The sequence below is a fragment of the Bos taurus genome, chromosome 13, assembly GCF_002263795.3.
Source record: "Bos taurus isolate L1 Dominette 01449 registration number 42190680 breed Hereford chromosome 13, ARS-UCD2.0, whole genome shotgun sequence".
In the NCBI taxonomy this organism is placed as follows: domain Eukaryota; kingdom Metazoa; phylum Chordata; class Mammalia; order Artiodactyla; family Bovidae; genus Bos; species Bos taurus.
In genome coordinates, this window is record NC_037340.1 from 53,183,600 (window position 1) to 53,254,751 (window position 71,152).

General features: G+C 51.2%; 1 protein-coding gene and 1 long non-coding RNA gene across 2 annotated transcripts; one reads left to right on the plus strand and one right to left on the minus strand.

The window, feature by feature from the left end:
- Positions 1 to 14,741: 14,741 nt before the first annotated feature.
- Positions 14,742 to 56,436, minus strand: SIRPA (signal regulatory protein alpha; the record flags this gene model as incomplete). The annotated part of the gene is given in 9 exon segments (NM_175788.1): positions 14,742 to 15,870; positions 18,342 to 18,381; positions 24,742 to 24,766; positions 27,901 to 28,014; positions 29,792 to 30,121; positions 30,683 to 31,003; positions 36,910 to 37,266; positions 55,389 to 55,476; positions 56,340 to 56,436. Coding segments are annotated over 8 exon segments (1,521 nt in total). The 5' UTR covers positions 55,468 to 55,476; positions 56,340 to 56,436.
- Positions 38,320 to 41,177, plus strand: LOC132346923 (uncharacterized). The gene is made up of 2 exons (XR_009496932.1): positions 38,320 to 40,043; positions 40,131 to 41,177. It is a non-coding gene; the product is annotated as an uncharacterized lncRNA (long non-coding RNA).
- Positions 56,437 to 71,152: the final 14,716 nt, after the last annotated feature.

Sequence of the window (71,152 nt, forward strand, 5' to 3'; positions counted from 1 at the left end):
TGTCACATATTGTAAGCTCATTTCATTCTCTCAACAATGCTATGAAGTTGGTGCTCTTCTTACACCCATATTATAAAAGAGGAGCCTGAGGCTCAGAGGGGTCAGCGACTTGCTCAAGGTTAGTAAATGGCGGAGTTGGAGTCTACATTTAGGCAAGTCTGGTCTGCCTGATTTCTCATTATACACTGCTGGTTTAGAAAGAAACAGAACACACTTATCTTTAAAGTCTAAGCCAGTCCTCAGATGGTTGTAGGATGAGAGGCCTGGGGAACTGAGCCCCAGAGAGCAGCTAAGCACCTGCATCTCCCATCCACTCAGGACATATGTCTGTCCGCTGGGCCACTGGTGCCTTATTTAATGATTAGTCTTTCTCTTTTCTTTTGTCTTAAGAACTTTTTAAATATATCATGCACACGTGGCAGCTGCAGTGTATTCAAAGGTATGAAAGAAGCTGGAAGGAGCAGAGAAGTGAAGGCCAGCCCTCTGCCTGCAGTCAGGAGAGCTTCCGGGAGGAGATGGCAGAGGCCAATAGGAGTTTAAATGGCACTCGAGCAAGGGAGAGGCGTTTCAGGCAAGGAGAGTAGAGGTAAAGCCAGGTGAGCAGAGATCATCTTTGGCGAATATCAGGTCCTAGGTGGTTGCATGAATTGGACAGGAGTCAGATGGGGGGACAGGTCAGGGCCTTGGATGTACCATTAAGGAGCCAGGACTTTATTCTGTAGGCAGTGATTATCAATGTGTACACTTGAGGTTCCATAGGGTCTTCCCAGCTTCACACTGTAGCCTAAGAGGGGGAAACTGAGCCCTGCCAGGACCATCAGCCTGCCCTCAACCTACTCCATCCTCCAGGGCTCTCGCATGCTGATTGAGTGCTGACTGAGTTCTTCACAGCTGAATAATATGCTGCATGTTCTTCTTGTCATGTCTGGCAAGTGAAAGAGGCTCAGTTATGTGGGTCTCCCTGGAGGGGCATCTATTATCGAATGAAGATACAGGATACCCATGCCCAGTTAAATTCAAATTTCAGATAAACAACAAACATGAGTTTCATAAAAACATATTCCCAGTATTACATGAGCTATAAATACTTGCACACTAAAAAAGGTATTCAAATTTAATTGGGCATCCTATATTTTTATTTGCTAAATTTGTCAAATTAAAGGGGGAGGGGGAGCAAGCCACTTTCCAAATAAAATTCAACCCCCCATGCTTCAGTCGGGATCTCATCAGAGAAGAAGAGCCTTTACAAGTGATCAGGGGAGTGAGCCATCATAAGACTGTGCCCTCATATAAGAGGGGAGATGGCATGGCATCTCTGCAGGCTGCCACCTCTGCATCTAGTGTGAACTGAGGTTTGTATGGACCAGCAGTCAGAAAGGAGCTCAGTGGACAGGAAAGCAGGGACAGACAGGAACCTGTTTGCCCCCATCCCCAACCTTGATGCCGCAGTGATCTGTAGGGGAACCCAGAGCTCTTGCCCTCAGGGCTACCCAAGCACCATGCCCGGCCTCCAGCCACTCAGGGAGGTCTGGTGGGAGCTGCAAGGTCTGCCCCCGACCCTCCTACACCTAAAGATGAGCAGCAGGTCAGCAACAACATGCGGGGCGGCCGCTCTGCATGGCGCTGTGCACCCACTCCAGAGCATCACATGATGGTGACTTCTTCACCTGTGCCTTAGAAACCTTGAACAGAATGTGGAATGTGGCCAGTGTCAAACCAGAACCATACAGGAGGGGAATTCTGGGACACGAAGCTTCAGCTTTGCTAGCCACAGTTCAAGGCCCCGGGGCCAGCGAAAATCATGATTACAAAGAAAGGGAGTACTGGATTTGCATCCAGTTCTGCCCTTGACTAGCTCTGTAATCTCGGGTAAGTTAACTTCTTGATGCCTCAGTTTCCTCACCTGTAAAATGTATACAAAACTCTTACATCCCTTATAGAGCTACTGAGAAGATAAAGTGAGACAAGGTGACCTATCTCACAGCTGACACCTTCTAATTAGTTCAGTTCGGTTCAGTTGCTCAGTCATGTCCGACTCTCTGCGACCCCATGAATTGCAGCACGCCAGGCCTCCCTGTCCATCACCAACTCCCGGAGTTCACTCAAACTCATGTCCATCGAGTCCATGATGCCATCCAGCCATTTCATCTTCTGTTGTCCCCTTCTCCTCCTGCCCCCAATCCCTCCCAGCATCAGAGTCTTTTCCAATGAGTCAACTCTTCGCATGAGGTGGCCAAAGTACTGGAGTTTCAGCTTTAGCATCATTCCTTCCAAAGAACACCCGGGACTGATCTCCTTTACTTTTTTATTTATTTATCTTTAATTTATTTATTTTAATTGGAGGCTAATTACTTTACAATATTGTACTGGTTTTGCCATACATCAACATGAATCCACCACGGGTGTACACGTGTTCCCAATTCTGAACCCCCCTCCCACCTCCCTACCCGTACTATCCCTCTGGGTCATCCCAGTGCACCAGCCCCAAGCATCCTGTATTCTGCATTGAACCTGGACTGGTGATTCGTTTCTTATATGATATTATACATGTTTCAATGCCATTCTCCCAAATCATCCCACCCTCTCCCTCTCCCACAGAGTCCAAAAGACTGTTCTATACATCTGTGTCTTTTTTGCTGTCCCGCATACAGGGTTATTGTTACCATCTTTCTAAATTCCATATATATGCGTTAGTATACTGTATTGGTGTTTTTCTTTCTGGCTTACTTCACTCTGTATAATCAGCTTTAGAATGGACTGGCTGGATCACCTTGCAGTCCATGGGACTCTCAAGAGGCTTCTCCAACACCACAGTTCAAAAGCATGAATTCTTCTGCACTCAGCTTTCTTCATAGTCCAACTCTCACATCCATACATGACTACTGGAAAAACCATAGCCTTGACTAGACAGACCTTTGTTGGCAAAGTAATGTCTCTGCTTTTCAATATGCTATCTAGGTTGGTCATAACTTTCCTTCTAATTAGTTAGTGAATAATAATGACCTTTTGTGTCAAAGAGTTTGCTATCCATCTATTTCACTATGAAAAAAAGCAATCATGTGTCTTAAAATATTAAGAAGCATTCTGCTGCCAAAATCCTCTCTTAATTAACTCACTAGATCAGCCTTGGAAAGATAACATAAACCACCTTCAAAAGCATCTCCAAATGCCAAGGGTAAAATCAGACACTGCATGAGCACTAGTTATGAATCTTTGAGATCCTAGCAGCCCTTCCCCATCCCCCGAATAAACCACGCAGATAAGCCCTAAGTGATGAGAACAGAGTAAAATTATGCTTCAACACTGCTGCAGATGCTGTGACTGCTTGTAAGAAGAAGGCACTTTCTTTATAAAGGCCACTTATGGGAAGGAAAAGTTTGGCAGCAGAGCCAGAATGGAACAGAAGCCAGGAGTCCGGCCAGCAGGTGGTGTGTCCAGGGGACTCGATGAGGTGTGAGCCAGGGAAGCAGGGTGGGGCCGGGGAGGGTGAGGGGCAGAGGGCTCTGAGAAAAGCAGCTGTTTCCATTCTTGGTGCCCAGAGAGTGGTGGGGAGAACGGTTTTCCAACTGGCCCTTCATCATTTGTAACTCAGGGCCTGCTTCCATAGCCATCTTGGTGCTGTGCCTCATTTTCACAGCTGAGCAGCAAAAAAAAAAAAAGCTGGGAAATTCTCTGTGGTTGAAAAAATAGAGGTAAATTGGTCCTCTTTGAGGTGTAAAGACCTCCCTCTGCCCCCTGGGCAGTCTTTTTAGCCACTTAGCCTGATTCTGAGGTCTTCTTCTTGGCAACTTGTAATTCCAGATAGCAGCAAGAAATATAACTGCACCTGAGCCTGGAGGGTTTGTGCCAGGGCTGGAGAGGTAGGGGGGCATGTTCCTAGAAGCAAAGCAGGCAGAGAAAGTTAGCTCCATTGGAACCTGGGGCTCCTGTGTCTGGAAGGAGTGAAATGGAGGGCGACGTGGCAATCTGGATATGATAACAAGTGTCCGTGTGTTAAATCCAGCCATCCCACTTCTAGGAGTTTCTTCTGTACAATGATGTTCTGTGCAAAACTGTTTGGAAGTAGGGAAAGAAAAGAAACTACCCAAGTCTCCATCAGCAGGGAATCTGTGACCTTCCTCCTTCCTTTATTAGTGCCTCTCCGACTCATTCCTTTCCAGCAGCCAGAGTGGTTTGTATAAATGCATATTACAGCAGGCTGCTCCTCTGCTCCACTGGCTTCCTATTTCCCTCAGGATAAAATCCTGGCTCCCCACCAGGCCTACAGGGCCCATGACCTGGGGCCCAACCTCCCTTTCCACCATCATTTCAAAATGCTCACCTTCTCCAGCCAAACCACACTGAGTTCAGTCCAGTCTCACTGTCGTGGCTCTTGCTGTTCCCTCTGCCTGGAATATTTGAGCCTAGGTTCTTACCTTACCTTTCTCTTTCTTCTTCTGCTGGTGGCTTTATAAATGCCATATCCTTTAGGGAGTTAGAGCACCGTTATTCCACACCCCCCGCCCCAATCCAGGGTCTCTCCATCACTTTGTCCCATCTTGCTTTCTTCATAGCACTCAGCAGAAGATGAGTTTTTATTATTATACAAATAATCTGTTATTTGTATGCTTGTTAACTGTCTCTTCCACCAGAACTGAGAGCAAGGACTTAATGTGTTGTGTGCTCTCACCTGGTGCCTAGAAACTGCCACTATATGCATGTTTGGCAAATGGATGAATAAATTAACAAATGTGTAAATATACAAGGGCATCCCTGGTGGTTCAGACAGTAAAGAATCTGCTTGTAATGCAGGAGATGTGGGTTCGACCCTTGGGTCGGCAAATCTATTACATAGACTTTTTTTTTAACATATTTTATACAGTAAGAATAGCTCCCAGGTTTTGAGAGCTTAATGGTCATTCAGGCCCAGTTGTAACCACTCTTTTATTGATTGTCTTATCTCATTTGATCTTCACAGAAACTCTGGGGTAGTAACAGTTTTAGGCACCTTTCTAAAAGAGGGAGAAACTGGCACAGAGAGGTTAAGAAACTTGCCCAAAGTCACACAGCTGGAAAGTTGAGAGCCATAGAATAGATCCAGAGTCTGACTTCCAAAACTATATTCACTAAATGGGTATAGAGTGATCACTGAGTGATCTCAGGCAAGTCAGCTCCCTTCTCTGTGCTCACCGGGGAACCCAGGCTGGCAGTCCAGAGCCACTGAGAAAAATGAGTTGGACAATGTAGGCAGAGTGCACAGCACAGGCCCTCGACACGTGGTAGCCACCCGCAAAGACTGAATGTTTGGGGAAGCAGACTGGACCTTGGCAGCCTGAAAGCCTTGTTCCATTTTTTGGAGCCAATGCCACACGGGGTCTCCCCAGGGCTTGGGTGTTTGGTTCAAGGTCATTGTCCTGTGGGGTCCCAGGGCTTCCATCTGTTGCCGCTGTGCTGGAATGCGACTCCCGGGCAGCCCAGCCAGGGGACCACGCACAGCGATCATTCTTGACATAGCTGAGCTCTGGGCACAAGGTGCTAAGAGCAGGGCAGGCAATTTCAAAGGGCCTTTGCTGCATCTTTCTTGAGAGACGAGACTCTAAAACTTGTCCTGCTTCAGCAGAACACACAGCTTGGAAAGGACGTCATATCAGGGGCAGGCGGCCCAGGCTTGGTGCCTGCCGGGCAGCACGGCCTCCGCACAAGTGGGTGAGGGAGTGTTCTGGGCGGCTTCCAGTGTGGATTGCGTGTGTGGGTTCCTGCGCCTCCCCCCTAAAGCCTCAAATTCACATCTATTTTTGGGATATTTGCTGACACCCCGTTGTCTCCTCCCCTTCCCCCAAAGGTCTGGGATCTTGTCGGTTGCTCTCTGTGTGTCCACAGAAAATGCTGAGTAAATACTCCTCAAATGAATGGATTGCCCCTTCTGCCAGTTTCATCATGTTAGAAGGCCTTGGAATTTAATCCTGCTTTTGGGACGAGTTGGGTAACTTTGAACTCTGCTTTCAAGGCTGAAAGTCTCTGGAGTCAGGCTGCCTGGGTTTGAACCCAGACTCTGCTTCTTACTAGCCATGTCAACTTAGGAAAGTTTCTGAACTACTCCGTGCCTCAGTTTCCTCCTCTGGGAAGTGGGACCCTTGCAGTGCCTTCGTCACAGATTGGCATGAAGATAAATGGCTCAGCACATGGCAAGTGCTTACAAGGTGGCCAGGCACAGAGTAAGGTCTAGATAAATATTAACTCATATTCTTTTATTATTATTATTAAATCAACTTTATTAAAGAGTAACTTTCAAACAATAAAATGCACTCGTCTTAAGAATATGGTTAGATGAGTTCTGATAGATATGTACACCCATGGAAGCACCACCTCAATCGAAGGACAGTCCCACCTCCACAAATGTTCCCTCTGTCCTTCGGTCAAGGCCCTCCTCTCCCCTGGCGCACTGGTCTGCTCTCTGTCTCCATAGCTCAGTTTGAAGGTTCTGGAACTTTAGATAAATGGACTCTTATGCCATGTGCGGGAGCCCCGGGTTCCTTCTTCTCAACATGTTTTTGTCCATGTTGTTGTGAGTATCGGTAGTTTGCTCCTCTTTACTGTTCTAACTCATGCTATTGCCAGTGATTTCCTCAGTCTCGGTTTCCTCTTCTGGGAAATGAGGTTAATAATTTCCACCTCATAGAATGTGGTGAAGGAGAAACGAGACCCTGAGTGGTGCAGCCGCATCCCCGATCCCCAGACGGAGGACCCTGCATCCTGGGCCCAACCAAGCTCTCCCATCGCCGCCCCCTGGTCCCCAGTGAGGGGCCCTTCCAACTTCACAGGAAGCCTGGAGCCCGAAGGGTTGATGGGGGAGGACCTTCTGAATAGATGCACAGCTGGGAGATGATGGCCATGTTTATAAAGCAGATTGTTATTTTTTAATTCTTTGCCTTGTGTCCTTTCCCCTACTTCTCTCTTTTAAGGATAATTAAAATGCAAGCTGGCACTCCCTGCGAGGAGACAGCTGAAGATTTAATTGCCCCAAGAAAAATTTTCCAGTGAAAGGTCTTGCGGTAATGGCAGCTCCCGGCCTGGTCGCCTGAGCGCTTTCGCATTGCGCACATAATATTAGCGGTAATGCCTTCATCTGCATGTGCACAGGGTCCATTTACTGGCACGGAAGAGCTGGGGCAGAACGGAGCCGTCGGCCTCAGTCAGGCCACCGCCTGCTCACCATTAAACTCTCACCCGGCCTCACTCTGGAGACAGGTCTGTGTCCCAGATCCACGCAGCCGGCTACTGCACCAGCTGACCCTGCCCTGAGCGGGCCTGCGGGGCAGGAGGCCCGGGCGCCTGGGAACGGCCCCTTCCACCACGAGGGTTTGCCCTGTTGTCCTTGAAGTGCGGCCAGGAGGACACGTCTGCTGAGTGGCCGAGCCCTGCCAGCTTTCCAAGCCGGGCCATTTGCCAGCTGTGCCTGGGTCATGCGATTTCAGGGGAGAGAACGATCTTGCAATCTCTCATTCTGTTCTCTTAGTGCGGCCCAGATGAGGCATCAAAGGCTCAGAGAACGGTCACGGGCTCCTTGTCCGTTGGGAAGCGTGCATCAATTTTTAAAAAAGTGATTACTCTGAACCCAGGATCACGATGAAAGGCAGAGAGACTCAGTAGGGAAAGTCAGACGGACTGGGGTTTGAGTCCTAGTTCCAAACCTACCAGTGGGTGCAGGTTTCAGCTCTCTTATGATGCCGTGATGTCTCCAACTTCTGAGTCTTTGTGCACTCTCTTCTTTCCCTAACCTTCTTCCCTGTCTCTTCCTTCCTTCCTCCTTTCCAGGCCTCCATCCCCCCCGACCCTTCTACTCACTCATCTAATAAATATTTATTGGGTGCACCCTGTGGACTGAGTGCAGGAGTTACATTAGTAAGCAAAGGTGACAGCCCTTTGCCCTGAGGCGGCTCCCAGGGCAGTGGAGGAGGGTGTTAGGCCATCACAAGGTCAGTATATACTACAAACTGTGACCAGGGCTGCAAAGGAGAAGCTGTGGACAGGATTGTTACTGTGGTGTCAACAAAGGAACCCAAGCCCTCTTTGATTTAGAGGACTAGCAGGAAAGATCCCGCAAGTGCTCCTGGCAGGAGAACAGCATGTGCAAAGGCCCCGTGGTCCCGCCAGCAACTGTCAAGTGATTGGTGTTGCCAGAGCAGGGCGACATGGGGGGAGTAACACTGGGCCAGCCCACACAGGGAAGGCATAGCCTTACCCAGTGCCTCCACACCCTCTTCCTCTGGCTCATTCTTACTCATCCTTTAGGGCTCAGCTCAGGAATTTCCCCTCCAGAAAGCTTCTCTGCTCTGTGCAGGCTGAGAGGCCTATGACTTTCTGCTATAGGACAAAGTGTCCAAAACTTAGAAATGAGGCAAATAAGGTGGCGTTTCCTTTCAATACCGTTGTTTAAAAGACCCGCTAAAGGATCAGTTAATTCTGTGGGAAGTACACCCGAGTTTAACTTTGTCATTCTGTATTTGCATCATGTTTTATCATTTCCTGAAATTGCAAGTTGACATCCTCTTGTTCTAGTGGTGCTCCAGCAGTGTCGGGATTGCTACCAGTGCTCTGGCTTCCTCACACCCCAGGAGCTCACAAGGGTGTGGCTATCGTCTGTCAACATTTTATCCTCAGAATTTTGCACAGGGCCAGCTTCACAGCAGGAGCCTGAGAAATAATTATTGGCTGAATGAGCAATCTTGACCTTATCTCTTCATGTCTCTGAGCCTCAGTTTTCTTATCTGTTAAATGGACATCATAGCATCCATCTTCAGAAGAAGTAAAAGTTCAGTGAAATACAGACTTCAGTTCCCTGTGATCCTGTGGGCTTCAGTGCCCCTTGTCCCAGGGCTGGATTCCAGAGATAGGAAATGAAGATCTGGTGTGGGGAGCTCAGGCTGGGGGGACACTTAGTCACTGGACGAAGGAAGGGTGACTCTCTGTGGGGCCAGGGCAGCCAAAGGCAGCTCCACCTGGTATTTGGTGGGATAGGGACACCAGCCTGGCTGGAGAGTCAAGTCTGGGCTGGGGAAGAGCAGAAAGTGTCCTTAAATAGACCAGGTGGGGTATAAGGAAGAGATGCTGGAAACCAGGCTGGCGTGTTGGATTCCCCAAAGTTGGTAAGAGGGGGACATCCTAGGCTGAGGGAGGGAGGGACTTGATAAAATCATTTCAGCCAGGAGAGGAGAGCCACCATCATTGAGTTCCTCTGAGAATCTGACCTTGGTGTGTGCATGTGTGTGTATGTTAGTGTGTGTGAGACTGTGTGCATGAATCTGTATATGTGGTGTGTGAGCGTAGAGGTGTGAATGTGTGTGTGGGTATGAATCTGTGTGAAGGTATATGTAAATACGTGAGTGTGGGTGTGAGAGAGTGTGAATGTGTGTGTGGACTGCTGTCTGTGCCACAGTGTTGCAAAGGGCTGATCTATTCTCTATTTAACCTTCACAAGAGCCCCCTGGGCTTTCCAGGTGGCTCAGTGGGTAAAGAACCTGCCTGCAATGTAGGAGACATCAGAGATGTGGGTTCAATTCCTGGGTCAGGAAGATCCCCTGGAGGAGGGCATGGCAACCTACTCCAGTATTCTTGCCTGGAGAATCCCATGGACAGAGGAGTCTGGAGGGCTACAATCCATAGGTTGCAAAGAGTTGGACATGACTGAAGCAACTGAGCCCAGCACATCACAGAACCCTCTGAAGTGAAGACTACCACTCCCTGCCCCATTTCACAGGTGACCAAACGGAGGCTCAGAGGTGAAGCCCTTTGTCTAGGGTCAGGGTAAGGGCTCTGAGCAACTGTCTCGACACCCGTGGGTGGAGAGAGGAGGGGTGTGGGCACAGGGTGATAGGGGGGTAATTAAGGGAGTCTCACTAGACCAAGTGATGATAAATGGTTTATCACTGTTTTGTGTGCTTATTTTGGTTGTGTCTGCTCAGACGATCAGTGGTGTCCGACTCTGTGACTCCATGGCCTGGAGCCTGCCAGGCTCCTCTGATCATGGGATTTCCCAGCCAAGAATACTGGAGTGAGTTACTGTTTCCTTCTCCAGAGGATCTTCCAACCCAGGGATCGAACGTGCATTTCCTGTGTCTCCTGCATTGGTAGGTGGATTCTTTACCACGGAGCCACCTGGGAAGCCCTGCTCTTTTGGTCACCTGGATGTTATTTTTCAAAGGAATCTAGCAATGCTCTCTAAGCTCTCACCTGGGCAAGGCCCAGGGCTGGGCTCCTGGACCAAAGATAAAGAACTGATACTATCTTAAGAAAGTGTCAGGTTGGGACAGGCATCAACTTGGGGGTGGGGTTGAATCCCCCCTGGGCAGTAGTCTCTTTCAGACTCTGAGGTGTAACTTGTTTGTAGAGAAATGCAGACCTTGAGTGTGTACTTGGATTTTCACATTTGCAAGCCCCCATGTAACCACCATTTGGGTGGGGAAACAGCTTCCTGTCACCCCAGAGGGCCCTTAGCCTCCTCCCCTCCACTGCTTCCTCCAAGGGTAGCCCTCCACTGACCTCTGTCACCAAGCTTTTGCCTGTTTCTGAACATCTGGGCCCCATATCTTTTTGGAAAACACTTTAAATTTCATAATCCTGTATTCAGAAAACAAATCCAGCCCCTAATCAAACACAGTGTAATGGTTAAGGGAGCCAAAGCAGGGACCCCAGTGGTGACAGGCTGAACCCTGGGGAGGCCTGAAGTTGCCTGGGCTGGCTGTTGACCAGGCAGGAGAGCGAGACCACCCTGGCACTTTGTGGGTAAGACCACATGGTGTTTCCTGGCTCCCAGTAGAGCCCAGTGCACCCCATCATTGTCTGTGGCCCCCACTGTCTCACCAGCACCCCCCAGCCCCCAACATGCCTGTCTGGTGCCCACCCATACCCACAGCAGCACCACTGCCCAGGCAGATGTTGGCCCTTGAACAAAACTCCTAATCTCTCTGCTAAATGGGGGATAAATCATAGGACCTACCTTAAAGCTTTGTTAAGAGGACAGATGAACTGATATTAAATAAGTTAATATTTGTACAGAGTTTAGGAGACTTTCTAACATGCAGTAAGGGCTTATGTTAAAACTAAATAAAATAAAGAAATCTGGATTGAATCTTGGCTGGTGGGAACATGCTGGAAGACGCAGGGTTTTTTTTACTGTTGAGCATTAGAATCTTGAGAGTGAAGTGAAAGTCGCTCAGTCGTGGCAGACTCTTTGTGACCCCATAGGCCAGAGATAGCCAGTCCTTCTCCAGGGGATCTTCCCAACCCAGGGATTGAACCCAGGTCGCCTGCATTGCAGACAGATTCTTTACCAGCTGAGTCACCAGGGAAGCCCAGAATCTTGAGAAGGAGCAGAGATTTTCCTGATTATAATGTAAAGTGGGCAGGGGCTGCAGAAGTCAAGCCCAATGGGTCCTCCTGGGTGGGGCAGGGTGGGGGTGTTATCGCTCTCCTTTGCTCAAGGAATGCAGAGGAGATGCCTGATAAATGCCAAATGCTGGCAGGAGGGAGAGGGTCACTTGGCTCCCATCAACTAGAGGTTGCTCACCAACCTAAGCCCCAGAGATCTGGGCTGTGGAGAAGCAAGGCCCAGGTGCTGCGTGAATTCTATCCCCACTTCTCCTTGCCTGGACATGCAGTCCTCCACCCCCAACTTCCCAGAGAACAAAGACATTTCCCCACCCACTGGGCCTGGATTCCTGCCTGGAACACCTCATCCCAGGAACACACACATATTTCACAGGTTGGGGCTGAGGAAGGGGAGCTGAATTCTCTGTCACCTGCCAAGGTCCTGGCCTGTGAGGCAAGCAACCTCTCCGAACCCTGCAGGAAGTTCGTTGCCTCCTGTGTGACCACATGGACCAGGCCAAGGTCTCAGGACTGATCCTCGGTGGGCTTGTGGATCCAAGTACAAGTCCAAACTCCACTGAAGATTCATTGTGTGAGATTGGCCAGGTCATGGGTACTTCTGAGCCTCAACTTTCTCTCTCTGCAAAATGGGCACACAGCTGCCACTGCTATTGGACAATTAGGAGAATTAAACGTGATGGGGAAGAGCCAGACTTCTAGTGCTCTGCTGTGGGGCATTAGGAAAAGGACTTCACTTTTTTGTGCCTTGGTTTACTCATCTGTAACATAGGGATAAAAAGAGTTCCTACCTCACATGATGGTTGGGGGGATTAAATGAGTTAATAATTACAAAGCACTGGCATATTACTTACCATAGCAGGTATTGGCTTTTATAATTGCTAATAATTTTGCATAGTCAGTGCTAATATGTAATGTGATGCTATTAACTCAGTGGCTAGAAGTTGGTCTCTGAAGCTGGCAGCTGGAGTTTGAGTCTTAGCAACGTCACTTATTAGCTGTGTGACCCTGTATCAGTTACATCACCTCTCTGTGCCTTGTCTATAAAATCAGGTCAGTACTATTATTTACTTGGACTTGTGAGGTATGAAAGGGTTAATCAATGTACAGTGCCAATACACAGTAAGCATTGACTATAAATGTTATGTTGACATCATTATATAATTGTCATTCATATTGTTAATATTCTTATGGAGGGTACATCAACATTTATTGAGCACCTACTAGCACTAGACATGAATTATCCGGCGGGGATAGTCTAGGACAAGCATTAGCTCCTCATTTGGTAGAAGAGGAAAGTGGGGCCCCAAGAGGGTGACCCATTTGTCCAAAATCCTACAGGTAGTGAGGGCAACCAGTCCCCTCTGTGCAGTGTTTAGGGCAGAAAGGAAAGAACCAATGCTCAGCGAAGGCCTGTTATGTGCCAACCCTTTAATGCCCACACTAACCCTGGAAGGGTATTACTGTCCCTATTGTGCTGATGCCTGCCCTGAGTCTCAGCGAGGTGAGTGGTTTGTTCTCAGAGCTACAAAGTGGCAGATCTGGGATTCAAACTTGGTTTTCTGTTGGAATTTCGCTCAAGCGGGTGTTTTGGGCTTTCTTACACTGACTCCCTATGAACCAAGGGAAACGAAGTCTTTGTGTCTATAAAACCCAAGTGTGCATGTGTGCTTGCTCAGTCATATCTGACTCTGCGACCCCATGGACTGTAGCCTGCCAGACTCCTCTGTCCATGGAATTCTCCAGGCAAGAATACTGGAGTAGGTTGCCATTTCCTTCTCCAGGGGATCTTCCCACCCCAGGGGTAGAACCTGTGTCTCCTGCATTGGCAGGCGGATTCTTTACCGCTGAGCCACCTGGAAAGCCCCAGAGAGAGGCCCAAACGCTGAGGCTGCTTCCAAGCCCGGGGGCCCAGGCGATCTTCTCCCAAGCTCACGTGGACAGGACAAACTCACAGAGACAAGGATACTCAACATCCAAAGGGGCTGTTGTTACCCAGAAATCTTTATTACAAAAATATTTTGCAAGCCAAAAAGTTTAAGTTGCAACTATATACAAAATGGGGCCTGTTTCCTTCCCCACAGTCTGAAAATAAACTCCCAAAACCATGCTCCTTCCGTACTGTTGTTTGGACCGTTTCCTTTTCCTGGGGTTCGATACACAAGGTATGGGAATCTCCAGGCTGCCAGGCTAAGTCTAAACTACATGACTTCCTTGGCCTCATTCCTTACTCCTCTTCCAAAATTCAAAATAAAATTAAAGTGGCACCAAGAAAACATTCTTTTAAAATTCTGTATGTGCTTGTGTGTGCTCACACACGTGTGCTCTCTCTGGGTAAAAGAGAGGGAGACCAGGGTTTACAAGCCAACCTTATGGAATTTGGAAGTAGCTCGAGCCAGGTGGCTGGGACACTGAGCTCCCAGATGCCACAACTCGGCTCATGGGGCCAAAGCTGCTCACATGGCCTGTTGGCTCAGCCAGTTCCTGGATGCCATCATGTAATACAAATCACTGTTCCCCAGAGAGGCAGGTCTGTGCTGGCCTCCCAGGGTTCCACCTGGAGGACCTGCTGATGGGCAGGATGGCTCAGCTTCTGGCTCTGACAGCCTGTGCCAGGACTCCCTTGGGCATCCAATGGCTGGACCCAGGGGGCAGTGAAGATTAGCATCTCAGCTCTGAGAGTGGATCAGTTACATGGGAAAACTGAATAAACAGGGCTTATGACACCTGCTTGCCCTGGGCCCAGCTAGGCTGCCACACTGAATTGGAAGGGCCAGGGTTCTGAGGGTAATGGGGTCAGAGCCTCTGCCCAACCTCTTGAGACAGAGGGACAGACGGTGGGTCATTCCTGGCTTCACAGATGTCCAGGCCTCCTGGCTGTCTTTGATTTATTCCAGTTTGATCCAAATAGGGTTTGGGAACATAAATGAAAGATTCTGTCTTCAGAGAGCTGGAATGACAGGGGATGGGACGGGGGGTACAGCCAGGCACAGCTTCCTACCCTGCATGGCCCTAAAGTGCTTGTGAGAGATGGAGGGGAGGGACAGCGTCTTTCCTCCCCCCTCTTTACAGGTAAGCATACTGAGGCATGAGGTCTCAACCAGACCTTGTGGAGAAGGAGGCAGCCTGGAGAAATAGGGGCAGGTTCAGACTTACCACACTGGGGGCTCAGGAAGCAGAAGAACCAGCCACGTGGAGGGAAGGCTAAGTGTCTCCATGGAGCAGCCAACCTGGAACCGTCTGCCCCACCCTCAGGGCTCTGGGACCGGGAGGAACTCAGTTTCTGCCATGAGTGATTCTCTCCTGGACAACTGACCGTTCAGCCCCAGACTGTGCAAGACCAACCACGCACATCAACACATGACAAAGAGCCAAGATAACGCTGCTGTTGTTTTAAGAAAAAAAAAAAAAAAAAACAGAACAAAACACCACAGATCAAATTTTCTAACACCTCAGTTTCAAGATTGCACATTTCACATTTCTCAATAATTTACAGGCGTCCACAGCGAGATGTTGTGAGTTAGTGCTTGCTGAAGGAAGCGAACTCAGGTCTGGAAAGGAGAGGTGGGGCCACATGGAGCGTCATAGTCAAGATGACGGGTCCTCTAGGTCTCGAGGGCTGCGAGGAGAAAGGGTGTTTCTGTCCCTCAGTCCTTGGTGGTGGAGGAGTTCCTCAGAGGGTCCTCTCCTCCCCAGGGCTTGTGGCCGGTCACTCCAGGGCGGGGAAGGCCAGAACTGCTGGCAGCCACTGCACCAGGTCTCAGGAGGCGGGTCCAGCTTCCCCATGGACAGGCAGTTCAATCTAAAGGGGATAGCTTTCCCCAAAGCCCCAGCTGGTAGTTCTGGGGGGAGGAGGAGGTATGTTTTCTCCCTCCTCACTCTGGAAGATCAAGCCACGGAGCGTCAAGGAGGCAATCAGAGGTCTCTAAGACCATGACCAAGACCCACAGTTGATGGACAGAGGCGTGAGAGTTCTCGCACCCACAGTGGCTCTGGCCAGTTCCAGGCCAGCTCCCCGCCTGGTTTGGCAACACCAGCCTCCATGTGTGGCCACGTTGGAGGGTCATGGCTACCCTGGAAATGCTGGTGAGCCAACTGGGTTGAGGAGACAAGAGCTACCCTCACTCCTGGGTCCCAGGGCCTCTGCCACCCTAGCCCCCCAGGAACTGGGCTGGTTGTCCTCACCACGGCTGCTCCGTGTGGGACAGGAAGGCTCATGGGGACAGACCCTAGAGATGACCACGGCCCTGTTCACTTCCTCTGGACCTGGACACTGGCATACTCTGAGTAGGATGGCTCAGGCTTGGGGGCCGGTTGCTTGGGGGTCCGGTTGAGGTGGACCATGTCCAGGTCAGCGTAGGTGAGGGTGTCCTCAGACACAGGTGGCGGGCGGGCCTGAATGCTGGCATACTCCGTGTGGTTGTTCGGTTCATTGGCCTTGGGGGTTGATTTCTTCCCCTTGGGCAGGTTCAGGTCTGCATATGTGATGTCATTGTTGTCTTGGATCTAAATGAGATAGAGAGAAGGTCATTCTGGAGCCCCTGCCAGTCACCACTGGGATCAAGTCCGGATGCTCTGTCTCCTCTTGGCCTCCACTAGCTCAGCCTTAATTCATGTCCCCTCTTCTCCAGCTGAGGTCACCTGTCTCCAGCCTTGCCCTTCCAATCAGCCTCCTCATATAGCCTGAAGGCTCTTCCTAAACGTCAGTGTGGTCACTTCATAGCCCTGCCTCAATGTCACCCCTCCTGCAGTTCTTGCTTGCCTTTCCTGATGCGCTTTCCTCTGCTGAGAAAGTCCAGCCCCCTTTCTCCTTGTGATGAAGCCCAACGCACCCTGTCAATTTCATCCTAAGACCTTCTGCTCAGCTGGGTCCAGGACCGTGACTCTGCACTTCCCTCTGTGCTTCTCCATCACAGCACCCACCCCTTAGCTAGGACCGCCTGTGCCTGTCCAGGGGTGTGCATAGATGCTGATCCCCAGTGGCTGGGGACATTCATTTATTTACTCATTTATTAAACAAGTATTCACTAGGCATTTGTTATGATGCAAAAATCAAGGCTGGCACAGAAAAAACCAATCAATGTTAAATGAATAAATGAATGAGTGGTAGATGAATAAACGGATGGCAACTCTTCCAGCCCCACTCTAGCTGAGGCTGGGGACTGGGGAAGAGAGGATGGGAGTTTGTGAGAATGAGGGCAGCAGTTAACAGGAGGCAAAGGTTTTGTAGGCAGAAGTCGGAGTGTGAATCCGGGTTCTGTTCTCTCTGGAGGAGGGACTGGGCAGTTCACTTAGCCTCTCTGGGCCTTGGCTTCCCCATCTTTAAAGTAGGTCTAATAATAGTATCTGTTGCCATGGTCACTGGGAGGATCCGATGAGCTGGTCTCAGGACAGAGCCTGGCTCATGCCGGGTGCGTGGATGTGCGGCACATGTCAGCAATCCACCACCTGGCAAACCTGAGCTGCTCCTATGTGCCTGTCTTATCACTCACAACTGCCATCTTGAAATTACCCATCATGAAAGATACTTCGCTTCTTTGTGCCTAGCAACTTAACTGTGGAAGTGGAGGGGAATGACCAACACCCATGATCCCAGCTGACACACAACAATAACCTCAGACCCTGACGGCTCTCACGTGGATCACCTGATTTAGGTGCTATCACAACCCTGCTTGGTAAGACATATTTATCCCACTTTATGGTGAAGAACCTTATAGCCAGGGAGGTGAAATAATGGGGTCAAAGTCATACAGCTAGAAAAGAGTCGAGGTCTGCTGGCCTCTAAAGCTGTGGTCCGACCACATGGCCCCTGTCCTCAACCCTGCATGCTTGCTCACTTCTCTCTGGGAAATCCATGCCAGCATTAAGGGCTGGGAGTCCTAGTTACAGGGCTGCGAGCTCACAAGAGCCCTGCTCACTGCCCAGGGCTTGGCACATAGTAGGTCCTCAGTAAGTCCCGACTGACTGTAAATTCTGTACAGGATTCAGTGACCAGCTCTTTCCACCATCATTCTTTCCCTGGAAAATTCCAGAAAGAACTTTGACTTTTAAAGTGCCAGAAAGTAAAATGACTGGGGAAAAAGCCTTCCTGACCCATGATTGGAAATTGTCTTGTATTTCTAATCATTGCCTGAGCTGGTGGGGGAGGGGAGGTTGGCATCGAGTCGGGAGAGTTCTGGCCTACAAACACTGTGCATTTTGCCAGCCTGGCTCTCTTCAACAAATTACAGCTACAGCGATGACAACTGCCAGGGAAATGTCAAGGACAGCTGGCTTTTCTCATTCCAGGTTCAGGGCTGGGCCTGTCTCCTTACACGACGCTGAGGAACCCTCTGCCTCCCAAGGTCTGATAGCATCAGCCAGTGCAGACAGGGCCAGAGTTCTCAGAAACAGGCCACCAACCATGGTGACTGTAAAGCCTCCTCAATAATGCTGGGGTGGAACTGCCAGCTCCAGGGGCATGTGCCGTTGCACGAGGTGATCAATGACATGGGGCCTTCCCATCAGCAAAGGCAGTGCAGTGCTGTGTTCCCGCACGTGAGAGACACAGGGCTGCAAGGGTGCTCCGGGTAGAGGGGCTGGCCAGGCACAGGCACGGAGGCCGGATGGCGTGAAGAGCACTAAAGCCAAGTCCAGCAGCACCATTTACACAGAACACATGGTGGATGGTGCCCTTCCAAGCTGCGCAGGGATTGGCACTGAGAGAGGCTGGGAGAGACTCTCCAGGCTGGGGCCGGGGCGGGGGGTGGGGGTGTGTGTGTGGTGGTGGTGGTGTGTGTGAGATGGGTGGAAGGATGCGGGGAGGGGGAGGGGAAGGGGAGGGGAGGACTCAGGAATGAATGTAAGGATCCTCCACCCCCGGCACCCACCCACCCTGGTGAAGAAGTCTTAATTTAGAACAGGATCTGCAACTCCTGTTGATGCAAGGAAATCACACCACCGATCTCCCAGGAAGGGCATCTCACCAAGGACTGTACCTGAGTTGTTTCTCTGGTGTTCTTCTCGGGCTCGTGCAGCCTAAAAAGGAAAGAGACGCACAGATAAAAATACCCTCACTATCTCTAGTGCTCATGCACACGGATAAGAATAACATTTAGGTTCCACTTCCTATACGGGTGGAGGACATGGATGAGCCGTTCCCAACAGAAACACAACTGCTGATCACATGTTTGGACCAAAGGACTTTTCAACAATGCACTACTTTTTTTGTTTGTTTGTTTAACCTACTTTATTATCAAGGATCTTTAAAAACTGTAGTACTCGGTGCTGGGGAAGCTGCGGTGAGACTGGCAGGTTCACGAACTGCTGGTGGAGGGGCTGACCAGCATAATGCTCTCTGGAAACAGCTTGTCAAAGTCAAGAGCTTGGAAGGTGTCCTCATCTTTTGACTCATAACTGCACATTTGGGGGTATTGGTATTCAAAATATAGAAAAAGCTTTATGCACTAAGGCATTTACCACAGAACGAGATGGGAGAGGGAGGTTTACATCTCACAGCTCCACCAATTGGGACTGGTTAAGGAAATCAGGATAGATTTTGTAGATAAAGACTTAAGAGGTTTATGAGGAGGCTTTCTTTTTTTTATTACAAATGATTACATTAAAATGATAAGCATAAAATTCTCTGTGGAATGACCCCAATTATGAAAAATGTGTGGATAACACTGTAAGGAAATCTAGTAAAATGCTAACAGCAGTGGTCTTGGGGTGGTATTTTTTCTTCTTTTTAGTTTCCTAATGTTCTATATTCTACACACCTAAGTCTTATCATTAAGAAAAGAAAAGAGGAGGGCCATGTGTTCTGATTAATCAAAGAAGCCGTTCATGCACTTGATTCTGTAATTGGAGGCTGTGGCTTGGCTCACTGCAGGGTCACAGTCAAGGTGGTGAGTAAACCAGAGTCACTGATTCGGCAGTTGTGTAAATTCTCAAGCCAGCCACTCTGGGGACATTAGCCTGGCTCATGTCAGAAATGAGCAATGGGGCTTGGCAGCGGGGTTATTAATGGATTTGGCATGAGTGCTTGGCTCAGAAAGCAGTTCTGGGGCATGACGGGCCCCACGTGGCCACAGCAACAGCCCTCTGGGAGTAGGGACGCTGTCTGGAGAAGACTGCTCACTCGGCTCCATCCATGCCCCTCCTGCTTCCCACCTGTCTGGGTCCCCGCTGACTCTGGTTCAAGTCCAACACCTCGACCTGCTTGTAAGTCCCATGGAGTCTGGTCCTGGCTGACCACCCCGCCTGCCCCCGACACACCAACCCAGACTCATTCACTCCGTCATCCTCATTCACCCACTTATCCACCCACCCAATATTTCTCAAGGGCTACTCAATGTGATGCACTTTACATGTCAACAGCCTTGAAGGACCTCCTGAACAGCTCTTCCTCTTGGTTAACCTTTGTTCATCCTTCAAGACAACTACATTGTCACGTATTTGGGATGGCTTCTGACAGTGCTAAGCTGGCTGGGCTGTCCCTCCGTGACAGTTTCAAACTCCTTGCATATTTTCCCATCGGGTTTGTATGTCTGTCTGTCTGCCATGCTTCCTCACCACATGGGTATAGGTGCTCAAGAGACTTGGAAGGAATGCCAATCAGTCTGCCCCAATGCCTTTGCACACTCAGTCCACCTTGCCTCTTCCTCTGATCCACTCCTTCTCTTCCCCCAGAGTTGTTTCAAATGGTCATTTCTCAGGGAAACCTTCACTATCCCAAAATCCATTCTCAGAACACTGGGCTCCTCTCTCAGAGCGATAATTATAGACGGGAAGCAGTTATCCATTTTGTCATGTCTCTCTCTCCTTGGGTCTCTCCCGTCTCAGTGAATGGCATTGCTATTACTCATCCTTGTGCTCAGCTAAAGAAATGGGAACCGCCCCCCAATTCCCCTTCCTCCTCCTTTACAACCCGTGTCTAATCCACCACAAGGCTTGTCGATTTGCCTCCAAAATACATACCAGACACCATCATCGCCACCATCCAGGTTTCAAATTTCTGAAGAGCTTCCTCCCTGGCGTCTCTGCTCTAGGTCTGCCCCCCCACCCCCCACACTCCACTCTCCACATGTAAAATGCATACGTTATGTCATGTCACTTTTCTGCTCAAAACCCTCAACTCCTTCCCACCACACACTGAAATCCATCTCTGTGTCCTGACTGCCCGGCCCACGTGATGTGCTGTAGCCCCTGTCTCTGGCCTCGCTCACTCCACACTGCTCGCCCTCCCCCTGCCTCTCCCCCGTTCTGCCTCCTCCTTGGTCCATGAACACGTCCAGCTGCTCCTGCCTTGGGGTTTTGGCACTGGCTGTTCCCTCTGCCTGGTCCACCCTTGCCCCTGATGTTCCCAAGGCTAGAGCCTTCTTGCCCCTCAGCTGTCATCTAAATGTCCCCTCCTTAGATGGCCTTCCCTGACCACCCACGGCACACTCGCTCCCGCCTCTGCTTTGAGCCTGTGCATTAGTCCGCACCTGTAGCACACCACGTATTAACCTCCCAGCTAGTATGGTAACTTGCCTCCCTGTGGACCACGAGCTCCATGAGAGCAGAGACTAGGTCCATGATGTTTACCACCGGAGCCTCGACACCTAGTAATGAGCTGGTGCATCATCAGCACGCTAGAGATGTTTGTTGAATGAATGAACGAACATCTCTCCAATCAGATCAAAAGTGCAACCGACCGGGGCTAGTGTCTTTTTATTCCTTTTTGCAATCCCCCCAGCTTAAGGCCTGGTGCTCAATCCAGATGAATAAATGAAAGAATCAGGGAAGCCTTAACTATTCTAAGAATAAACGCAGTGAATGTCTGACAAGTGAACAAATGGCCAACGAAATGAACCCCAGTGCCCAATTAAGGGAGCAGAGCCACATTTTCCTCTCATCTGAGCTGGGGAGGATTACAATGTTCTCCTGTACGTTCCTAACCCAGGGAGTTAGAAATAGCCAGTCCTCCCACTGGCCCTGCAACCTGATGGGCCCTTTGAGTTCAAAGCAGAGGCACCCCCAACTCTTGCCACTGCCCCTCCCCCTCCCGGGAAGCTGGCTTATTACCCACGCCAACATTCTCTGCAAAGTGTCTGATCCCAGCCAGCCGAGCTGAAGCTGGCAGCTGCATGGAAAAGCACCAGTACCGCTCACTAGCTAGCGCTTTGGTTTAGAGAGATCAAAGGGAGCAAGTGATCTCACGGCTCCCTGGGTAGGATCATGCTCAAAAACTGAAAAAAAAAAAAAAAGGCAGAAAACGGTTGGCTTCTCTGGGGAAGAAGAAACAGGCAGCAAGAAGCACTGGATCAGTGATGAAGAGCCTCAGCTTCAGCGTCAGAGAAACCTGGGTTGACTCATAGTCTGCACTTTGCTAGCTGTGGGTCCTTGGGAAGGTCACAACACTTCTCTGAGCCTCAGTTTCCTTAACCACATATAGGGACAATAATAAGCATCTAAAGCAGGGGTTCTCAAAGTCTGGCTTAGAAACAGCAGTGTCAGCACCACCTGAGAACTTGTTAGAAATATAAATTCTGCATCGAAACTCAAGGGAACGGGCCAGTAATCTGCGTTTTAATAAGCCCTCCTAGGGATTCTGCTACACACTCAAGTTTGAAAACCTCTGTTGAATTAAATTGGGATAATAGTAAATCACAGGATTTTTGTGATAATCAAATCACCAATGAGCTAATATAGGTGAAATCATAGATCTGTGCCTAGAACACAGTGAGTGCTCAATAAACGTTAGCTGCTGCTGTTGTCATTATTATTATTGACACAGCCCTTTTCTTCCAGAAATGTATTGATAATTGGGGAGACAAGACAAGTAAAAATAGTGACAGCAGTAAGAATGAAGCAAAAAAGACAGCTCCTTCCATAGTTGAGGCTGTGAAGCCACTGACAGGGATAGTTTTTAGGATTCATGAGGTTAGAGATCAGGGATTACTGGAGTAGTTTGGGGTAGCATTTATTCATTCAACAAACCATTACTGAGCACCTATTCCATTCCAGGCACAGTGCCAAGTTCAGCAGTAATCAGCAATGAACGTGAGGGAGGTAACCCACCCTGCCTTGAAGAGGGGTAGGTCACACTACAGGGACAAGTGCAGAGACAGCCTGGATAGCCCAGTGTACCCAGCTCCCAGGAGGAGACTCTGTCCCTGGAGGAGGTAATGCCCTTGCTGAGCCCAGAAGGAAGAGCAGGAGGTAACCAAGTAAAAGGAGGCTCACCCACGCTAGCTTCCATGTCAGACCACCCAGGGGCGCTGTTCAGAACCTGCTGTGACTGCCAGGCCCTGCAGTTGTGCAGATCCTGGGTGATTCAGGAGCAGGGGTGGGGAGCACAGGGTGAGGAGAACGAGAATGCAGCGTGAGGGAGGAGGTGGGGGCCGAGGCTGAGCCATGGAATTCAAGCCCTGGGAGTGGTAGTGAATGAAACTGTCCAGCTCAGCAGGGCTGCACTGCAAGGGGCTTGGGGGCCTCAGGAGAGCATCTGGACTGTTAGGAGGGCCCACAGGGAATCACTGAGGGGTTCCAGGCAAAGGACGAAAGCCAAGCCTTGCTCTTGGGAAAGAGTGTACTTGGTGTGGGAAGAATGGCGGGTGAAGGCATGGCAACAGGAAACACATTTCTCTGCGGGCGTGAGGAGCCCGGTTTTGCTGGAATGGTGGCTCTGTTTGTTCGGGGACCCGGAGGCTGGGAGGCTGGCCAGGGCTCAGAGCAGGAAGCCACCTGTAGAGGTCAGAGCAGAAAGCAAGGCTTTCTCCCAAGGGTACCACAGACTCCTGGTACGGCAGGAAGGCCCGATGCTTCCCAGGACTCCTCAGATGGGTTAGGTGCTCCTGCTGTGTGCAACCACAGGCCTGGAATTGCCCCCCACCCTACCTGCCACCAGTGACCCCCCAACTCAGCATACAGCACTCCCTTCCCCCAACTGTGGGGTTGTCCCTGACCCTACAATCTGTCAGCAAGTCCCCTTGGCTCTAATTCCAAAATATCTCCAGAATCTGACCATTTCTAAACCCATCCAGGCCACAGCCATCTGCCTGGACCACTGCAGCAGCCTCCTCACTGGCCCCTCTGCCTCCACCCACCCTCCCTCCTACAGCTTGGTCCTCACATGAGGTCAGAGTGGCACCTTGAAAACAAAGTCAGATCAGCTCCCTCTTACGCCCCTTCATCCAACTGGGAGTCAAATCCGGAGTCCTAACAGCCACAGCCCCTAGACAATGGCTTCCACTCCGCATCCTCAGTTCTGTTTTGCAGTTCTGAAATCCACAAAGTGCTAAAAGAATCAAAAGATCTGCAAAACCCATTTGATGGCAAAACCTGTCCTAAACGAACATGAAGCGGTTTATAGTTTGTATTTATCGTACTTAGAGTACGTTCACGTTTCCACACAGGCACATTCAACGTGGTAGGTGATGGGGTGCGGCCTCTACTCTGCTGGGTGAATGCTGGTGGGGGGAGTGCTTCCCCAAAGCTGCAGTCTGGATTAGTCACCCACCTGCTGTGTGGGCTGCAGCTAAGACACATGGGCTGCACCTTCTGACCTCATCCCTTCCTGTTCCCTCACTCCTTCTGCCCCAACTGCTGGCCTCCCCCGTCCTCCCAGCCCACCTTGAGCCTTGGCCTTGCCTGCTCTCCTGCCCAGCCTGTGCCCCCTCACGGCTCCCCAGCTTCAGGTCCTTGCTCATATTCCCTCTTCAGAAGAGGCCCTGCCCTTGCCCCCATCTCCATCCCCTTGCCGTGTTTAATTTGTCACCACCTGACATGACATTACAGACTGTTTCACCTCCACACTTACTGCCTGCTCCTCTCACTGGCGTCTGAGCTTCATGAAGGTCCAGACTGAGTCTTGTTCATTCAGAACAGAACTGGCATATAGTAGGGACTCAGCAAAAATCATGGCAAATGTTAAATCAACCAACTAATGTACCTTCCATGATGTAATGTCATCAGTTTAGCCTCTGACCAAGGCACAGTTTTCAGGAGGCACAGGTGCATACCCACCTGTCATACCCACCTACCCTGGCACTGCCCAGGCTACCTGTGTCAAAGCCCTCCATAAATACTTAATGAACAAAGGAAAGAGCACAGTATACAATTAGATTTGGGGATGGCATGTGCAGGAGTTCCTGCCACAGTCCAAACAGGATTTGGTAAGGGTCTCACTGTTTGTGGGCATCAGTCAGGAAATCAGTGCCTCTATGTGCTGAAATCACCTCATTTGAGGCAGTAATTAAAGACAGATCTGGTGGGAGGAGCTTACAAAGGAAAGACACAGGAAGGCTGACTGGCACAGGAGTGAGGGTCAGTGGGTGCAGATTCTGCTCGGCAGTTTTGGGGGGCAAACAACCAAATAACTGCAAAAGCACTCCAGCCCAGTGACCTACTTACCTTGTAGAAGAAGTGGAGCCCTTGGCTGAAAGAGAAAAGAAAAAAAAGAAGCCAGTTATTCAACTTAGAAACACACTTTTCTTTTATAATTACTTTCTGGAGGGTGCAGAGGCTTGCCCCCAGGGATGTTGGGAGGAATTGTTGCAATCATATCCTCCAAACCACAGGAAACCCCATGCCCACCCCAGTGGGGTGGGTGGTCCATTATCTTTCCGCAGAAAGAGCTGGGCCTGCCAGCTTTCCCACTTCTGGGAATTGCCAAAGGTCAGATCCCAAAGCAACCTTCAGCCTGAGAGGGCCAGCTGCCCTCCCTCTGGCTGAGCCTCACTTCCATCCATCACACACATTACTTGAAACCCTACAGCAAGACTGGGTGCCCATCAGGGCCCTTCACTGCTGGAGAACAGGTTCTGGCAGAACTGCTAATTGGGGGAGCAAGTGCAAATTCCACTTCTGCCACCCACTCACATGCTGCGTGACCCTGGGTGGGTCATTCTCCCTCTCCCAGGTTAGATCTCAGTGCTCTAAGTCACACGGGTGGGCTGGACATTCATTTTCATCTCACCACCTTTGCAAAAAGGATCATGGGAGGAAAGAAAGGGTCTGTCTGGCTCAGAGGTTTTGAGCCTGTGATGTGGGGCATCCCACAGAGAAGCCACTGGGGTTTGCCACCATTTGACTCTGATTTTGCTGTAAAATTGTAATTAAAAAGCAACATGCACAGGCAAGTGTGCTCTGCATCACATATTAGCAGGCTGGAGGCTGCCACACTGCAAGAATTCTCACTGCCAGATGAACGCTTGGTGCCTGGGCAGGTATTGGGTTTTTAGGTGAGTGGTACCCATTAGATGTAGCAGCTCAGCATCTAACATTTGAATGGAGGCTGATGGGCTGCCAAGTGCTGGGACATGAGTCACCTCAGGGAGTCCAATGATGGGACACTGCTCATCTCCATTCCACACTAAGGACACCAGATGACTCCCTAAGGTCACGCAACGGGAAAGTGCTAGAGCTGAAATTAGGATATTTCACTGCGAGTATGAGGTAGAGGGTGGCAGACACCTCCGGGGACTGACAAGGGAGAGGGGGTGTCTCATTAGGATAGAGGCCAAGTGCAGTGTGGTCTCAAACATGGTCCCTGGAGACCCACTGCCATGTGAATCCTGGCACCAGCACTCACCAGCTGTGAGACCTGACCAAGTTCTATAACTCTCCCGTGCCTCAGTTTCCTCGTCTATAAAGTGGAGTTAGGTCTGTGGTGACTTCAGTGCCTGGCACATCAAAAGAGCTGACTGAGGGCCAGCCATCACTGTCACTAAAGTCTACATTTGAGACCTGGACTCTGCACACAAGCAGACCCACCATTCAGGGCTGGGTGGCCTTCACCAGCGTCTGCAGCTCTCCAACCCCCATTTCTTCTCCAGAACACTGGATGGCTGATACCCAAGCCCACGGAAATGAGCTCCTGTGTGCTAGAGCCTGACGTGGTGCCCAGGGATAAAGCTCCAAAGGAGGCTGGGGCTTTATGAACAGGCACTATGAATGCTCCATCCAAGGGCTGGCTCGTCTCCCAAGGTGGGCAAGAGACCCTGTTTCCCCATCCAAAGAGGAGTCCTGCCTGTGTAGGGGCTCCAGGAATGTTAGGGAAACCATCCTGCAGATCACCTGGAAGAACCTCTTCTAGATTCTAGAGATGCCAGCCCTCCCAAATGGGAGTTTGAGGCTCAGGCAGTCTCTCAGGGCTGAGTCCTCCAGGCAGTCCAGCGGGGAGGGAAACTTGGGGGCCAGAGGAGAGGGGCTGCAGGAGGGGTGTGTGGCTGAGGCACAGAAAGCCCGTCAAGCTCTGTCTGGAGGTCTGGGTGCAGAAATGCAGCTCAGGACGGCATCTGGCACTCTGCCGGCTGTGGCACGTGGTGCTGGGTCACAAACAGCATTTTTAAGAGAATATAGTATAAAATATGACAAAAAGGAAAATATCAGAGTTCCAATTTTATAGATGGGGTGTGTGTGCATTGGGTTGAGACATGAAATGTATTTCTATCACTTGTAGCCAAAAAGGTTTCAGAAACACTGGCTTAAAATAGTCTTCAAGAGTGGGAAAGAGGACGTGCATTTTTTTAGGTCTGACAATGTGTCCGCGCTGTTGCTGCACATGAGCTTATTTGTTTCATAACTATCCTCCGAGGCAGGCACTGTCGCGTCCATTTTACAGGTGAGGAAACCGAGGCTCACGGAGGCCAAACTTTAGGGCATAAAACAAGGATCTGGAACCCTGGTTCATCTGACTCCAAGTCAACAGAAACAACTACACAGACACACACAGGCACACACGTGCACGCATGAGTGCAAACAGGGCACAATGTCCTGGACTGGAACTTATACCCTCCTGCTGTAGTCAAAGGCCGCACACCTTGCCACTATGAGGGGAGCCTCCCAGGGAGGTGGTTCATGTTTCTGGTCTCACCTACAACACTGATTACAGGGGCTGACATCGAGAGCCTGCTGCTGTACTGGGCATCTTGCTAACGCTGTTCCCACAGTTACTCATTTAATTCTCCCCACAGCCTGGGAGGTAGGTGGTGGTATTCTCCCCACTGCCTTCCCGCCTCCTGCCGGGGGCCTGGGCACATAATCTGGACAGGTAAGGGGAAAGTAGAAGTCTGCCAGGGGCTCCTGGGAAGTACCATTTCCTCCTTGAGACCCTTTTGCCACCCTGGCATCTCCCCAATTCCCACATCAGCAGTGGTTCTGTGAGACTGTGAGGCCTGGAGCAGTGATGCGGCAGGGTAGGGGGCCCACCCATACTTCAGCCTGGTGAAGGGGCTGCACAGCCAAGGCAATGGTACCCCTGGCCCACCCATACTTCAGCCTGGTGAAGGGGCTGCACAGCCTAGGCAATGGTACCCCTGGCCCACCCATACTTCAGCCCGGTGAAGGGGCTGCACAGCCTAGGCAATGGTACCCCTGACCCACCCATACTTCAGCCTGGTGAAGGGGCTGCACAGCCTAGGCAATGGTACCCCTGGACTTCTTGTTACTGGGAGTAACCAGACGTCCTTATGACTTAAACTACGTGTAGCCCAAAGCAGAGGCCTCTCTCTATCTGGGAAGTACAGCCCAGGGGTAAACTCTCGGGGAGGAACCAGGGAACCCACCCACCTTTGTTCTGTCTGATTCGGAGGAGGTAGAGGGCTGCGATCAGCAGGGCCACCAGCAAGGCACACACCACGCCCACCACGATGAAGATGCTGGTCCAGTTGTTGTCATTCGGGCCTAGGACCACACACAATAGAGGCTTCATGTAGGAAAATTTAAAACAAAGAAAAGGAAAAGCCACTGCCCCTTTTCACCACGAGGCAGGCATCATTAACTGAGAACATCTGGCTCAGATGTTTCGGCCCCGTGGGCATGTTCATGGATCTGCACATACTTCCCCTTGTGGGTTACCCACAGGCAGCGCAAAAACTGTGCCGAGGTGCCAGGAGGGAAACATTGCTGTCAGCCTTGGAGGAACCCTGGCTGCAGGGTGTGGGTGGAATTGCCCTCCTGAGGAATAGACATACGTTCCTCCTCACCTGAGTGAGCCATGGAGCGGCCACCCAGGGACACAGGTCTGCCTGGATCTCCTAATGGCAGCTGGGGCATCACACACGACGGGGGGAAGGGTTGTGAGGAGAGTGACCTGCCATTGGACATGCAGAGCCCCGAGGCAGTGCCCTGGTCCATGCCTGGGGCCTAAGCCCAGGAGGGCTGAGCCTAGGACACTTGACATGGAGACAGTGCAGAGGCTGGCACCAGACACAGGAAGGGGATCCCGCAGGACAGTGTGCAGTCAGGAGCAGGGCTCCGAGCCACAGAAATGCAGGTTCAAATCAATGCCCTCACTGAGCGACCTTGAGCAGGTCATTTAAACCCCCTCACACACTGGCTTCCTCTTACGTTATTGAGGTCAATAGTCATCTCTACTTCATTGAATAGCTCTGAGGAATACCTCACTAACCAACCAACCACTCACTCTTTCATCCTTTCTAAAAGTATTTCTTGGGTGTCAACTACCCACCCAGCCCTGAAGCCACAATGCTGAGACAGCCATGGTCCCAGCAGCTGAGACTCAAAGCTGAGAGGTCACCAGGGTCACCTCCTTCAACACTTCCAGGGGCAGGTGGAGCAGCCCAGAGACAGGCACCGACTTGTTCAAGCTCTCCAGTGACACAGACAGCCCGAGTGGATCCACACATCCTGTCTCCGAGGGGAGGGCTCATGGTGGCATCAAAGGGCAACTTGACAGACCCCAAGGCTTCCTTAGAGCTGTCCCTCTCATGATGCACGAAGGAAGGAAACGGCCTCTATTCTAATCCATTCAAAAGGGTTTGCTATGTACAAGGGTACAGGCGTTGGAACATTCCACAGTGGCACCAAAATGCCAACCAGGCACTGTCATTCTGAAGAAAGGGAGATACGCCGACAACCAGTTGGACAGGGGCTGAGAGAATGACACCCTGACACCTTTCATTCTCCCAGGAGGGTGGCAGCATCGCCATCATCTTAAATGGGCATGCACTTGGGCCTAGCAACATTCCCTGGGGATCATCCCATAGAAATAGCTGCGCATGTAACAGAATATGTACAAGGGCAGTTAGTGCAGCACTGATCACACTTGAGATAAGCCACAGACAGCCTGAAGCCCCCGACCCCATTCCAGTGGGGCAGCCAGCGAGAGTAGGCTCAGGTCACAAAGAGCAAGGGGAGGAGGTGGGCGGGCAGGGAATGGTGAACACAGAAACTGTTAGTAGAAGAAAGCGAGAGAGTACACCATGAGCAGGACAATCCCTCTCCTTCCCTGCTTTCTTTCTTTCAAGGATATTTATGTCGAAAGATCTATAAAGAATACGCCACACTCTTGGTCACTCTTGGAGGTGGGAATTCACTTTAAAATTCTATTTTAATCTATTGACTTCTACATTGTTCTATAAAAAGTATGAATTACTACCTTTAATATTAAAAAAAAAAAAAAGATCAACAGCTGGGTCAGTTGCAGTGGTGACCTCACCAGGGGTTTGACCTGTGTCCTGGTCCTTCTGGGGAGCAGAGACCTCCAGGGTATGGTTTTTGGAGACCGCCGGCTGCCCGTCGTGCTCCACCTGGCAGGTGAGCACCACAGCCTCCCTGTGGGCAGAGGAGTTCACCAGGAGCCAGCTCGTCTGGTTAAAGGTCCCGTCCTTGTTCTCTGCGAGGACTGAGGCTGCTTCCGTTCGGGACATGTTTCCGTTCTCCAGCCAGGTCAGCTGTAGGTGCCGGGGGTAGAACTTGTTCACCTGGCAGGTGACGTTCACCTGGTTCCCAGCTGACGAGTAGCCGGTAATCTCCAGGGTGGGTGGAACTGAAACAGCACAGGAAGAAGTTCTGACCTTATGGAACAGACATGTCATAGGGGAGGAAAGGGATAACAGCTCAGCACAGCCCGGGAGTCACCCAGAGCCAGGCATGCAATAGGGGCTCAAGCACTGAGGCTGTCTCTGCATATGAATGAAGTCACTACGCACAGTGCAGGGCGCACAGCAGGTGCTCAAAGGCTGGGCTCCTGTTAGGTTAACCGTGTGTGCAATCTATAAGCACAGCCCTGGTATGCAGCTGAAATATGATAACTGCAGCAAAATAAATGAAGTCACTAAACACACAGGGGCCTGACTTACAGTAGGTGCTCAGCAGTTGAAGAAGCTATTGGTAAACTATTAGCACAGTGCTTGGCACATGACAGGCATCCACCTGGCAGCTGCCATGAAAACAGTAATAAGTGACCAGCTAGGAGCCTGGTGACTGGGCAGGATTGTCAGGAAGCAGATTCCAGGCAATTCAAGGCCTGGAACAAAAATCAGGGGGAAGGAGCAGGTTGGGGCTTTGGGGGCAGGTATGCGCTTGGGATGACGTGAGGAGCATCTACCTCGGATGGTCTCGGACAAGTTGGCAGTCCCACGGAGAGGAGGGCCCCCCTGCAGGGTGACGTGGGCCACCTCGCAGATGACCTGGGAGTGAACGTCTCCCGTGGCCAGCAGCACTTTGGTTGTGCTGTTGATGCTGTAGGAAACGTTGCCGTTCTCTGGGTCCACGCTGGTCTGGGAGGCTGAGAGCTCATTGCCATTTTTGAACCATTTCAGGGAGATGTTTCTGGGGGAGAAGCCGTGGGATGTGCAGGTGAAGTTCACTGTCTGCTCAGGTGTAGCCCTCACTGTAGGGCCGGATACCACGGGAGGAGAGGGCTTGGCTACGAAAGGAACATTTATAAACACTGAAAACCATTGTGATTATCATCACTAATGAAAAATATGTAACATAGTTAGGAACTATCACATATATTATTATTTTAATTCTTCAAATAGTTCTGGGAGGGCACTGCCATCATCCTCATCTTAAAGGAGACACACGGGTTCCCTGGGGTGACTGAGTCAGGAGTATGGAATTCCAGGTCTGAGTGCAAAGTCCACCTTCTTTCCTCTGCAAGGTGATTTCCCACCAGTCTGGGCACAGGAACAAAAAGTGCTAACTGGTCTCAGACATTCTTCCTATTTGCTATTCCTAGCTGGGTTCTCCTGGAAAACTTAAGTTCAGAGAAAGCATTTATAGAAGTGAATGCAAGGGAATCAAGGGCACAGTGGGACCACATGGAAGCTTAACCAGGCTGGCCATCCAACGAGAGGTGTGACCGAGGTACTTCCTAGCTCCTCATCTATGAAGTGGGACAGCAGGCATTATTCCTCCTGGGGCTCCAGTGGGAGAGTTAAATAGTCAGTGGAAGCATTTTTGCCATGAGTAAAACACAATATGCTTCACCAAACTAAATAAACACAGATTTCTCTTTAACCCAGACTATACTTATATCCAGAGAAGGAAATGGCACCCCACTCCAGCACTCTTGCCTGGAAAATCCCATGGACGGAGGAGCCTGGTGGGCCGCAGTCCATGGGGTCGCTAAGAGTCGGACACGACTGAGCGATTTCACTTTCACTTTTCACTTTCATGCATTGGAGAAGGAAATGGCAACCCACTCCAGTGTTCTTGCCTGGAGAATCCCAGGGACAGGGGAGCCTGGTGGGCTGCCGTCTATGGGGTCGCACAGAGTCAGACACGACTGAAGCGACTTAGCAGCAGCAGCAGCAGCAGCAGCATACTTATATCCAGAGCTGCCCCTTCAGGTACCTATGAATTTACTCCATAGTTTTCACTCTTTCCACAAATATTCCAGTAAGACTAATGTGTACCAATCCTTAAATTTGAAAGAAAGGGAGCAAACAGATACTTTTCTGAATCTGGGTTCTTCTCCTAGATCAGTTTTGGGTTGAAACAAAGATCGCCGAGTGCTGAGAAACCAACGGTGGTTAATTTCTTAATTGTTATTAAATCAGAAGACACACAGAAACAGGCTTATGAAGCAGCAGAAGCACTTTTTGTGTCCTGAAAATATACACAAATCAGCAGGTCAAAAGTGAGGGCAGTTTCTCCCTTTAGAAAGGTCCTGTGGGGCGTCTCTAAATTGTCCATAACTACCTAACACCTCCTGTAAACGTTGGCAGATAGCAACTATAGAAATATCTACGCTTGTAAATATTTAACTTGCTTCTTAAAACTCATCAAACATTTTGAGGACATGGTAAAGAGGTGTTACTTGAGTAAGTCAAGTCATAAAATCATCAGCATCCTGAATGTAAAGGGAGCAGATGCTGTGATTAGTTACCACTTATCAAGAGTTTCTTGGGAGCCTGACACTGGGCTGATCCCTCTAGGAACCTCAGCTCTTTAATCCCTCCACCAACTCTGAGAGGGAGGGCTGAGTGTGGCCCCATTTACAGGATGAGGCCCAGGAAGATGCATTACAGTATGAGGCCAAGAACACCCAGAGAGTAAGTATCAGAGTCCATCTCACTGCACGTGGGGCTGATTGATTTTAGCGTCTCTGATCTTTACTCTTAAGCCTCAGTGACTCTAGACAAAGCGGATAAAGCACCACCTGGTAAGATGAGTGAGGGTGAATATAAAACAGAGAGCCTGGCATATAGTAGGTGCTTAAACAATCATACCCAAGATTGTTATCATATCTGGTCATTCCTAGGTCTGACCAGGTCATACCTAGGTCATTCCGAGGTATTTATTCTCTAGGCAGTAAGAAGGCAAAACAAAAGTATTGTGGAAAAAACAACAAAAGTCTCAAACCTTGTTCCCTGCAGTTGCCATGAAAGACTCGCGTGAATAAAGGAGTAGAAAACCACCAAGTTAGGATCCTTTCCCTCTTTTCAAAACTACCCCCTCAGGAAAAAAGTTGGGGAAACTGGCTTTCAAAACACACAAGGCATCACAGGTGTTTTCCTACAGATCAGCTCTTTTCAGAGCTGGAAGCATTTTGAAAGGACAGAGGGCAGATTTCGTCAGTGTCACTGTGGTTGTTGAGGCAGGAGGGCTCTGGGCTGAGCATGGAGTGCTGTTGGGGATTCCAGCACCTGTTTAGACACACTCATGTTTAAAGATGGGAAGATTTCCCTAGCAATGAAGCCCAGGTATGAACAGGTGGTCTGAGTGGGCAGGAAGCCCCTCTCAGCCTAAGTGAGTTCTGTTGGAAGTGAGGGGTGTCCCTGCCAACCCACTTAGGCTGACTTTCTTGGGCCTCCTAAGAGCTGTCACCATCACAGACTATTCTGAACACCCCAAAGATCTGTTCTTACAACCCAGGCACCAAGTGGAACCTACCTTTTTCAGGGAAAAACTACAGCTCTCCCTCTGTGACCTCAGAGAACACGTAGCTCAGGGCTTCTCTACGCTGGCTAGGCACCAGCATTCTCTGCAGGAGTTAAGACACTCAGCTGCCCAGACCACATCTGCACACTTAAATTAGAATTTCTAGGGTGGACCCAGGGTCCTTGGAGCTTGTCACCATCTCCCAGGTGATTCCAATGAGCAGTTGAGGGTAAAAGTCACCTAGTTCCACCCCAACCCATTACACTTAGTCCTGGAGGGAAAGTGACTCTTTCAAGGTCCTTTGGCTCTGGGACATCAGAGCTCACATTGGTGGAACCTGTCCCACGTGCTCGGCTCTGCTCTAAGCTCTTGACGTGTGTCCTCATTCAGTCCCTGCAGCTACTCTGTGAGGCTGGGGCTGTCACCAGGGGACAAGGACACTGAGCCCCAAGGTGGGGAGGGACTCATCAGAGGTCGCAGAGCCAGAACGGGGCAGAACCGGGGTGGGGGCCCAGGCAGGGGGCTCGACCACTGTGCACTGAGCTCAGGAACACCCTAACCCACCCTATCCAGGGCTTCCTAGACCCTCTCCAGTCATCACAGAGCCTTGCAATGGTGTGATTCCCACCGTTCCACAGATGCATAAACTGAGGAGCAGGGGGAACTGAGACGTGCCCAAGATCACAGAGCCTGAGAGGCCAGCACCATCGCTTCCTGAGGGGCTGTCCTGTCACCAGGCCACTATACTCCTGGAACACCCTGCAAAGGCTGTGTGATTATCTTCTTTCTATAGGTGAGGAAACGGGAGCCCAGCACAGGGAATTGGGTCTCAGCCTGGAAATAACACCTTTAGTTAGGAGTCCCTATTCTGTGCTGGTGATTTAGACAGAGCTCCTCAAATCCTTCCAACTCTCCTGAAAGACATGATGACCACCATCATGCAGATGAGGAAACAGGCTGAGGGAAATGAAGGGTCTGTCTCCTCTCACCCCCTGACTGTGTCCTGGTGTTTCCTGTCAAGTCCAAGCTTTCAGGTCCATCAGCAGAGCAAGTGCCCACCTTCAGGAGCCCCCACACTGACCACCACCCCACCTTTTCCCTCAGATTCTTGAATTCAAGTGACTACAGGGAGGAGTAGCCTCTGAGGGCCCGGCCCTGGGGACCCTGGAACCACAAGGGAAGACGTGGGCTCCCGACGCCTGAGTCTAGAACAGGAACTCTCGCTCACACGGGGCCCCACCACCCTCTAGGGGACACCTCCCCCTCCTCATCCTCAGTCCACAGAACCAGGAGTGGGCGTGCCTGGTGCTGCTGGGGTCGCAGCGGCCCCTCTGGGCTCTGTCCACACCACCCTTCCCGGACCTGCTCCTCAGGGCCCTGGTGAAGGGGCAACATCACACCAATGGGGAGAAAATCTCCTGATGCTTTTAAGTGTGTTTTTTAGGAAAATCATGACATATTGTAGTATTTGTCTGAATTGGTTATAAAGGTAGTCCTGCCTCTCACACAGGACTCTTTTTTTATACTTCATACTGAAGAATAGAACAATACAGGATTTTAAGAGGACAAGGCTGGAATTTTCTCCCCACTTTGACAAGCACGGTGAAGTATGCAGAGAACAGGGTTGTGAGTCAGACTGCTTTGGGTTCAATCTTGGCTCTCCTACTTGCTCACCAGCCATGTCCCCTCCTTGAGCCTCGGTGTCCTCATTTATAAAAGGACAACAGGTGAACCCCTCCCTCAGACACTGGTTATAAGGAGTAAAAGCCATGAGGAAGATTCCGCATCTGACAGGCTGCTCCCCGCCCCTCCCTCTGTTCTCACCCAGGGAATCATCTGGGCAGGCGGCCTGGGGAAGAGGCAGAGCAGCCTCCTGGGAGGCGGCAGATCCGAGTGGTGGGGGGGCCACTTCCTGGCTGTGATTGGTGGGCAAGGAGCCCATCATCTGGGAAATTAAGTAGTATCTGCAAAATCAGGAAAAAGCCACCTTCCTTTTCTATGTCCAGGGGTTGTAGGGAGATTCGATTGTTACCACATCTAAGAGAGAAATTTGGGGCAATTGCTACCCAAATTTAAATCCACATACTGTCTGAACTAGCAATGCCACTTATAGTGGGCGTCTCCCACCAGAGTAGAGTGATGTATAGATAAGGTCATCCACTGTAGTTCTGTTTTAATGGCCTAAGTTTGGGAACAACTTGTTTATTTGTTAACAAAGACCGGTAGATGCTGTCTCCATATGCCAAGTGCCTTGCAGCTGTTGAAATACTGGGCAGCTCCAGGGGATGATTTGGAATGAAGGATTTATGGTTAAAACAAAAGTAAGAAGAGGTTCCCAGTCATCTTGGGTCTCAGGGCCTGCATGTAAGGGGCATTATGAACCTTTGGGAAACCTATGAAAAGGCGCCCTGTTCAATGGTTCAAATTAAGGGGCTTTTATTTTGCTCCCTTCTTGTACCAGGCTCTTCCATGAAACCAGTTTCAATGTTGCTGCAGGAAGGGGACTGGCCTGGAATCGGACTGGGTTCTGGAAGGATCCCCTCACTGACCATGTGACTGTGGTCTGGGTCCCTGTCACCTCTTGGCCTCAGGCCCCCATGTGTACATGAGGGGTTTGGAGGATGGTGTCTTAAGGTCCTTCCTGTGCTGACAGTCCAGGATTCAGGAGTTAGAAAGAGGATCCTGGGCCTCTGGCAGAAAACCCTAAATGAGCACCTTTGCTACCTCAATGGGGCTGCCCCTAAGTCACCCACATGGGGACATTTTCTGAGATGACCCAGCTCTGCTGGAAGCCTTCAGTGAAGGGTTTTCTCAACAGATCCCCAGGAAACACCCAACCTCTGGGCATCTCCTCCAAGCAGGACCATCAGAGTAAACACTAAATGTCTGGCCCCAAAATTTCTTCTCAGTGTGTAGTTTCTGAAGAAGATATAAACACATCTCCCCTCCCTGCGCTGGATGGACTTCTCTCTGGGAGGAAGCAGACATAAGCTTCACAGGAGAGGAGCCCTCGCCTGCTTTGTTCACTGCTGCCTCCACAGCATCCAGGGCAGGGCCTGGCACACAGGAGGTGCTCAGTAAGTGCTGAGCAAATGGAATACTCAGCCACATTGAAGGGAGTACTCTCTGCAGGCAGGTGGTAGGATATGACCTGTGACAGGGAAAGTCACTCAGAGTTTCAGTTCCCTCATCCCTGGAACCAAAGAGCTGGATGGGATGAGCTGGACGAGGAGTAAGTAGCATGACCCCCACAGACCTCAACTTCTCTGACCTGTAGAAGGGAGTGAAATCAGAACATGTCCAGATCATGAGAAAGCACACAGTGCTGCATCTGACTGCCTTTTTTTTTTTTTTTTTTCTTTTTTTTTGCTCACAGAATGAAAAGCATTCCTGTTGACATGTTATTACAGACCAGCGGACAAAGGAGACCCAGGCCATACTCACCGCTCACAGTGAGATGAGTGCCTGGTCCAGACTTAAACTCCACGTCGCCACGTTCTCCTTTCCGGAACTTCACACAGTAGTAGACACCAGTGTCTGCTGGGGTGATGTTACTGATGCGGATGGAAAAGTCCGTGTTGTTTCTCTTTGTGGCATCTGCAACACTTGTTACTCTGGGGAAAGGAGCTTCTTTTTGACTGTAGATTAACTCCCGACCTGGCCCAGTTCCCCTGAACCACTTGATGGGCCCCACGGGGCTCAGGGAGGTCACGGTGCACTGCAGAGTGGCCGTCTCTCCTGCTGCAACTGACACTGACCTCTCAGGCTGAATCACCTGCAGCTCCCCCTCACCTGCCGCTCCTGGAGGAAGACACAAAGCAGTTATTTATTCATCCTCACGTGATCCTGTAGGTTTTCTCAAGTGTTTATCAACGGCAGCTTTCAGTGACTGAGCATAGCATGAGCTGGCCTTGAACTCAGTCCACTGCACATATATCACATGTGACCCTCACAACGAACCTGTAACTTGAGACCCTATTACAAAGGAGGAAACTGAAGCACAGAGAGGCTAAAAATGTGGCAGATAGTAAGTCTGAGTACCTGAGCCATCTATGGAAGTCATGTCTGAACTGGGCTCTGAATTCAAGTCTGAATTTACCAGGAATCAAGAAAGGGGCACAAGTGCTCCTGAGAGAAGGAACTGCCTGGGCAAAGGTTCAGAAGTGGGTGGCAGCAGAGCGTGTGTGAGGGGCTCTATCCTGTTTCAGGTCTGGCTCAGCAAGCAGGCCCTGGACAGAGAGACTATACTCAGCAGTTGGGTCCCAGGTAGGCCATGGTCTAGTGAAGTACTTGGGTACAAGGACCTGGGTGTGAGTCCTGGCTCAGTCCTGCTGAGTGACCCTGGCCATCACTCAGGCAACCACAAAGATCCTACAGGGAGGCCTGCGAGTGTGCTGGATGCTGCCAGGCACTGCGTGGAGTGAGTTACTGCCCTCTGGGCCTTGGTCTCGTCTGTCAGTTACTATGGCCCTGTCTCCATGGATCTCTGGTAGGAACAAACAATATGCCTAGGCCAGAACAGGGTCAAAAAGAAGGGTCTAGTGTCTGGAGCCAACTGAACTGGTTTGAGACCTGGCTCACTTTTTATTCACCCATGACCCGAGCTTATCCATTGCTTCAGTCTCAGTTATGTTATCCACAGGAAGGGTAGAACACCCACAGCCTTCTGTGTGTTCTGGAAGGAGAGTGAGATGACACACAGAAGCCCCTGAGCACCAAGCTGGGCACAGTGACTAAATGGACTTAGCTTCCACTGGCCCTCACTGACGCCCCCGCAGGCCAGGTCCAGGCTGGATGCTGGGACACACAGGGGCTGGATCCAGGTCAGGCCTCAAGGGCTCCTGGGATGGACAGGTGGAAGGAGTCCAGGAGGTCAGTGGGGAGGGGGGCCCGAGCCCCACATTGAAGAGGCCTGGGTACATGATCAGGGATTCCCAGTAGAGGAGGTTGGGGCAAGGGGGACACAGAAGGAAGATGGACAGGCCGGGTAAAGATGCTGTCGGAGGTGCTGTGGCTGCTCAGAGTGAGGTGCAGCTGGGGCCCTGATTCTAAACAAGGTGGGGGTGGGGAGAAAGGGCAGATCATGAAGACCCTGGAGAAACACACACATACACACAGACATTGGCGGAGGGAGAAGCAGAGACGGAGTGAGAGACAGATACGCGGGGAGAAAAAAGAGAGAAAAGACAGAGACACGTAGTGATGTCAAACTGGCAGACGTGCAGATGGGCCAAAGGGCCTCTGCCTGTTGCCCCACTGACCTGACGTGACCCTGTGCTGTCCTGACCTAGGCCACCTTGCTTTGTACATCAGACAGGGTTGTAGCTGATGCCCCAAGCAGGCCCTCACCTCTGGTTGAGCAGGAACAGTGACCTTGTGAATCTGTCTGGCCACAGACTCCTGTATGCCTTCACTGCAGGCAAGCCTGGACCACAGGACAGGCTTCTCATCCCTCTGCCCACGGTCCCAGCTCTGACTTCCATGCCAGGGATTGCCCAGTTCTCATGGCTGGTGATCAGAGATGCAGAGTGGCAGCCTGAGGGCAGCCCAACCCTCACGGTGCAGGGAAGAAACCAGAATCCACAGAGGGCAGGGGCTTGGGGTGAAGCGGGTGGCCAGGTGTGTGGGAGACACAGGGAGGAGGCCCATGGAGACAGGCACGCACCCTGAGACGTTCCAGGCCTCATTAGCAGCCACCAGTAGCATCCATCTAGGAACGTGCCCAATGGGTCCACATCCACACCAGAGACAACACTAGAAACGCAGCTTGGAGTATGCACAGGTGCTGGGGCCAGCAGGCCTGGGTGAGAGTGCAGTCCCCACCCAGCCAGCTCAGCGCCTGCCCTTGTGGGACTCCATCACCCACTCCTGACACCCACCCCCCGGGACAGTCTTGAGGAAATGGTTGGATATAAGTGCCTGCAGCACACGTGCTGATTAAACTTTAGTTTCTGTTCCCATCATTATCAAAGGTACATTATACTTGACTTTCTGTGGATTGACATTTCTCCCCAAGCAGCAAACAGGATCCACAAGGAAGTGTTTCTGACCCCCTGCCTAGGACACTGGCTGGCACACGCTGGGCCCTTGATAAACACACACTGAATGAATATAAAAATGAAGGAAGGAGGGATTTCACTTGCTCCTGGGCAAATCCTGTCTCTGAGCCTCTTTCCTCATCTGTTTAAGGGGCTGCAAGAGGCAGGTCTGGAAGACACCGAGCCTGGAGCCTGGGACTGGGCCTGGACCATAGACGCATGTAATCAGTGGTGGTTATTATTACCCTCATCAATACCACTGCACGGGGCTGTGAGTCAGCAGCTGGCGAGGGACCACGAGCAGGACATGGGGTGCGGAGCCAGGAGCACGGCTGGGGCAGGGTTATTCTTGTGCTGCACCCGGAGGCCTGCAGTCACACCCAGGGAGGCGACAACAAAATCTGGCATTGTGGAGGGCTGTCCCCCCCACATTTTTTTTTAGCTCTTCTCAAGCTCTCTCCACCAACTGCAGCCAGATTTAGGAGGTTTAATTAATTAGCCAGTGTTTATAAAGCGTTTGAAGAATTTTAAAAGTGCGACGTAAGTGCCAAATATTATTTTAATCTCTGTGTGTTTTTTCCCAGCAGAGTCTTTCCCTCATTTGCTTGCTTTTCTTTTTCTCTGCAGGTTCTGTTCTGGGAACTGGGCTTCTTATAAACCACTCCCGCGGTTCTGGGCCCGGGGTCATCACGCTGGCATCACTGACAAACCCATTTCCCACTCTCTCCTGCCCTCCTGGCAATGGTTCAGCAGCCTGCACCGTCTCGGGGAGAGGAGGGCGGCTGGGCAGGCATCCTCCCACGGTGCTAGTAGGACTGGAAGGTGGGCCATCCTTTCAGGAAAACAGTGTGGCGGGAGGTGCCCAGGCGTGGCGGCTGTTCCCCAGCCTTTGCTGGGTGCTCCACAAGGACGCTACCCCAGATACGGAGTGGGGTCCCCATGGAACGATCTTGAGAAAGTTGGGAAAAAACTCAAGTGCTCAGTGACAAGGATGGTTAAGAGAACTGTGGCCTGTTCTCTAGATGGAATTACAAGCAGCCATCACAAAACAGTAACTGTGAAACTGGTAATCTGGACATTTTTGCAAGGCATAATTTTAAATGATATTGTGGTTAGCAAATAAAACCTGTCCATTGCAAAGCATTTAGAGAAAGCAAAAGTATAAAAACAAAATAATAATCTCATAGAATACCATCAAAGATAACTGCATTTTGACATTGGTAAAAAATGAGTGAATAAAAACAATGTAAAATCATACTCATATTACTAAGGATATTTGCAAATATTTTGCATCATTCATTCAGGTGTTCTTATAAAAAATAAAAAATTGCAAATATTGTAATTTCCAAGAAAAGGAGACTGTTGATCCCAAGATGATGAACTTATGATGACCACACCTACATATAAGGATTATAATTATGGACACAGAAATAGATGACAAGATCACAGTCAGTTACTAAGTGACGTTTTTCATGTGATCTTAAACTTCTAATTTTGAAAAAAATGTATATCTGATTTAAAGACTAACATGACTAACTGTGAGTAGCAGACTTCCAAGGGATTCTGCTTTTATGTTTTCTGTTTGCATTACTTGTACAATAGGGAAGCAGGAAAACTGCTTTCAGTATCATCATGACTTTGTAAAATAAACTAAAACTATATGTAAACAAACAACTGCAAGGTACCACACAAGGCTATAAAATGCAACTCTCTTTGTATCGTGAATCTAATGGGCTTTTTCTTTTTTATTCCTTCTATTTGGGGTATTTTCAAATTTTTTAAACTGGATAGCTATTAAAGAATATTTACATGTCAATGTATGGCAAAACCAATACAATATTGTAAAGTTTTTACAATATAATACAATATTGTAAAGTATAATACTGTACTCCAATTCCAATTAAAGTAAGTTAATTTATATTAAAAAATTAAAAAAAGAATATTTACAGTATCCCACCTGTAATAAGAAAAACCTATACATGTAATATGTATGTTACATGGGTATGAATATTTGTTATTTGAATGAACCTTCCTAAGAATTGTCTATTTTGTTCGGTGCTTTCTCCCTAGCTCCCAATATAGGGCCTGGCATAGGGTAGATGCTCAATAAATATCTGCAGACTCACTGATCAAAGCATCTTGGGAAAAGGCCTAGAGTGCTAACCATCATGACACTGAGGTGAGTTATAAACTGGGAAACGGGACGAGTGGTGAGTGGGCACCAGGATGAGCATGTTTTCTATTTCATAGTAAATAATACATTGAAGTCTTCCTCTCTTTTTTTTTTTTTTTGCAGTGAACAAACTTGTTGCTTTTGGAAAAATACTAAGTAATGAATAAAACATGTACGTTATCTATTGGAGGAAGTCATCACAGTGGGTGGAACTTCCCCGTGTATTTGTTGTGAGAGGAACTGCGTGTCCACGGGGACACCGAGCAGGCAGCTCACAGGACAGGGGCGGATAGTGATGAATGATGAGAATCTGCTGTGCTCCGGGCCCTCAGCTCAGGGCTGTGCAGCAGCTGTCCTGGCCTCATGGAGCTCACACACAAGCGGATAAGATAGACTTTAAAGAAATAACTCCAAAGCTTACATTTGGAAAGAGCCCCAACCCTTTAGACAAGAGACTCCTGCTGGCATCTTTGACCGTATCTCCTGTCCCCTCCCCATAACCTGCTCCAACCCCCCTGGTCTTCCACGAGTAGACCAAGGAAGGTGTAAGAGACGAAGTAAGATCGGGACTGAGAACTGACCACTGAACTTGGAAAAATATCTTTGATTTTTTTTTTTAAACAACATTCATGTGTAGTTTTTGAGATTAAGAAAAAGTTAAAAACAATTTAAGAAGAAGTGAAGAAATAAGCATGGATGCTTTTCTAACAGAAAAAAACAAATCAACTTAGAACTGAAACTTGCTGGGAGGGAAACAGGGCCACTGTGATCTCTGGGTGTGATTCCTCCTGCCTCCTCAGGACGCAGAGGCAAAGCTGAAACACATTTCCCAAGAGCCGGCCTTTCCTGGTGGGCGTCACTGCCCCTCGCATGGGAGCCCGGGCCTGGACAGTGGGTCACCAGAGCAGGGGCTTTAGGGACAGGCTGGGGCCACACCTCAGATTTCCACAAACCCAAAGAGCCTGGGGCCTGGGAGGCTATGGCAGAGCTCTGGCAGCACCTGGGGCTCAGTATCCCAAGAAAACATCCACCCTGGCCCCACCTGGTTTAGCATCCCCCTTCCTGGCTTTGATTGTTACTGGCCATCCTTGGGGGTGGGAGTGCTGGTTTACCACCCCCTCAACACAGCAGCACCTCATGAGGCACTGCCTTAGGCATCTTCTGGGTTGCAGGTTGATGTCTGTGTATGAGTGTGTAGTGAGGAGGGTGGATGGGAGTTCGCACACAGGAGAGAAAGAGAAATGTGCACATGCATGCATGGGTGTGCCAAGCACAAGTATTCACACATGTGTGCATGGGTGGGTGCAGGGGTGCAGACACACATAAGCTTGTGTACAAGATGCTCACCTGTGCAGGAACATGCTCTGGTGCAGCTCAGGAGTGTGTCAGAAGGGGACCAGGGACCAGGGCCAGGCAGGGGTGTGAACTGTGCACAGGAGAGTATCTGAATGTGGGTGTGAACCTGTTGGTGTGTGTCTATGCCCAAGGTGTGAACAGTTAGATGTCTGGGAGGGGGTGTGAGCACGTGGGTACATACAAATGTGGGTGCATGCAGGGGAGGAGAGAAGTGGGGTGTGTGCATGAGTGTGTGTATGTGTGCAGGGAGGGCACGTATGCAATGGGAATGGTGTACATGAGTGTGAATGTGAGGGTGTGTGTGCTGACGTAAGTGCTGGGGAGAAGGGGCCGCGGTGTGTGGGGACCACTGTCATGTACACTGTGTGTGTGAGTGCCCAGCTGTGAACGTGCCTGGCACACACGGGCTAGTGAAAGAGGAAGGAGGGCGGGGGAGATGCCCCCTCAAGTCTGGCTCCTGGTGGGCAAGGCCCTGTCTGGCCCCTGGCACAGGGTCCTGCCCTTGACGGGAGGCTCAAACCTTTACTGAGCACCTACTTACCAGGCAGTAGCCGCAGGGCACAGTGGTGAGGAGGCCAGCCTGGAATTGCCCTGCTGGGGCTCATGACCCTGGGGGGGCAGGCGGCTCCCAGGATGCATTCAGGAGGGGTTGCACGGGTGATGACTGTGTAGACTCTGCAGTTCCCAAGGGGGAGCCTGGGGCTCTGATCCAGGAGTCCCAGCTGCAGCTAGGCGCTGACTTTCCTCTGGAGTCAGGCTGATTCACTTACACCCTTTCAAGCCTCACTCTACATCCTGGTCGTGTCCTGGATGCCATAGGACACAGAGCCAAGTCAGATGGGTTCTCACTCTTGTGGGGCAGAATCTTGAACACAGGCAATAATCATGTGCAGGGTGATCAGTAAGAAGAGGCTTGGGGACAGGGTGTTGGAAGAGATCTGAGAAGACTTCCTGGAGGTGGTGGTCCCTAAGCTGGGTCTTGAAAGCTGACAAAGGCTAGGGAGAAGGAAAGGCATTCAAGAAGGAAGAACCATGTGAGCATGGGTGTAGAGGAGAGAAAAGGGCTTGGCACAATTAAGGGACCAGGGCAGAGTCCTTGGGACATATTCAATAGCTGTGAGCACGCTGGGGAAGGGTTAGCCCAGGACTGAGCTACCTAGCACCCTAAAGGAGGGCTTCAGTTGCCATCTAAAGAGCAGGCCATCACTGGGAGCAGCCTACTGGTACCTGTTGGGTGGAGATGCTCCAGATGCTGCTGTGGAAACTAGCACCTGCCTTGGGACAAGCACAAATGAGGATACACATGGCCTTGTGAATAATACGGGAGGGGGCCCACTGGGATCAGGGTACTCTCTCCTCCATCGCCACTCCAGGCGACTCAGAGAACTGGACACTGTCCATATGCAGGTAAAGGGCAGACCCTGGTATCCCCCTCCATGTAGCAGGTAAACTCTTAAGGTTCCAAGACAGTCTGAAGCTTGGGCGCTGGGGCCAGAAGATGCATATATCAGCCCTAGCGGGGTAACTTAGCAGAGTCACTTTTCTCAAAGCTTCCACTTTCTCACCTGTAAACGAGGGGGTGCCACTGTCTCTCTCCTCAAGGCCAGACGTTCATGGTTGGAAGAGCTGGCCTGAGATCTGTACGTTTCCCCAACTCCCATCTTTCTCCTGACCCACAGCCAGCTATTAGCAGAGCAGCTGGCTCACTTTCCAAGATCTGGCCAGAATCTGACCTCTTCTTACCACCTCTATTGTGCCACTATCCTTCACCTAGATCCTTATCTCAGCTTCCAAACCAGCCTCCCTGCTCCACCTCACCTCTCTGTGACGTACACTCCCTGCAGCCAGAGGAGCCCATAAAACCAAAGGTAACATGATCATTCCTTTGTGCAAAACCCTGCTGCAGCCTTCATTGTTCTCACAGTGAGACCCAGGATCCTTCCTGGAGCCTTGCTGGCAACTGTGCTGGATTCTCAACTCACCTCAGGGCCTTTGCACTTGTCACTATCTCTGCCTGGCACTCTCATCCTCTAGATATCTGCATGCTGGATTCCTCACCTTCTTCAGGCCTGAGAAGCTTCCTTGGCACTGTGTATAAAGCACCACCCCCTCGATGTCCCTTCCTCTGCTTTATTTTTCTACAATACATATCACCCAACACCCTCCATAGTACAAGCATTTGTCAATTTCATCAGCATCCAAACCCCCATCTAGACTTATCAATCCTTTGAGGGGGACTCAGTTTTGTTCCCTGCAGTGTCCTCCATGTTTATACCAGTGACTGGCATTTGCTAAATGTATGTTCTAGTTTAGATTCTAATTCTGCCATGCATGAGACCCCAGAAAGTGTCTTGACCCCCTTGGAACTCTGGTTTCTCATCTATAGAATGAGGATGATGCTGCTGATAATAATAACAATAACACCAGGGCTATTCTAGGATGAAACAGGCTAACGTGTGTGAAGAGCTCAGTGCTGTGCCTGGCACAGAGGAAGTGCTCAGTGCGGGGCGTTACCACGGCAGTGGATATTTAAGGATGAAGAGGAAGACAGACGATTGCAGCCGTAAGCCTAAGAAGCTAAAGATTCTCTCTGAGGCAGAATCAGCTCTGCCTCAATGTCTACACAAGATCACTTGGAGCAGAACCCGTGCACAGGCTGTGTGCACTGTTGGCAGGAGGCCGGGAGGGCCAGAGGCCCTGGTGAGTGTTTGCTGGGTTTAGACGGGACCCGGATGTAATGAAGAAATGCTCACGGCACAGCCCTGTTTTCAAAGCAGCAGGGAAAGAACTACCACTCGATGTGTGCTGTAAGCACCCTCTGCACTCTCCAGGGCTGGTGGGGCCAGGCGAGGCTGGGAGAGCAGGCAGGGGCAGTAACACCCACCATGCACTTTCTTGACAGCCTAAGGACCTTTCCCCTACTTTCGCATTTTGCAGAAGGAGAAACTGAGGCCCAGGAGTGAAGCCGGGAGAGGCTGAGAACCCTCGTGTGTCCTTTCAACCCCAAACCTCCAGGCCCAGCTGTTCCTCTAGGACAAGCCCTGGTGCTTCCCGGCCACGTTCTCATGGGTACAACACACTGGTAAGGCCACATAACAGGAAGCCCTCATTTATTTAACTGTCACGACCTAGTGATGCAACTGTTGTTGTCACCAGCCCCTTCCTCCAGGTGAGGAAGCTAAGACCCGACGAGGCAGGAAGGGGCAGAAGCAGAACTCAAACACAAATGTCAGACACATGCAATCTCTTCCCTCTGTGACCGGGTCCCCTCCAGGTCAGGCTTCTGGATTCTCAGGCTGCCAAGGACACACACACATTTTCCCAGTTGAGACAAAGTCTCCCTTAAAGCGACACGCATTTATTAAATGACATTTGCCAAGGTTTCAGCACATTCTGCGGCCGACAGCAGACAGTCTCCGGACAAGATTTTTCCCCAAGTTGACACTATTCGCTGATGCCTTTTATAGTGCTTTTCGCAGTTCACAAAAGCACTTTCCACAGCTCTTCATTCCCTTAACCCTCAAAGGTCTCTGTGCAAGAGGAAAGACTGGTAGCATTTCCATTTTACAGATGAGGAAACTGAGGCTCAGAGCAGGGAAAGACACCTCCTTCAGAGCACACAGCCAAGAAGCAGCACATTCACCTGGATTCACTCAGGAACGTGTTCCAAAGCGGATGCCTCTTCACTGCCTCCCCTGCTAGACAGAGGGTCTGGGGTACCATCATGATGGAGGGTGAGAGAGGCATCCCAGCTGGAGCATCTGAGCTGGAAGTGACCAGCAGGAGAGCAGCCAAGCTGAGCCTCTGCTTCACAGAAGAGGAAACTGAGGCTCAGAGGGACAGCATGGTGGGTTCCAAGTCCGGGTTGGTAAGTGAAAGAGCAGCCAGAGCCCCAACCAGAAAATGATGACTGCACGATGATAACAGTAATAGTAACGACGGCTAACAGATATTGAGCATGGGTATTACCAGGAGCATGACAGGCCTCACCACCCTCCACAGAGACCCAGCAACACAGGCTGTCCTACCCCACTTCACAGAGGGGAAGACTGAGGCTCGGGGAGGTACAGCCACTTGGTCACGCCACAAGGCTGCAGAGCAGTCTGACTCCACTCACATCCTTACCCACTGCATCAGATGGGCTGGTGTGATCAAAGACCCTCAGGGGAGGCTGGCACTGAGTCAGGCCCTTCAGGCCGAATCCCGGCCAAGAGAGTATAGCATGAACTGCATCGTGTTTCATGGTTTATCTGCTTGTTCACCATGGAGCTTACACTGGGGCAAGCTGTTCAGTACAGCGAGAATTTAGGTACCAATTCTAGGGTTTCTGGCCCCTTACCTCCATCCTAGATGGCACTGATACTTTGTGCTTCCAGATTATCTTGAAGTGAAGTGAAAGATGCTCAGTCATGTCTGACTCTTTGTGACCCCATGAACTATACAGTCCATGGAACTCCCTAGGCCAGAATACTGGAGTGGGTAGCCTTTCCCTTCTCCAAGGGATCTTCCTGACCTAGGAATCGAACCGGGGTCTTCTGCATTGCACGTGGATTCTTACAACTGAGCTATTTCACACGACGGGCAGGGATTTGTAGTCGTGGTCCCCTTACAGAAGCAGAACTGTGTAATGGTTAGGGCTCAGGTCTGTTTTCTGACCAGGATTACTGCCTGTGTGACCTCAAGGTTCTGAGCTCCCTTTTACAAATTGAGGATCTTTCTTCACTCAAACAATATATATTAATCTGCCTACTTTTAGCAGGCCCAGTATAAGGTCCCAGAGGCCCAGCAGTGAATAAGACATGGTCCCTACTCTCAGATAGCTTATATTCTAGTGGGAGAGACAGGGGTGAAATAATGAAGCAAATATAAAAATGGCTAGGAGTGAAAAATACACTTAGCACCACGAAAGAGAATAACAAGCAGAACCAGTTTTAGAATGGGGCAGTTGGGAAAGGCATCTCTGAGGAGGTGAGATGGCAGCTGAAGGAAGCAAAGGCCAGGGAAGGTGCTCTGGTAGGTGAGAAGAGCAAGTGCAAAGGCCCCGAGGTAGGAAAGCAGCCAGCGCATGTGAGGTCCAGAAAGAAGACTGCTGCGGCCGAAGCCCTCGGAGGAAGATGAGTGTGGTCCTAACTGGGGCTGGAGAGATGGACGTTTTCCAGAAAATGCCATGGCTCAGGGATCATAGTAGGGAGTTCGATTTTATTCAGGGAATCACTGAAAAGTTCAGAGAAAGACCAAGAGGATTTGCTTCACTCCAGGTGCTATGGGTAGAGACTGAAGGGGGTGAGAAGGGAAACAAGATAGCAGTGATGGGGATGCTGCAGCGTTTAGGGGCCTGAGTTCAAACCTAGCTCTGTACTTAGGAGCTGTGTGACCTTAGGCAAGTCACGTCACCTCTTTGAATATCTGTTTCTTCATCTGCCCAAATAATAATAGTTCCCATCTCACAGAGCAGTGGTGAGAATGAAATGAGATGAGGTATAGAGTGATCATCCTATCACATGACCTCACATGTTCAATGTCAAGTGCTTGGTGAATTAGATCCTACTTGGTCTGGCCCTGACCTCTCCTAACTCCCACACTGCCTATCTCCCTTAAGTCCAGCCTCACTGGCTATTCTTGGAACACAGCTAACCCATCCCAGCCTCACGACCTTTGCACGTGCTACTCCTTCGTGTGGCCTGCTGAACCTGATATTCCCTTGGCTGCTCCCTCGGTTTTACCCAGGCCTCTGCTCCTTGGAGAGCACCACCACCCCATCCCCACCAACCTTCTATTCTCTTGACCTGCTTTAGCTCTCTTCATGGCACTTGTCTCCACCTGACATACCGTTTACTTGGGTCTGTTTTTCCTTTCTCACTGGAATGTCAGCTCCATCAGAGCAGGTGTTTTTGTCTGTCTGCTATTGTATTCCTAGCACCTAGAGCCACCCCTGGCACATAGACGCTCAAAAATATTTGTTGAATGGATATTTACAATTAAAATGACCATAATAAGGACAGAAAAGTGATTAAGAGTAAACCGAGGCTTGGATTTAGCTTTTTAACTCTCACTGGCCACGTGACCTTTGGAGGAGCCCAACTTAGCTTTGGGGATCCTCAGTTTCCTTATCTGTAAAAGGAGGATGAGGACTTCATACATGTTGGCTTATTATAAGGATTAGACAATGGCACACGTTCAAGTATCGATGGATGAAATGATGCCTCATGTCTAGCAGTCTTTACCCATCCTCCGTCCTCCCGCTTTTCCCAGAAAAACGCGGGGCAGGTGAAACATGACTGGCAGATGAGTGTCGAAGCTGAGGTTCCTCACACCATTCCTCATCTCACAAATGTCTGAAATTTTCTAAAATAAAAAGATAAGGAAGAGGCAGCAGAGAGCCCCAGCTCAGCTAGTGCCCGAGCACACCGTACGTGACTTGCTTCTGGTCTGGGCTGCCACTTCTGAAGGACGCCGCAGGCTGGCATCGTCACCCACATGCTCCGGCCCTCCTGCCGGCAGGCTAGCCTCTCACTCCTGGCTCCTGATCTCCCCCTGGGCCACACACCTGATCTCCCCCAGCTCCTGGCTTAACCTGCAGCCATCTCACACTCTGTGTCCCCAATCGGATGTGCCAGGAAATCTTCCAGACACAAAGAACCAATTCTGTATAACCGCCAACTTCCACCTCAGCTGTTTTGCATCTCCCTGGACTTAGGGCCTGGCAGGGAAAATCCACCTTGTGGAGGGCGCCATCAAAAGACCTGTCCCAGGAACACCCAAGTTAACAGGAAAGCAGTTTCAGCTGTGAAAATAGATGTTTCCTTCTTCGGTATGGGATGGAAACACATCTTGGGAACAGCTGCTGTCTCTGCCTCCCAGAGGGATGGACTGACTGACAAAAATATGCAAGGAGCGCCAAGAGGGCAGGAGAGCAGCAACCCTGTGTCCCAGTCGCTCTGCCGGGCAGGGTGGAGGGACGCCGAGCGAGTGAGTATCATAGGTGCTGTGGTCATCTTGACTCTTAACACTTACTGTGTGGCCTCGAGCAAGTGGCTCTGCCTCTCTGAACCTAGTTTCCTCACTGGTCAGATGGATTTGATGACAACCATGCACATCACCCAGGGTAACTGTACGTACCACTGGGACCTTACGCGCCAAGTGCTGAGCCCAGTAAAGGGCGGGAATGATGGTTCCCATTATTATCACTTTGGTATTTTCCATGGAACGTGGCATCCTGTCAGATGTCTAGCTTTAGTGATGGAAACGTCCAACCCAGCTTGGTTTTAAAGAGCCTTGGCCTGAATGACAGGGGGGCTTGGTGTGCCACGCAAGCCTTGCCAGGGATCTGCTGGGTGAGTCCAGCCAGCCCTGGCCTCTCTCAGGGCTGCAGTTTTCTTGGTTGCACAAAGAGGTGCTGACTGAAGGCAGCTCTCACAGGCCTCCTCCGGCTTTTCAGGTCTGGGAATCCACAATTCCAGCCCTGTGGATCGAGACAGAGACACCTAGAGGCAGTCTGTGCCCACGGCGGGTGCTGAGTCCCAGGAACTATTCAGTCACACCAGCCAGTCTCTGCTCAACTTGTCTTCCCTGACTGCAGAAAAGCCACAGGAAAAAACGTGATGCTCGTGTTCACTTGCGACAGCTCTTGTTTTGTGAGCGCCTCTGCTCTGTGCGCAAGGACTTTTGCAGGGTGCTTTACCAACATCAGTCCCGCTCCCATAGATGAGGAAACCCAAACAGAACGAAACGATGACGACTGAATGTAACGTGTGGTAAGCTGGTACTAAGTACGTACTGCATGCCAGGCACAGCTTCAAGCATGAAACGAGGGCTAACTTAGTCCCTGCAATACAGTTGTTGATGTCATCTCCACTTTACAGATGAGGAAACTGAACCACTGGGCTCAATAAATTGTCCAAGTAGGTTAGGCTGTGCCTGTGCGTGGAGAGGCTACAGTGCAGAACCACTATGCCCACCAGAGTTAAACATGCACTAATATGTAATAAAAAAAAAAAAAAAGGAAAAGTAATAAGTAGCCTCCGATAAATCCTGGGGTGAGGGTTCAGAGGAGGAAGACATCCATGGAACAACAGGCAGCACAAAGGCAAGGCTGAGTAGGTTCGGACATGTAATGATAGGGACATATAGGAAACGGCATCTCGGGTGGCAGGAACGGCATAAGCAAAGGCATAGAGATGAGAAAGTTCAGCTGAGGCTGTGGATTTGTACAAAGGCATTAAACAAACTTTGGTAAAGTACGCCTGCAATGCGGAAGTCCTGGGTTTGATCCCTCAGTTGAGAAGATCCCCTGGAGAAGGGAATGGCAACCCACTCCAGTATTCTTGCCTGGAGAATACCATGGACAGAGAGGAGCCTGGTGAGCTATTATCCACAGGGTCACAAAGAGTCGAACACGACTAAGCAACTCACACAGACACACATTTACCAAACTGGGTTAGGCCCTGTGTTAATGGCCATTAAACAAACCCAATGCCTCTTATTCGTATGTCTGGGGAACCCTGGAGTGAAAAGGGTCCAGCTGGGGCTTCTACAAGTGGAGGCCATCTCAGGGCCTCTCAGGTGCTGATACACTTGAGCTGCCAGGAAATCTCTGGCTGCAGGGCGGAAGTCTGGCCATCTAGCAGCATCTCAACAGGTCAGCTCTTTGGAAAACATGTGGCTTAGAAATAGGGCCTGTCAGGGAGGGAGCCCAGACCCTGTTGTAGGTTTTGCTTTATTTTTTTTAAAGAAAACTTGGACCCACTCAACAGTTTTGAGCAGGAGAGTGACATGATCAGAATTGTGTTGACAGACCAGAAATCTGAACGCATTAAAAAGAGGCGGGGGTGGGGGGGGGCACCTTCCATCAGTTCAGGACTACAAATAAGAAAATAATCTGTCGCACGGAGCCATTGGAAGCAGTGAGCGAATGCGTGTGGGATTCATACAACAGTTTTAGACTGCCTTCCTCTCACACACCCCCTCTCCATCTGTCGCAAAGGGCACCAGGAAGATGCAGGGAGGAAGATTCCAGCTCTAGGGGCTCCAGAGCTCAGCAGCCCAGATCGGGGGCTCTGACAGGAGCCACACTGCTCCATGAGCTGTCATTTAGGAGGGCCAAGGGGCTGCCAGTGTTCCCATCCTCAGGGCACTTTCAGAGAAACAACTGTGGCTCAGTTAAAAACTTCTGCCCCAGAAGGAACCCTTTCACAAACCTCTATCTGAGCTGGATAGGGGGACCCTCTCACACCATTGGAAAGTACCCTTGATTAAGTCATCAAACGTCTCCCCTCTAAGGCTACCCAGCCATAAGGTCAAGATTCAAAATCCAAGCTGCCTACCACTTACCCCTTGGGCAAGTTACTTCCCTAGTCTGGACTCTATTTTTCTCATCTGCAAAATGGGGATAATAGCCAACTCACGCTTTGCTTTGCTTTGCTGACTGATAAGATAGCAGATCACTTGGCAGATAAGGCACTACTTAGGATTCAGCCAGGAATACAGGCAACATTCAAGGAATGCTGGTTCTCCTCCCTTCTCTCAACACGAGGATCTCATTAGGACTTCATACATGCTAAATGATGGCAAGTAAAGGAATGAATCACACCATGAGTTTCCACGGGGTTGGGAAAGGAGTAATTAATGGCAAGAAAGTACCCGGAGAACACCAAGACCTTAAAGGACCTTCCACAAACTCTTTGGGGCCAAGGCACCCCGCCCGTTTTTTCTTCTTGTGAAAGAGGAAGTGAGTTGAACTTCACCACTTAGGAAAGTACAGAGGAATCACCAGCATGCTACCCTCTTCCGAAGGGTGAGAGGTTCACCAGAGCGCTCAGCTGTCCCCCAAAGCCCAACACCCACTTTGGCCTGGCCTTCTCCAAATCAGAGCAAGGAGCGAATGGGAGTTTTTCTAAAGTCTGTCCAGCAGGGGTCCCAGAGGTCCTCAGACCCGGAGGGGCCAAGTGAGGAGCCTGCAGCCTTGGTGTCAGGCACTGCTGCTGCCACTGCAGAGTCCAGCTTCTCAGGTGCCCCCAGTCCAGGCCCCTTGCCCTTCGTGCCACCTCAGAATCTCCCTTGGTGAAGTTGTTTGAGGAAACACTGGCTCCAAGAACACAAGTTGGTGACTTCACTGGCCTCTTTTCAGAACTTCTCTTTGGCAACATTTGTGCTGAAGGCAGTCTTTAGAAACTTCTTCCCTGTCTCCCCTATCCAAGATAATTCACATGAGCAGCCCCCTCCAAACAGTGATCATGTGAAACCATAGCAGTCATGTGACACCTCCTAGGCCGACAGTTCTGCCGGAGACACTAGCAGTCATTCAATCCAAAGATGCCTTCCCAAGCCTGACATTTGAGTTCCTCACTCAAACAAATCCATTTTCTTAGAAAATTGGACAACTGCCTCCTTCTACCTTCCTGCTCTTCTGCCCTGCCTCTCTTCTGCTTTGTCATAAAATCCATGCCTGGAGACCCGAGGGAAGGGTCTGAAGCCCCATTCTTCAGCCAAACCAGATGAATTCCATGCCAGGGCCAAGGGTGACCAGGACTCCTTAGAACCGAGTGAAGGATGCTGAGAAGCTTGAGCTCTGGGAGTGACACCCCTTCCCCACCACCCTCAACCAAGAAATGTATTCTTCCCTCCTAAGATTTATTTATTTCAAAGTTAATCTTGGCCTCTCTGCTGCTCCCACTTTTTCAGGCTATTGATGCTGAATGGATTGGAACGGAAGTTTTACAGCCTAATCTTTACCATTTTATAGATTGTTTTTATAGCAAAAGTGGGAGAATTTCCTCACGAGAAGGGTGTTGGTGCTCCCAAGGCAGCCTTGGGAAAGGCAGCTGCCCACTTGTTAATCAGCATCACCCTGAATTTCCCAGGGATGGAACCACAGGGTCCTGGTTAGAGAAGGGTCTCAAACAGACATTTAGAAATTAACTTGGGCCCAGTTCCCTGCTTCAGGGAACTTGTGAGAGAATCTCGTGCATCCCAGGCCAGGAAGGAGGGCAGGGCAGGGCCTCAGACTTTCACTGGGTGTAAATGGTCAGCTCAGGCGGGAAGGAGTAGATCGGAGACACCACTGGCTCATCAGAGAGACATGAAATCTATTAGGGCTTCCTCGTGCCCAGCAAGGGCCCAACTGTAATTGAAATACTGGGGGTGGGGGTGGGGATGTGTGGGGGTGCCTGCGTGGGTTCTGGGGGCTCAGTGGAAACAGTGGGGCAGAAAGAAGCTGCTGTCCACCCCCACCTCTCCCTCCACCCACTCTTTGCTAGTTCTCCCTTTCTCACCGCTATCAGATGGTTACCAGTCTCTAGGCAAATGCAGAAGGAGGGGGGAGGTGGGTACTGAGCTCATCTTTACCTCCCTCCCTCAAGAGAGGGAGGTGCAGAGACCCCCTCTGCTGACAACACGGCTTCAAGCAGCCAGAAACAAAATCCCATTCTCCCCCCAACAACTCCTTTAACACAGTTTCTCTGCCCTCCACACCCTCCCAGGAGACTCAGGGTGCTGCAAAACCCCTTTAAGAAGCAGGGCTCCTGAATGGTGACCTCACCCTTTGGCGAACACACGGTAGCCTTCAGAGCCCGCCTGCTGGAGACAGCCAGGTGTTTGATGTAGGCCAACAAAAAGACATGCTCAGAGCCACAGGTAACAGCCCCACTGAGCACCTGAGCAGCAGCGAGCTGCCTGGAAACCTGGGGAAGGTGGGAGGAAGGAGGGGGGCCACAGAGCAGCCAGGAGCACGACCATCCACCCAGAGGCTTTGGCAACCACAGGGATAATCCGCTGTGTTTCCACATCGGCATCTGCAGATCGCAGCCGCTCACCCCAGAGTTACCCTGGCCTCCCTTTCTCTTTCCCCCATACTAACACTGTTTTACTCTGCGCACCAGAGGGAGAGCTCACTCTTCCCCAATTGTCATAGCCTGTTTCTGTTCCATCCTGGCCAGTACAGGAAGGATCTCTGCCCCTATCCCCTTCTCTCAGACCCTGAAGTCAAACATATGGAAAACATAAGACCTGGGAGAGAGATTCCAGAGGAGCCAGGGCGCCTTGCTCTGAAAGCCACTGACAGCCTGCCTCCCCCATCAGATTGGGCAGGGACCAGTGAGCCAGCTCTTCTGGGTCTGTTCTGATGGCCGGCATAGTGGCGCACAGTCAGAGTCCAGAGAGACTGGGTTCCATCCTTGGCTGTGTGACCTTGGGCAAGTCGCTGTCCCTCTCTGGGCCTCAGTTTCCTCATCTGTAACCCTGGTTACAGGCACCTGTCCCCCTACTACTGCTAGACATTAGCCGAGTGGCTCCGAGTGGCCGGCTGAGAGGCCTGGGCCGGCAATTTGGGGACGGCAGCGGTGGGCGGTGCGGGTGCTTACCTGTCCAGGCGCTGGACGCGGCGAGCAGCAGGCAGAGCAGCGGCCTGAGGCGGCCGGGGGCCGGGCGGGCTGGCTCCATGGGCCGCGGCTGCGGAGCGAGGAGGGAGAGCGGCCGTGAGTGCGCGCTCGGGCGGGCGCGGGCTGGAGCGGGGAAATGACTAAGGCTCCCCCCTTTCCCCCCACCTCTCCTCCCGGCCGGGCTTCCCCCCTCCCTGGAACGGGCGCCTGGAGCGGCTTAGGAGGCGCCGTGAGCGCCGCGGTTTTCGGAGGAACACCCCTCCCCCGAGCCCCGCCACCCCGGAGAGATCAAGAGACGGAGAAGGGGAGAGACCCCAAGCGCGCGAGAAACGAAGCCAGGGACAGCCCGAGAGAGCCGGCAGGAGAGGGAAACAGACCCAAGGGAGCCAGGCAGAGAGCCAGAGACACAGAGAGGCGAGAGCTGAGGAGAAAGAGAGAGCGCGCGCGGAGTGAGCGAGGCGGCGCGCAGATCGAGACAGAGCGGGAGAGGGAGGACCGCGAGGGCAGGGCGAGGGGCAGCGGGCCCGGCCGCCCCCGCCGCTGCCCACCTGCCCCACCCGGGCTCCTCGCGGCGCCGCGGCTCGCTTCCTCCGGCCCGCAGTCTGGGCAGGGTCCCCCGCCCTCCTTCCCTTCCCCTCCTCCCGCCGGCCCCGCTGGAGGCTGCGGGGCTCGGGCCCCGCGGGCACCTCCGCCGAGCGCCCGCCAGCTGAGCGCCCCGGGGAGGGAGGGAGCGAGAGAGGGCGGTGCGCAAGGCCCGGGCACCCCTTCATCCCCGCCCGGGCCCGGGCTGTGGCCCCGGCCGCCGGCGCCTCGCTCGGCTCGGGACTGGACGAGCTCGGGCTCCGACAATGTGCCAGTTCAGACGCCCGCGCGGTGGCCCCGGCCCCGAACCGCCTCCCCCTCGCCCCCTCCCTCAGCCAGCCGGGCTCGGACCTGCGCCGCCCGGCGGACGAGAGCTGCGAGACAGTGGAAGCGTCGCCGGGGCTGCCCCGAGGCCGGGCCCCTCGCTCCACTTTGCGCAAACTTGTTTTTCTAAGGTCAGAGCCGCAGGCCGGCTACATCGTCCTCTTAAGGTGGACTGGGGAAGTTGCGGCCGGCCTCCCCTCACCTCCGGACTCTGGCCGCTGCCAGTCCCAGCTTCCCGCCCCGGGAGGCTGGAGGCGGCTCCGGAGCGCGGGGAGTGGAGGAGGGGGAAGTCTGCCTTTCGCCCCTCCTCTGCGGCCCTGTCCCCGGGCCCCAGAGCCAAAGCCCCTCTCGGGGTGGGTGAGGGCCAGAAGGGCCCCTATCCTTTCAGATCTGGGCCGAGGTGAAGGAAAAAGCAGGAAGTAAGTGAAGGTAGGGGGAAGGGGGCAGGAAGGAGAGAGTGATGGTACAAAAATAGCGTGTGTGTAGGAAGGACTTCAGTACCGCCTGGAAAAGCGGCGCGGGGAGGAGAGGGAGCTGAAGGGGGGCTGTGGCCAGGAAACCGGGGGGAAGAGTCCGAGCCTCTCTAGGGAGGTGGGCTCTCCCCGCCAGGTGCCTGTCTGTCAAGGAGGTGCCTCTCTGTCAAGGATGGCTGCTTCAGGGATGGGGAGGGGCCAGGAAGAGGTGCGAGGCCAGGGGAACTTGAAGGCCAGGAAGATGGCAGGGGGTGAGGAAGATGAAGGGATGGGAGGAGAGCAGGAGCCAGAGGCCTGGAGGCAGGACAGAGCCTGCTGGTGAGAAAAAAGCAGCCGTTTTCCCTCTCTCAATTCCTCTTTCTGTCCCCTTCTTTGAGGGAAAGCTGTATCCCCAATAGCACTCAGGTCAGGGATGGGGGTGAGAATGCTGTGATCACCAGGCCAAAGAAGGCTCCAGACTGGGGGAGGGAATGGAGTCAAAGACCCTCTAATTGTAAATAAACAATAACCAGTTTGGTTTCAAAAAGCCTTTAGTATGATATGAAGCAAGGTGGGAGAAGGGCCAGTCCTATAAACTGAGGAAAAATTGAAGCCCAGAGAGGGTATGGACTTGCCCAATGTCACACAGCAAGACCTGGGATAGAAACAAAGTTTGACTTTCTGATTCCCAGGTTAAAGATCTTTGTACAGTGACACCCTCATCCCTCCCCGACCCTACTCCAGCCTCCCTGTTAAATGCCTGGTCTTGACGTGGTGCTAAGACAAGGAGGCAGGCAGAGTGCTGCCTCGGTTCAAATCCTGCCAGCCACCTCTTTTGAGCTGTGTAGACTTGAGAAAATACCTGATTTCTGTGGCTCCGTTTCCTGAGCCAACAGGAGTATCAACCTAAAAAGGCTGGAGTGAGCATTAGATGAGTTGGTATTTGTACAACATTTAAAAACTGCCACATGGCATTTGATAAATAAGTCATGCATTTGACAGCAGTCCTCAGGAACCTACAGGGTTCTGGGCAGTATGTGAAGTGTAAGGGGATTTTCTTTGGGCAGGAAATGCAGCAGGGACCCACGCCATATCCCTGTCTATGAAGAATTTACATTCTAGTGGGGAGACAGATAAGTAGACAAGCAGAAATAATTAATGAACAACAGAAGGTCGAGCTTACACAGTGAGAAGGGTGCGCTGATTTGGATAACGGTAAGTCCTCCTGAGACTGGGAGCTGAATCACAAAAAAAGGGCAGCAAGGTGAGGGGTGGGGGATTTGTTGTTCCAGGAAGAGGGACCAGCACATATAAAGGCCCAGGGGCTAGCTTGGCTGGAGGGGAGTGAGCAAAGGATGGGGGAGACTGGTCCAAATGGGTGACCTCGCAGGCCTTGGTAAAGCACCTGCATTTATTCTGCAGGGAAGAAATAATTGGCACTGTTAAGCAGGGGAGCGCCATGGTCTGATTTATGTGTTTAAAAGGCCACTGTGGCTACAAGTGGAGAGTGGGCTGGAGGGAGGAGAGTGTGGAATCACGGAGATGTTCTGGGGTCCTCCTAGTATCTGAGGTGAGGGTAGGGAGTCTCCAACTGTTCAAGGCCACATCTGACTGAAACCATGAAGGTGACCAGTGGGGCTCCTGGGTAAATCCATCACCCGAATCTATCTGGGTGGGAGTCGGGGCAGGGGCTGCTGCTGAAGGTCAGAGATGAGGCAGCCTCCTGGCCTGGGCTTCCAGAAGGCTCTGCTGTTCATTGCACACATACACACAGACCTGCCTGGGATTAGGAACCTGCGGATTAGGGAAGGATAATAATGGAACCAGCTGCTATTTATGTAGCACCTTCGGCCAGGGCACCCAGCAGGGCTTCCCAACAGCCTCCCTTCTTCATCAGGAGGGGGTCTGGGCCTTGTTCTCCTGAATCAGCATCTACATAAAAATCACCCTTGGCCAACTGCCAGGGCTGGGAGATCACTGAGACCAGTGGGCATCTGGATACATACTGAAGTACAGGGACAATTTGCCTGAGGTCAGATAATTGAGGTGAATCAACCCCTTCCATGGGAGGCATCCTGGGCTGCCCCAGATTAAAGTCAAAATGGCTTTGCCCCTTTCCCATTCATTCACACACCCATCCATGTTTATTAAGTGTCTGCTATGTGCTAGGCACTAGGCTGGGCACTAGGGATGCAGCAATTGAGAAAAATAGACAAGAACCTCACCCCAAGGAGCTAACAGTCTTGTGGGGACAAGCAAGTCAGTCTGTAAAATAGCTAGTCTGTCAGAGGGGGGACAGGCTACAGGGGTAAATGAAGCAGGACTGATGATGAGAGGGGAGGGCATCAGGGGAGGCCTCAAACAGGTGATATTTGGGCAAAGACCTGAAAGGTGTGAGATGGAGCCAGAGGCAGCTCCATCAGCCTTTGGTCCTTGACTCTGTAAGTCCCTAGTATAACACGTCAGCACATCCCCCACTGGCCCATGCCTCCACATCCAGAGCCCAAGCACTCAGCCCCTTCCTTCCACCGCTCAGGTCCAGTCCTCTGCCATCTCCCACCCTGTGTGTTCTCCACTCAGCAGCCAGAGGTCAGACCATGTGCCTCTCCTGTTGTCCAGCGTTGGTGTAAAGAAGATGTGAAAGAGTACGAGGAGAGGAGGGTCAGGGTCTTGAAGCCAAGACTCTGCCTATTTGACTCATGTAACTTGGGGGAAAAATTTTTTTTTTTAGCCTCAGTCTGCAGCAGCAGCAGTCTGTTCATCAGTGAAACAGGAATAACAAGGTCCACCCTGGTCAAGGGGTTGGTGGTGGCACAAACGTGAAGCTGCTGTGGTGGGAGCATTTGTGAAATTTGTCGCGGCCGGTAGGGTGACGGCTCCTCTGTGTGTGCCAGGCCCGTTTACAGGGATTGTCTTGTCAAAGCCTTAGAAATTCCACCGTGTCCTCAGAGGTGAGGAAGCAAGGCCAGGGACAGAAAGCGACTGGACTAGGGTCACTCTGCCAGAGCATGCAGGAGCCTGCAGGGACCCAGCTTTGCTGGGCGCCAGCCCTGCGGGCTCTGCTCCTCGTTTCCCATCACCCTGGGCTGGCGTCAGCAGGCAGGCCCGCCAGCCGCCTTTGTGTGGGGCCTGTCAGGAGGCCGGAGCTGCCAACGACCTATTTTTCTGGGCAAGAGGAGCCATTTGGAGTTAGAGGCCTCAGCTGTAGAGCCAGAACAATAAAAATAAAAACAGCAAGGACTCCTGGGCAGCTTGGACCAGGGAACCAACTGCCCCAGCAAGGAGCTGCTGAAGGGCTGGAGGGAAGCTGGTGGGGGCTGAAGGAAGGAGCGTCCTCACTGCGCCCCCTGTTCTCTGACCCACAGGGGGGTCATCTCCAGAGGTCACACGGCTATTTTATAGCTGTGGAAACTGCAGTTCAAAGGGATGGGGTTACTTACTCCGGACATGGGACAGACAGCTAGTGAGCCACCAAGCCAGTTAGGATTTGAACTCACTTCTCCAAATAATAGCAGTTTCCATTTATTCAGCATATTCTATGCTTTGTTGTTGTTATTTAGTCGCTAAGTCATGGCCGACTCTTTTTGTGATCCCATGGATCGTAGCCCGCCAGGCTCCTCTGTCCTTGGGATTTCCCAGGCAAGAATACTGGAGTGGGTTGCCATTTCCTTCTCCAGGGGATCTTCCAGACCCAGGGATCAAACCCAGGGTCTCCTGCATTACAGGCAGATTCTTTAATGACTGAGCCACCTGGGAAGCCTCCTGTTGTGCTTTACTGGCATGTTTTTGTGACATATTCAAACCACACCTACGTACTAAGAATTCCTCTAAGCTGCCTTAGAGGGGTCTCTGCTCACAGGTCACTTTGCCAGACCATCCTTTTAAAAGTCCCTTCCGCTACCCCAGTGTGTTCTGCCTCCTTCTCTACTTTCTTTCGTGTTCATCACAGGCATCGCAACCTGCCAGCACTGTGCCTCTGCCCTGCATGTTGTCCATTTCCTTAATGAGCCACAGGTCAGCCTATCCCTGGGCCCAGTGCCCGGCCTTGGGCACATACTATGGTGAAACCCCCAGCGCTGCCTCTGACCAGTCATGGGGCAAGGTTCTCTGTCCATCTGTGCCTCACTTAACCAGATTCAGGAACTGATGGAATCAGACCTAAAAAGTCTCTAGTAAGGAAAATGAGTTAATCTGCGGAAAGATATTGGCTATTGCCATAGTTTTCTCCCAGCACTGAGGCTCCAGGGCCTTAATAGTGAACAGTAGGTTATCAATAAATATCTATTCAATTACAAAAGCGACCTGCCCACAATCCCACGATAAGACATCTAAAACATCCACCGGCAGAGTCTGGATTTGAAGAAGTGTTTCTCTGAGCCTGTGCTTCAATGCACTCTATAATCACTTCTCCACAGCCCCCACCTTCCCACCACAGAGCAGGTATCATCCTCACCTGGAATGGTTATTAAACCACGGATCCCAGTTTCTGATTCAGTAGGTATCAGGTAAGATCTGAGAACTTGCATTTCTGACAAGGTCCCAGCTGATGCTGATGTTGCAGTCCAGTGGATAGACTGGTAGGACCACTGAATAGACTGGTCGGACTGTTTCATGAGCCCAGTCTCAGCTTTCCTATTGGCTGGTTTTCAGTCTGTCTGTCCTTCTGCTTTCTGTCCTCCCCACCTAGGGGAAAACAGAGGGGGCAGTACTGGTTCAGAGGCTGCAGGTAGTGCCCCCAAAGCTGAGGGGCTGTGACAGATCACAGAGCCAGGGCCTGAAAGAGCCGTGCTGTAATTAGTGCTTTCCAGGGGAAGTCAGCGACTAAGTGACTTGGCAGGCAGGCAGGCAGCTCGCCTGAGCTCGTCAGGGGTGGGACCGCACTGTCAGGCCCTAAACACTGTTCTCAGGCTCTGGAGATCTGGCTCTGCTTGGAGCTGAGCTCAGCTGTGCAGAACCTAACCTCCCCCAACCCTCTGGGCGGCAGGGTCCCCTGCAGGGTGGAGGGGTGCAAGGATGGCATCAGGACAGAGTTGATTGACTCAGCATGCACTGGGGGACCTGAGTTCGAGTGCTGACTCAGCCCAATGATAACACGAATCATAGCTAAAATATTAGGACTGCTTACTAAGCCCCAGGCCTGAAGGATTTCAGTGGATTCTCTCATGCTTCTCACTCAATTCTCTTATGTGGACACAATTCTTATCCCCATTTCACAGATGGGAAAACTGAGGCTCAGAGAGTTTAAGGGGTTTGTGCAAGAACACACAGCCTGTGAGTTGCAGAGTTAGGCTTTGAATCCAGGAGTTATCATCCCCCAACCCCTGTTCCTCACCTAAGCACATTCTGCCTTCTACTTTTCTGTGAGTTTGGAGGCCCCAGAGTGCCCTCTCAGGGTCTCCATCACACCAAGGGGCTTGCTGACTTCTAGGCCCTGGTGCTGAGCACCAGGCCTGCTGATGTGTCGTGGGAATGAAAGTATCTGGTGAATGAAATAAAGAATCAGCAGATAAGTCTGACTTTCCAGTTGTGATGGGACAATACTGATCAGTGGCTGAGAGGCATGCTTTCAACTCAGGCTCTGCCCCTCACTAGCTGTGTGATCTTGGGTGGATCTCAGCCTCCATTTCCTCTTCTGGAAACAGGTTGAGGTCAGGATTAATGGGTAAAAGGGAATGAGAGAGGGAAAGAGGAATAAACCCTAAAGGCCCCTCATGATCTCACCCACTGCCCCCTCTCTGATCTCACTTACCACCTCACCCCCAGCTCACTCTAGTCCAGCCATATTCATCTTCTCTAAATTCGAGGAATCCACCCAGCAGGTGCCCACCTCAGGGCTTTTGCACTTGCTGCTCCCTGTGCCTAGAACCTACTCTTCCCAGCCAGCCACCAGCCTCATTCTGCCTCTGCTCAGGTGTCCCCTCCTGAGAGAAGCCTGTCCTGACCACTCTTTTTAAAAGTCTCCTATTGTTTCTTATTTTTCCTGGTAGCATGTAAATATGACACCCTCTTCGGTTGCTGGAGATTTGCCTACCTGACTCGAGCTCCACCCGGACTCTGTGTTTGCTCTCTAGCACCTGGAGCTGTGCTGCACAGAGTGGCTGCCCACAGAGTGAAGGGAGCCAGGCAGGGAGCAGCTCTGTCCACAAGGTGCTGCCGGCTCCACCGGGCGGCACAGGTTCCTCTGCCCCTGCCCCTGCTTGGCCTGGGTGTCCCCAAGAAACAGATGTCTTCCTTGAACCTGGGTTTCCTTCCTTGGCTGGGAGGCCAGGACTCCAGTTGGCCTCATTCCTGTTCCCAGGAGGAAGTATTTGTCCCCAGGCAGGAACTGGCCTGGCTCTCAGGGGAAGCCAAAGCAACCCATACCACTCTCTGCTCCCAGCTTCTGAGGAGTTGGCACTGTGGCTTCAGGTGGCAGGTGGCCATGCTGGTGCCATGCTACTGGAGCAAGGAGGGTGGTGGGCTGGAGGACCCCCAGAGCTCATTTCCAGAGCTCCTCAGCCTCTTACCTCATGGGAGCCTCACAGTCATGCTGTGCAAAGACTGGGCTTGGATGTCAGCCTCACCTGGCTGGAATTTGTTCCACTTACGTCTACCCATTTGTACAGATGAACAAACTGAGGCTTCAGGAGAGGCAGAGACTGCTGGGCCAGTGGATGTAAGATGGTGAACCCCGATCTTATGATACCAAATCCTTTACTCCTCATCTTTATCCCCAGTCCACTCTCTTCCCTGACCAGGAGGAAAGTAGTAACAGTCCCCATGGAATGCATAAGGGGACTGAGGGGCAAAGAGAGAAATGGGGTGGCCCAGAGTCTCCCCCTAGATGCCTGGCTGGCCAAACTGGACGATATTGGTCTGTGTTGTTCTCCTAGTGTTTCTGCTCCCCAGTTTAAAGCAAATATTTGGGTTTAGTAAACAGGAGTTGTAGGGATTTTGCAGAAGGGTACCCAGAGTAAGGCCTTGGTTTTTGTAAAGTCTGAAACTGAAGAAATTGCCAGAGAAGAGTGGGAGAGGCTGGAGGGAGACAGATGTACTGGACGTGGCCACTGGCAGGTCCCAGACAGGAGAGGATGCTGCCCTACCCCCAGCAGGATGGCGGGGGCAGGGCAAGACCTCAGGGCAGGCTTCCTGGTGGCCCCAGGAAGGCTGACCAAGGCCTCCGGTCTCCTCACAGATCCTGCAGCCCCACAGCACAGCTGAGCCAGTGGGGCCATTGGGGTGGGACAAGGCATGGCCTGCATTCATTCAATAGATATTTATGGAGCACCTACTATGGGCTGGGGTGTGTTGGGTGCTGGAGGCATTCACATTCTAGTGCAAGAGGTGGAAAAATGAATGTGTGAATTTTGAGATACACTGCATGTCATGTGAACAGTGATAGCTGCCGAGAAAAAGGAAGCAGGGTGAGGGACACAGACTGATGGTGGGAGGGGGTGCTGCTCTCTGTGCAGGATGGCAGTGAAGGTCTTGCTCAGATAATGGAGTTTCCTGGTGGATATGAGAGGGAGAGCCACACAATGAAAGGAGCAGCCAGTGCAAAGGCCCTGGGGTGGCAAGGTCAAGGACATGGGCAGCCAGGACACTATAGCAGAGGAAGTGGTGGGGAGGCAAGCTTGGACAGGAAGTAGGGCTCACAGTCTCACAGGCAAGGCAAAGCCCTGGGTTTTTACTTGGAACTAGAGGGAAAGCAGTGTAGACAGATTCCTGGCAGCCACCTCTCTAATACTCTGGAACTGAGCAAACTCTTGAGAGAAGGAAGCCCCTAGAGCGACCAAGGGTAAACTTGTTTCTCCTCATTCCAGTGGATGGAATCACAGACCAGGGGAGTTTAACGTCACCAAGGCTTCCCAGATTTTAACCCAGTTAAATGTAGATTCTGACTCAGTAGGTCCCAACGGGACTTGAGATCCTATATTTCTCACAAGCTCCTGGGTGAAGCTGTAGTTGTTTGTCCACAGACCACACTTTGAGTAGCAGGTGCCCAGCCGTGCCCGTGGCCTGAGAATCCTACCTGTTGTTCAGTTTTAAGCTGAAATCATTACGGTGCCCTTTGAACCTGTGGGCCCGTTGTCCACAAGAACCAGTGGGTCTTTCCCTTCTGTGCAAGCCCCACCCCTTGCCTGCATGATGTGGGAGGAGTGGACTCCGGAACCAGCCTTCTGGGGTCCACATTCAAGCCTTGCCAGCTGCAGGTCACGTGCCTTCAGGAAAGGGACTTTGCCTCTCGTGTTCAGTTTCTCATCTGTAAAAAGGAAAAAATACTGCCCCGTTTTAGAGGGCTATTTTGAAGATGTAAAGAAATAATACGTATAACAAGTCTGGCACACAGGAGGTACTCAATAAATGTTACATCACCCCCTCCATTTCTGCCTGTCCTTTAAGGTGCATAATCAGAAGTATTTTCATCTTATTAGTTCAAGTTTTTCTATTTTCGTGTCTGTTCTATGAAGTACATATTAGTCTAAAAGTATATAGCACATTTATAAAATAAACAAATGTACATTAGGGTGCATATTTAAAATGTTTTTACTGATGGGAATATGATTAAAACATTTTAAAACATGACTGATTTTTAAGCCTGGTGAAATTGGGAGAGAATATTAGATCTGGAAGGAATTTCAAAGGCCTTCAGTTCCCCCATCATTCCCTCTCTCATTTGATGTGCAAATCTCTCTGTTACATTAGATTGCCTCCAGCAGTGGGGAGCTCACTACCTTTCTGGGCAATCCCATTGCAGTTCTGGGAACAGTTTCTTAAACTCAGTGCCTACTTGTGTTTCAGCCACTCTGAGCTCCCACAGTCTAACTGAACTGCTCCCTCCCACTTCACGCATCATAGCTCTGCAGTCTCCCAAGGGCCCTAAGCCAGGCTGTGTGCATAGGATGCCTTCAATAATGTCCCATGAATGAGAGGGAGAGGGGAGGGATGAGAAGGGGATGGGAAGGGTGACTTTCCTGTCATTCCTCATTTGGAGAGTTCACTAACAACTCGGTACTGTGTCTTCCTGGTCGTGTATCCACCTATATAGTATGCTTCTATCTGTTTGCACTTGTTTTCATGTGCCTGTCTGTACACAGGTGTTCGTGTGAGTGCCCCTGTGTTTTGCTACTGTGGCCATGTCCTTGTGGATGTGTGTGTGTGTGTGCATGTGAGTGTTGTACTGCAAATATCCCTGTGTGCCGTACATGTTTTTCGCTGAAGCTTTGCATGTCTGTGTATTCAGGAATGTGTCACTTGTAGGGTTGTGTGCCTTCCTTTGGTTTGTTTGTGTGTGTGTGCTGCACGTGTGTGTGCTGTCTGCAGATGTCCACGTGTGGTGCGCATGTCTCTGTCTCTGTGTGTCTGTGTATCTGGGGCCTTTCTTGGTGTGTTTTGCTCTTTGGTGTGTGTCTGCGCGAGTGTGTCTCTCCTCCCCGGCTCAGCCGTTTTCAGGGAGCTGAGTGACTCCCTGCAGCCTGGTCGACTTCAGGCCGCCTGACTGGCAGGCAGCAAGGGTTTCACACCCCTCCTCTCCTGCTCGGCTGCGCTAATCACTGGGTTATATGCAGATGGCAAATGTGTGGCTGCCAGGCTTGGAGGAGGGACTGTGGTGGGGGTATGCAGATGAGCAGACACCGAGGAGGAGTGAGAAGACAATTTAAAGGCAGAAAGGGAGAAAACAAGCCTCCTTGGCTTCAGTGTTAGTTTGAGGTTCTCTCCAGATGCATAATTTTTATTAAGAGGCTATGATGGCTGATTTTTCCTTTCCCTAATCAAGCTAGCAGCTTAGAATCACAGGATCCTAGAATCCTAGAATTTTCCATCTGCAGAATTCTAGAACCTCAGCCTTATGCAACTCTAGACTCTCAGAAGTGTATTCAAGAACTCTAATCCTCTTGGATTAGCATCTTCAAAGGTCATTCTTCTCTCGCCTTTCTTTGTATAGAATCATGGCCAGGGAATGACTTTGAAGGTTCATCTGGTCCACCTAGACCTCCACTTCACCCTGATCAGGGCAGGGCAGTGGAGAGAGAGGCTCAGTCAACTGGGACATTCTTGGGGATGTTGAACTGGAATCTTCCTTTGGCAAGGAGTTGTTTCCTGAATGGTCTGGGCTCATATTACCCCTTCACCTTCTGCAGGGACTGAGACAAAGGCGCCTATGTTCTCAGGCTATGTTTTCAGCCCTTCAGGAACTGGTGTAACAGGCTGCAGGTGTGAGGAGAGCCAAGTGGCAGGGCTCCTCTGAAGGCTGGGCAGTGGAAACTGGAGTGGTCACCAACAAGGCAGCTACTTTCCACCCCAGGATGTCCACTGAGGTGTCTCCTTCCACTCCACTCTTCTCAAGACGACAGCTTCAAAGGTCAGATTATGCCCTATCCCAGTGATCCTGGGAGCCATGGATGGTCCTGAGGGAGCTCACTTCACTTACTTTGAACTCCAGGACTCAAATTCTTTGGCATGGCGGCTTTTCAGGCCCCAACTACTAACCATCTCATCTCTCCCTCCCACATGCAACCAGCTGCGCTGAACTCCCTACTCGCCTTGAATCTATGTTACATCTTCATGCCTCCAAATCTTTGCATAGGCTTGTTCCCCTCTGCCTCTTCTTCATGGCGCATATTCATTTATCCGTGGAATGTAAGCTCCCACTCAATTGTAAGTGCCATGAAGGAAAAAGTTTGACTTATTTAATACTTGATTTCCCAGAATCTACAACAATGTTTGGCACACAGTAGGTATTCAACAAATGCTTGAAAGTATCCTATACCATTTGGAAAAATAATTCTCTGTTCTTCAACCCTTACCACCTGAGGCTGTGGGTCTTTGCTTACATTGTCTCCTTACTAGACCCCTTGAAGCTGAGATCATGTCTGGTTAACCTTTACCTGCAACATCCAATTCAGAGCCTGACACCCAGCAGGTGCCCAGAAAACACAGGGCAGTTGCCAGCAGCCAAGCTTGGTGACTTGCAATCCCCTGTTGGTCCAAACTGTGAGCGCCGGTCCAAGCCGTTGGCAACATCTGCTTCAAAGTCTTATTTGCAATTATACGTTCCTAGGCGCTTGCCACTAAATATTTAATAACTAGGCGGCTGGCCTTCTCTGGCAGCTACTTAAGCCCCTGATTGCCTCTTGTCTGAACTTGGCCCTGAGTGAGGCAGGGACTGCTCTGGGGTTAAGTGTAAAGCCCGTATCCTGAGTTTGGAGCCAACATAAGGCAGTAGCCTCCGAGACAGGAGAAGGGACTGCCCACTGGGTTGAAGCTCCTGAATGACCTTACCAGGCAAGGCAGGTTGAGCACTGACTCCAGCTGGCTCCACCTCCCTTCCCTGCCATGTAGGGCTGTGCCTGCTCATGTCCTCGTGGGCTGGGGAGGAGGAGAGAGGAAAAATGTCAATGGGACCTTCTCTGACTCATATTCTAGCTGGGCAAGAAGGAAGAAAGGGGGATTCTGCCTGGGCTGTGTCCCAGCAGGAAAGGTGGGTCTATCCTGTATAGCTCCGCCCCCACAGTCCAGGGCCAGTCCACGTGGGGGCTGGTGGCGCCACGGAGTGGGTGTTGGCAGCTGTGCTGGCCTCTCCTGGCATAGGGCTGGGGAGTCCTTCCAAGTGGGCTGTGGAAGAGGATGAGGCAATGATAATGACCTGACTTTGGGGTTTGCCCAAGCAGCTGCCTAGTCCTGGAAAATCCTGCAGGCTGTGAGGCCAGCTCCCTCCACAGGCAGACCTCTGCAAGGTTGCTGGGGCAAGAGAAAGGAGTAGTCATGGGAAGGTTCAGGAGGAGGGAGCAGCAAGTGCAAAGTCCCTGAGGCTGGGCTGCTAGAACCACTGCGGTCCAGAGAAGAGTCAGGAAACAGACTTCAGAGCCAGTGTCTCAGCGGATGCTGGGGGAAGGTGCTGCTGGGAATTCATGCCTAGGCGTCATTGACTTTCCAGATTCCAGAGGGGATTTCCAGGGTCAGGAGACTTGGTTTCCAGGGCTTTCTCTGCCTCTGTCAAGCCCAGTGACCCGGGGAAGCCCCTGCCTGGTGTTCACACACGCACTGCACTTACTACTTAGCATTAGTGCCTGACCCCTGCCAGCGAGGGGAGTCTTCCTTTTTTTAGAGGTTATCTGACCCAGCCCAGGAAACCAAGCAGAGACTCTACCTGCAGAGTTGGCAGAGCGGGTTTGGGTGGCAGGCTAGGCTTGGTGCAGAACGTTTGGCTTTTATGATGGGCAGTATCTACTGAGCACTTACTGTGTACAAGGTGCCATGCTAAATAAACCCTTTACCCACATCCATAATCTCATTTCATCCCTGTCATCCCTGTCCCCTCTTTGCCTCACCCCCTTGTCCATTTACAAGTCCTGTTGACCTTTAAAACCCAGTTCTGGTCCATTTGCCTCTCTCCACCTCCCCTAGGACGACTCTTACTGCCCACCATCTGCTCACACCCAGACACTGTACCATCCTCCTCTCAGCTATTCTGTTCTGAAGCTTTGGTCCCTGCAATCCATCTCCAACTAGCCTCCAGGAGGCCTTTGAATAATCTAAATAGGATTATGTCTCTTCCCTGCTTTTGAACCTCCAGGGCCTGCCATGGTGCTTAAAATCAAACCCAAGTCCTACAACTGACCCTGCTCAATGTACCTTGTCCCTCCATCCTCTCCATCATGAGGTGGGACCACTCACTGTCCACCATGCTACAGCCACACTGGCCTGCTCCTGTCGTTGAACATGTTGGTCCAGTCCAGCCTGGGGCTCTGTGCTTGCTCTTCCCTTTCCCTGAGACGTGCCCCTGACGGCTGGTGCAGTGGTACCAAGGATGTGCTTCTCGACTTTGCCTCCAGCTGGGTCTCCAGCCTTGAAGCAGTCTTGAGGGTCTAGGATGAAGCCCAGCTCTGCCCGTACCCTTCTGTCCAAAGGCCACCTGCTGCAGCTTCTGTTGAGGCTGCTCAGCTCCCCTGGAAGCCCCCAGTCTGATTGCTGATTAGCGATCTCAGCTCCTGCCCACCCTGTGGGTTTCCAACACTCCCTTCTCTCTGCCGCAGTCGTTGCTACACAAGTTAATGGAATAACAAGACACTTTACCCATTATCTGATGCAAATACCTTTTGTTGCCAGTGCCAGCTCCCCGCAGCTCATCTCTCTTTGCTACCTAGTCCACGGGCCTCCCGCTCCAGTCTCCAGCTGAAACCAGGTTGGGGGAATCCCCCCAGCAGAAGTCCCTCCAGTGCTTGGGTCCAGAAAGACAGGCACCAACCCTTCTTCTAGCTACCATACGATGAGCCCACTGCATGCTGGTCTTTTGCATTTTCAACTTTCAGATGATTGTGTGCAATTCTGACCTGCGTTGTGCAGACGTGGGAGACAGAAGTCTGTGTTGCCCTCAAACAGGTGTCCAGTTAAAGTCTGTCTGGACATGCACTCCACAGTTTGACTCCATCTTCCATTGGGAAGGGCTTCATCTGTGTGATCTCTTTAGACCCTGTTTCTCTATTTGGTGCTTCATCTGTGTATAGATGAAGATGAGGAGGCAACTTGCTCACTGATGCTAAGTGAGACTCTGCCCTTGCTGGGGAGCCCAGGAGGGTAGACATATGAATGTGGGGGTGCAGTGGGGGTAGGAGAGGCCCCAGAGTTTGCTCCCTTGGAAACTTCCATCTCATGACCCCACACCACCAGAATCAGCTGTTCTATTTCACGTTTAGTGCCTCAAGCATGTACAAGACACCTGGAACTTCACCAGAGAGAAGACGACAGATCTCCTCCAAATGATGGTGTGAGTCTCAGAGGACAGACAGCAGGACAAGTGATGTCTCCCCCTCCTATCCATCTCCCCTACCCTTCTCCAGTCAAAAATGTAGGGATAAAAAGGGTGTGAGACTATGCAGGGAGAGGTCTAGTCTGGGTGGGACACCCCATGTGGGTGAAGTCTCCCCCTACTTCACTTCATCTCGCAGTAGGTGACCTCACCCATTATCAGCCTTGAAGCTCTGCCCACTCTGACAACTCCCACTCAAGTATCCCCACCTTCTTCCTGAATGCCCCTCCTGGTGCCTCTCAGACTCAAAGTGCCTGTAAAGGACCTCACCATCTCCCCTTCCTGCTTTTCTCCTGTGTCTTTGAACTCCCAGTTTCCAGAACATTCACACACCCTTTGTTTGACCTCCTTTCCTCTCCATAGCCACCCCCTACTTGGTCTATCTCAGAGGTGTTTCTCCAGTCAGTCCATCTGCCCCATTCTCACTGTGGCTGCTCCAGCTCAGCCCCACCTGCTCCCTGAGCCAAGGGTCTTCCTGCCTGCAGACTCTTCGACTTCAGTCCAGCCTCTCCATGCCATAGGCCAGGCTTTCTGAATGTGGTGCTCATCCTCCACCCTTCAGGAACACTTCAGGTGTCCTTGGGGTGCAGTCCAACTCC